Source organism: Triticum aestivum, chromosome 5B, assembly GCF_018294505.1.
Source record: "Triticum aestivum cultivar Chinese Spring chromosome 5B, IWGSC CS RefSeq v2.1, whole genome shotgun sequence".
NCBI lineage: Eukaryota > Viridiplantae > Streptophyta > Magnoliopsida > Poales > Poaceae > Triticum > Triticum aestivum.
The window spans coordinates 566,176,329-566,246,827 of NC_057807.1; the positions used below are offsets into that span (position 1 = coordinate 566,176,329).

General features: G+C 45.3%; 4 protein-coding genes across 5 annotated transcripts; 2 read left to right on the forward strand and 2 right to left on the reverse strand.

Annotated features, from left to right (window-relative positions):
- The first annotated feature begins 20,575 nt into the window (after positions 1-20,575).
- Positions 20,576-24,457, forward strand: LOC100415871 (deoxyhypusine synthase). Its single transcript, XM_044534453.1, has 7 exons — positions 20,576-20,951; positions 21,368-21,535; positions 21,721-21,939; positions 22,709-22,792; positions 23,270-23,375; positions 23,442-23,677; positions 24,081-24,457. Exons 1-7 carry the CDS (start codon positions 20,721-20,723, stop codon positions 24,165-24,167), a joined length of 1,131 nt encoding a protein of 376 aa, XP_044390388.1. The 5' UTR covers positions 20,576-20,720; the 3' UTR covers positions 24,168-24,457.
- A 1,009-nt stretch (positions 24,458-25,466) lies between these two features.
- On the forward strand, positions 25,467-30,106 carry LOC123113255 (CWF19-like protein 2). 2 transcript variants are annotated; one of them, XM_044534454.1, is made up of 9 exons: positions 25,467-25,747; positions 25,831-26,116; positions 26,220-26,440; positions 26,532-26,732; positions 26,816-27,454; positions 27,784-27,863; positions 28,654-29,005; positions 29,210-29,422; positions 29,516-30,106. In XM_044534454.1, exons 1-9 carry the CDS (start codon positions 25,703-25,705, stop codon positions 29,840-29,842), a joined length of 2,364 nt encoding a protein of 787 aa, XP_044390389.1. In that variant the 5' UTR covers positions 25,467-25,702; the 3' UTR covers positions 29,843-30,106. The 2 variants fall into 2 exon arrangements, with proteins under 2 accessions (XP_044390389.1, XP_044390390.1); XM_044534455.1 differs by having other exon boundaries at positions 25,470-25,747; positions 25,834-26,116.
- Positions 30,107-33,072: 2,966 nt separating this feature from the next.
- On the reverse strand, positions 33,073-36,274 carry LOC123113256 (ALA-interacting subunit 5). Its single transcript, XM_044534456.1, has 9 exons — positions 35,911-36,274; positions 35,547-35,711; positions 35,053-35,111; positions 34,883-34,957; positions 34,491-34,607; positions 34,294-34,364; positions 33,883-34,216; positions 33,504-33,793; positions 33,073-33,387 (listed from the first exon to the last, which is right to left on the reverse strand). The coding sequence occupies exons 2-9, from the start codon at positions 35,647-35,649 to the stop codon at positions 33,360-33,362; spliced, it is 1,077 nt and encodes a 358-aa protein (XP_044390391.1). The 5' UTR covers positions 35,650-35,711; positions 35,911-36,274; the 3' UTR covers positions 33,073-33,359.
- A 597-nt stretch (positions 36,275-36,871) lies between these two features.
- Positions 36,872-47,894, reverse strand: LOC123113257 (vacuolar sorting protein 18). Its single transcript, XM_044534458.1, has 24 exons — positions 47,594-47,894; positions 46,308-46,644; positions 46,011-46,223; positions 45,772-45,911; positions 45,593-45,688; positions 45,080-45,147; positions 44,862-44,963; positions 43,983-44,121; positions 43,713-43,853; positions 43,528-43,647; positions 43,267-43,323; positions 43,116-43,175; positions 42,703-42,810; positions 42,399-42,559; positions 41,765-41,843; positions 40,076-40,138; positions 39,802-39,935; positions 39,254-39,359; positions 38,741-38,929; positions 38,397-38,624; positions 38,053-38,208; positions 37,588-37,749; positions 37,365-37,484; positions 36,872-37,279 (listed from the first exon to the last, which is right to left on the reverse strand). Exons 2-24 carry the CDS (start codon positions 46,465-46,467, stop codon positions 37,103-37,105), a joined length of 2,979 nt encoding a protein of 992 aa, XP_044390393.1. The 5' UTR covers positions 46,468-46,644; positions 47,594-47,894; the 3' UTR covers positions 36,872-37,102.
- Positions 47,895-70,499: the final 22,605 nt, after the last annotated feature.

Here is a 70,499-nt window from a genome sequence, read left to right on the forward strand (position 1 = left end):
TGAAAGAAGGAAGAAAAAGGAGGGAAAACAAAGACAGCGAAAAAATATGAAAGGTGGACGGAGGAAGGAGACGAACTCTGAGTCCGGCGCTAGGCGTAGAATCTTCGGAGACGGGCTGCGTTCCATGGGTTTGGCTCCAGTCGGTTGTTAGATGCGTTGCGTAGACGGTATGCACCGCCGGTAAGGACTTGGTCGATGATGAAGGGACCTTCCCATTTGGGCTTAAGTTTGTCCTTTTTCTTGTCCGGCAGGCGTAGAACTAGTTCGCCAACATTGTAAGTTTTAGCCCGTACTTCTCTGCTTTGATATCTTCGAGCCTGCTGCTGATAGAATGCGGAACGGGATTTTGCCACGTCGTGCTCCTCCTCTAAGGCGTCCAAACTGTCCTGCCGATCCAACTCGGCTTCTCTTTCTTCGTACATGCGCACGCGAGGTGAGTCATGAATTATGTCGTAGGGCAAAACTGCCTCAGCGCCGTATACCATAAAAAATGGTGTGAATCCGGTAGTGCGATTTGGCGTGGTCCGCAGCCCCCAGAGTACGGAGTTGAGCTCCTCTACCCAGTGCGTGTTAGATTCCGTGAGGGACCGCACTAGTCTGGGTTTAATGCCGCTCATGTTTAGACCATTTGCTCGTTCCACTTGACCGTTAGTTTGAGGGTGATAGACTGAAGCGTAATCGAGCTGGATGCCCATGTTTTTGCACCAGAGTTTGACCTTGTCGGCCGTAAAATTCGTGTCGTTATCAGTGATGATGTTGTGGGGGACGCCAAAACGGTGTACTACCCCGGATATGAAGTCTATCACAGGTCCGGATTCTGCCGATTTAACCGGCTTGGCCTCTATTCATTTGGTGAATTTGTCCACCATGACCAATAAGTATTTTTTTCTTGTGGGTTTCCCCTTTAAGGGGTCCAACCATGTCAAGCCCCCAGACCGCGAACGGCCAGGTGATGGGTATAGTTTTGAGGGCGGTGGGTGGCATGTGGCTTTGATTAGCAAAGAGCTGGCAACCAACGCATCGTTGGACTAAGTCCTGAGCATCTGCTCGGGCTGTCGGCCAATAAAATCCTGTACGGAAGGCCTTGCCTACAAGGGCCCGGGCTGCGGCGTAGTGCCCGCCGAGTCCGGCATGAATTTCAGCCAGGAGATTTCGCCCTTCCTCTTCGGATATACACCTTTGAAGGACTTCGGTTGTGCTTTTCTTATAAAGTTCTCCCTCGTGGACCTTGTAGGCTTTAGATCGCCGAACTATGCAGCGGGCCTCATTTTGGTCTTCGGGGAGTTCCTGCCTGATTAAGTAGGCTAGGAATGGCTCCGTCCACGGGGCAATTACTGCCATTATTTCGTGGGCTGAAGGTGTTATTTCATTGGCTGAGCCGCCGATTGTATCGGAATGTTCCGTGTTGGGTGGTGCAGTTGGTTCCGGATTGTTATTTCCGGACTCCTCTTCCCATAATACGGATGGCTTAAATAGCTGCTCCAGGAAGATGTTTGGCGGGACGGCGTCGCGTTTTGCGCCGATGCGTGCCAACACGTCTGCTGCCTGGTTATTATCCTGGGCTACATGGTGGAATTCGAGTCCTTCGAACCGAGCTGGCATTTTTATGACGGCGTTACGGTAGGCTGCCATTTTCGGATCCTTGGCATCAAAGTCTCCATTTACTTGGGATATTGCGAGGTTTGAATCCCCGCGTACCTCTAGGCGTTGAATACCCATGGAGATTGCCATCCGGAGACCATGTAGGAGGGCCTCATATTCGGCTGCATTGTTGGAGTCCGTGTACATTATTTGAAGTACGTATTGGACTGTGTCTCCGGTTGGGGACGTCAAAACGACGCCAGCCCCCAAGCCAGCCAACATTTTGGAGCCGTCGAAATGCATGATCCAATTGGAGTATGTGCCGTACTCTTTAGGGAGTTCGGCTTCGGTCCATTCGGCGATGAAGTCGGCCAAAACTTGCGACTTTATGGCTCGCCGTGGTTTGTAGGTTACGTCAAATGGTAAGAGCTCAATGGCCCATTTTGCAATCCTGCCCGTCGCGTCGCGATTGTTTATAATATCATTGAGAGGTACTTCGGAGGCCACCGTTATGGAACACTCTTGAAAGTAGTGTCGCAGCTTCCGGGATGCCATGAACACCACATACGCTATCTTCTGATAATGTGGGTACCGGGACTTGCATGGGGTTAAGACAGTGGATACGTAGTACACTGGTTTTTGAAGAGGGAATTTGTGCCCTTATGTTTCTCGTTCGACAATGAGTACGGCGCTGACAACTTGATGTGTTGCCGCGATATATAATAACATAGGTTCGCCCAGGTTGGGCGCGGCCAGGACTGGATTTGTCGCCAATATGGCCTTAATTTCTTCGAGTCCGGCCGTGGCAGCATCCATCCATTCAAAGTGTTTGGTGCGCCGGAGGAGGCGATAGAGGGGCAGTGCCTTTTCTCCCAAACGGGAGATGAAGCGGCTTAGAGCCGCCACGCATCTAGTTAGTTTTTGTATTTGTTTGAGGTCTTTTGGGATATCCAATTGTGACAGAGCTCGGATCTTGGCTGGGTTTGCTTCAATTCCTCTACCGGATACAATGAAGCCCAAGAGCTTTCCAGCAGGTACATCGAAAACACATTTTTCCTGGTTGAGCTTAATTTCGTATGCTCGGAGGTTGTCGAATGTAAGCCTCAAATCGTCTACTAGAGTTTCGACGTGTTTGGTCTTAATGACCACATCGTCTACGTACGCCTCCACTGTTTTGCCTATCTGGGTGGCCAGACATGCCTGAATCATGCGCTGATATGTTGCGCCGGCGTTTTTGAGTCCGAAGGGCATTGTGTTGAAGCATAATGGTCCGTACGGAGTAATGAATGCCGTTGCGGCCTGGTCTTTTTCCGCCATCTTGATTTGATGGTATCCGGAGTATGCATCGAGGAAGCACAACGAATCGTGCCCTACGGTAGCATTGATGATTTGGTCGATGCGAGGGAGAGGGAAAGGGTCCTTTGGACAGGCCTTGTTAAGGTCTTTGAAATCGACACAAAGGCGCCAGGATTTGTCCTCCTTTGGTACCATTACCAGATTGGCTAGCCAGTCCGGATGTTTTATATCTCTGATGAATCCGGCTTCTAAGAGTTTGGCTAGCTCCTCTCCCATTGCCTGTCTTTTGGGTCTGGAAAATCGCCGAAGAGCCTGTTTGACCGGCTTGAATCCTTTTAGGATATTTAGGCTGTGTTCTGCCAGCCTGCATGGGATTCCTGGCATATCTGAAGGGTGCCAGGCAAAAATGTCCCAATTTTCCCGAAGGAATTCTCGTAGTGCGGCTTCTACATCAGGATTTAATTGTGCCCCAGTGGAGGCCATCTTTGTGGGGTCCATTGGATGGACCTGGAATTTGACTATTTCGTCTGCTGGTTTAAAAGAGGTGGACTTAGACCTCTTATCGAGTATCACATCGTCCCTATCCACCGTGGAGCGCAGCGCAGTGAGTTCCTCTGCCGCTAGGGCTTCGGATAATGCCTCTAGGGCCAGTGCGGCTGTCTTATTTTCAGCGCGGAGTGCTATATCTGGATCACTGACAAGAGTGATTATTCCATTGGGCCCGGGCATTTTGAGCTTCATGTACTCGTAATGGGGTATAGCTTGGAAGATTGTGAATGCCTCTCGCCCTAACAAGGCGTGATATCCGCTGCCGAACGGGGCCACTTGGAACGTGACCTCCTTGGACCTGTAATTGTCCGGCGAGCCGAACACTACATCTAGTGTGATTTTTCCTGTGCAGCATACTTCTCGACTAGGGATTATCCCTCTGAAGGTTGTGCTGCTTCGCTCAATGCGGCTCCAGTCAATTTCCATTTTTTGGAGGGTTTCCTCGTAGATGAGGTTTAATCCGCTGCCGCCATCCATGAGTACCTTGGTAAGACGAAAGCCATCCACTATCAGACTGAGGACCAATGCGGCTGGTGCTCGGGCTGTTCAGAATTTAGGTTCGTCGCTGGCGTTGAAGGTGATAGCCGTGTCGCTCCATGGATTTGTTGTTGCTACTTGGTAGACTTCGGCGAGGCTGCGGATTGTTCGTTTCCGCATGTTATTTGATGCGAAAGTCTCGAAGACTGTTAATACCGTACTGGTACTGTTGGGCTGGTTACCCGGGGCTAGAAAGCCTTCGCCACTTTTGGCCACCTGCCGTAGTATCAACATGCTCGAAGGCTATGCGTTGGAGTGGCGCCATCTGTACTATGGATTTTACAGGGTCCGTTGAGCCATCCCTCCAGTATGGTTCCGTGCCCTTTAGGGGTTTTTTGCTTTTTGGTTTTTAACCCAGGTGCTTGAGTATGACGCACCCTTTTATTTCGGACTAGGGTTGTGTTCAGGGCCGGATTGTCCCAAAACTTGGTTTCGGTTTTCCAGGCGCTCTCCATCGCACAGTATTTTTGTACTATGGTCGCTAGGTCGGCGAAGCGTGTGACTTCGTGATGACTTATGGCGTTCATGATTCCCTTGTCCGTGCAGTTGTTGCATAAAATTGAGATTGCGCTTTCCTCACGGCAGTCCTTTATCCTGTCCATAACCAGGAGGAATCTGGCCCAGTAATGATGTACTGTTTCATTAGGCTCTTGCCGTATTTGAGATAGATCGCATATGTTTGGGTGGGCGGGCGGAATTAAATTCGGAACCTCGCCCCATCTGAGGCTCAAAGGCCGAGAAGCTTCCAGATTTGGAAGCTTGGATTGCTGGATGTTGTCCAACAAATCTGGTCCGATGCCTGACTTTAGGTTCAGTACTTGATCGACGTCCGTCCCTCCGTGAGAATCCGTCATGGAGGGATCGGGAATCCGGACACAACTGGTCTTTAACATAGAAGAAGAGTCGCCGTGTTGTTCTTCCACCACAACAGCATGGTGGGTAGCCTGGGGAGAGTTAATTTCTCTCTGATCGGTTTTAAGCCCAATCTGATCGTAGTCTGTGGCGACTCCCAGGGCGGCGATGCGATCCAAGAGCTCATTTACGGAGGAGAGCTCCATTGGGTTTAGCTGCTCGGCGAATTCCGAGTTGACGTGAAGATCACTTTTGATGACCTGAGAGGTCATTGTCAGAGCAGTGGCCGGACAGGCAGTCATAAGAAAACCGCCTAGCCGGATTGTTTGGCTGGTGGCCAAGGCTCCCTTGATGACGGCGCTGTCTTTAAAGACGGGAAAAGGCATCCCTCCTGATTGCAACGGCACAGAGGAACTCTCAATGAAAGCACCAATGTCAGTGTCAAAACCGGCGGATCTCGGGTAGGGGGTCCCGAACTGTGCGTCTAGGCGGATGGTAACAGGAGACAAGGGACATGATGTTTTACCCAGGTTCGGTCCCTCTTGATGGAGGTAAAACCCTACGTCCTGCTTGATTGATATTGATGATGTGGGTATTACAAGAGTAGATCTACCACGAGATCAAGGAGGCTAAACCCTAGAAGCTAGCCTATGGTATGATTGTTGTTCGTCCTACGGACTAAAGCCATCCGGTTTATATAGACACCGGAGAGGGCTAGGGTTACATAGAGTCGGTTACAATGGTAGGAGATCTACATATCCGTATTGCCAAGCTTGCCTTCCACGCCAAGGAAAGTCCCATCCGGACACGGGACGAAGTCTTCAATCTTGTATCTTCATAATCTTGAAGTCCGGCCGATGATGGTAGTTCGGCTATCCGGACACCCCCTAGTCCAGGACTCCCTCACTTTGCATTGCTTCTACTTTGTTGAACTACCATTAGCTTAGTTTACACATCGTGTATGTGAATACTCCCTTCCTATCCATTTTCAGAACATATTCCATCTCTCATCATACCATATTTATCCATTCAAATGATGTTCTTGTGTATCAGACGTTCAAAAGGAAGAGGGCGATTGCTGATCGTGGAGGAGCACAAGCAAAGTATTTGGAAAAGGTAGTGGCACCTGATAAATCAAATATCCCATTAGGTGTAGTTGCAATATCACCTGACCCACAAAACACCCCAACTCTAGCAGACTCTAGCCCTACTACACTGGTCATTCTGATGCCCCAACTCAGCAGACCCCAACTACAGCAAACAGTATGATTATGCCAGTTGACATAGCACCAGCTGTACGACGCAAAACCCCCATTCCAGCAAAGAGTACACCAAATCCAGTTGCCAAATCCCTTTTCGAACCAGAGAGAGCCCCAATTGCAGCAAATAGGACCCTAGTTCCATTTCTTCCCAGTTTAGAAGATGAAGCTTATGTTGTTGTTAGGAACTTTGTGTGCATCTTTCCTTCATGGAAAGATTATACCGCAAACACAGAACAATTTCCAGTCTTTCTCCGCAACTTACGCGTAAGTAATGTACTAATGTTATTCATGGTCATTACTGCATATGTTTCTGCTGACAGAAGACACAAGATTTCATTCTTTTAAATAGGCGAGGAGCAAACTGGATTGTGATGATGAGCAAGGGTTGGTTGCGCTTTTCAAGCACTCGTTGATGAAGTATTGTTCCTACCTGAGGCAAGCGCACTTCGATGGCAAGCCTCTGAACGAAATTTCTGTAAAGTCTCCGGTGCTACATTTATCCGTTGGTGACTGGAATAATCTTGTTACACATTGGTCTCGGCTGCAGCGTAAGGTATTGCCTATGGTATCACATCACAATTTGAACTACATTTCTGCAGTTGCCTTAATGTCTCACTTGTACAAAAACTGTTAGCAGAAGAACATTCGTTCTCAAGGGACCACAGAATCTCGCAACTATACTGCACACTACATTGCTCTTGTGAGTACCTCTTGCCCTGTATGAGCATACTTACTTTCATAGATGTTTGGTTATGTAGAATCACTGCACATGTTAGCCTCGTAATCGTCCATTTGGTGGACATTATAAGATTTGTATGGACTCTTACATAAATTTAGAATCAACCCAATGCTTTTGAAGAGGTTTAGCTCTACAGTCCTCTTGTAAGGACTGAACGTGGTCTATCACTATACTTACATTAACAGCTACTCCCTCCGTCCCATAATATAAGAACGTTTTGTATAGTACACCGGTGTTCAAAACACTCTTGTATTATGGGAAGAGGGATTGGTTCATTTTGTAGCATTCTGCATCTTATCTCCCTCGCCCACCATTTACTAAAAAAATCAGATCTATATTTAATCTTACCAACAAGTACAATACACAGAGAATGCCAGTGCAGAAGTGTAGCCCATTGCTCTTGTCAATACATTTTGTCCTATAACGCTTGTACTTCCAGGGATTGGTCGTTGATTATGTAGCATCAATATGCATCTTATCTTCATTATCCTCTATCCCTTCCAGTATTATCATATCTATAATTACTCGCTACAAAATGTAGAGTACAGGCAATGCTTACGAAGAAGATTATGTGCTGAAATTCTTGAGTTATCCTTCCCTTGACATGGAGAAGGGCATTATAAAGCCGGTGTTAACTGTTAATGTAAGTCAGTCCTTCTAAAGCCTTTATCCTCAACTGCTGTTTAATTTGCTCATACTCCTTATCGTTTATTGCTGTTTAGTTTGCTGTTTCTACCAAAATGCATGTTCACAAGAACCATAAGTTCTAAGTTTTACTTGTAAAACCAAATTCCTTATTCATACCATGCACATTACTTAATATTCCCTATATGTATGCTTGTTTTTGTGGATCTATAATCCAGTGTGTGGTGAAGCAGCTCACATTTGCACCTTGTCACCTCCTGTTTTATCTTACTGATGTGGCTGATGATATGGACAACATGCCATGCACATTATCCAAAATAGATACAATGATTTTCTTTGCCCTTCATCTATGCTTGTTATGTTGACATGGTAATCCAGTAGTGTGGTGAAGCTCCTTGCATTATGAACAATGCCAAATTATGCTATTGATATTTTGAACTTACTCTTTATTTTCTAATTTGAAATTGGATGCAATTGACAGCACAGTTATCATCTTTGTTTATACACATGCAAAACCTGTCATCTCTCTGATTTGTTTCAGGGTGATATGCCTGATGGCATGCACAAGTCTGCTGAAGGCTGTGAGACAAACCCAACATATATTGCAGCAAAGAAGGCAAAACATCTTGAAGATAGCGAGACAACCCCAAAGTCTTGTCTTGATGCAGTGTTCAAGTTACTTGAGACTAACAGTCAGACAAGCTCACAGAATTCGCTGTCTGAATCAGTTCGACTTCTTCAGTCCCAAGTTCTAGCAGGAAGGCATTCTGCGACTCAACTTCGACTTGAAGTCCTATGTCTAAGAAAGATTGCGGAGAACATGAATGAGAACCTCATTGCTAAACTGCTACACTTGGAAGCTATGACCGACATGCTAGGCCGGTCACACAGCCTTGCTCAGCAGCTTGCGCAGCAGTTCTCCCGCAAGGCTAACCTTTCTTGAACTGTCTTGGAAGTGGTCTCGGTTCAGTATTATTTTGTTACGCTGCAATGGTGCCCAGTTTTTGTAATCTACTTCTTTGTTGCACTTTATGATCACTGGTGGCGAACTTCGATGCCCAGTGGATGTAATATACCTTAAATCCTTTATTGTATAGTGTAGGTTTATTCTTAGTTACTATGCCATAATTTCTTTATTGTATAGAGTAGGTTTGTTCTTAATTCCTACTAGTTACTGCCATCATTCGCTATCTGGAAAAAAATCAGATGTAGTCGACCAGGCCGAAACATTTGACTCGGGCCTGCGTCTTTCTTGGGCCCTAATGATTGGGGCCTTCACACATTGCACCGGGCCCAAACTTACACTGGCTTATATTTTAGTTGGGCCTTTTGTCAACCCAGCGCTTAGTTTGGCCCAGGAAGCGTTGGGCCATTAACAGGCTGAATATTGTACTGGCCTGTTACGGCCGAGATGAAACCACGGGCCTTTAGCAGGCCAAAATGCATGTTGGGCCTCAATTTTCACTAGTCGTCGATAGGCCTTCAGCAGGCCAAAATGTAGACCAGGCCTTTTTGGGCCCAGTTAGCTCATGGGTAGTTACTAGGCCGAAACATATCTCGGGCCTTAGTTGGCCCACTGATATCATGGGCCTTTAAGAGGCCGAAAGCTTAGTACAGGCATCAACAAACCGAATTATGCGACAAGCCTTTAACAGGCCCAAAGTCACGTTGGGCTTAACTGTTGCCACCTTTAGCACAAGCCGTTAGCGGGCCTGATGTCCTGTCGGACCATATATGGCCCATGGGCAGCACGGGCCATTCCCAGGCCAAAAGTCACACTGGTCTGAAATGGGCCCATGTCTACATCAGGCCGCTAACAGGCTGAAAGTCATTGGGCTGTAGTTGGGCCCAAATATTCGGCGAACAATTAACGGGCTAGATCTGGCTTCGGGCTGCAAATGGGCCCAAATATTGGGCAAACAATTAACGGGCCAGATTTGGCTTCGGGCCGTAAACGGGCCCAAATATTGGGTGAACAATTAACGGGCCAGATCTGGCTTCGGGCCGTAAATGGGCCTTTATTAAGCAGGCAGTTATTGGGTTGGCCCACTAGTACCTGATTAAGTACTACGGGCCTTTGACTGGGCCGGCCTTTTTAACCTATATGGGCCTCTATTGGGCCCAGCCACGTGCAGACGTATCATAGGCATGTCTCCTCCAATGGACGGGCGACATCTGGCCCACTAACGAGCTGACAGGTGTTCCCTTCGGCCAATCAGAATTTTACACATGGAAATTTCCCATTGGTCCGGGCTGTTAACAGGTTATCAGATCCAAAATCCAACTCGATAGCTTAACGACGTTCCGGTACGGTGGATGCCACGTGTTGGTCACCCTTGACGAAAGCACTTCTGTGACATGTGATTTATCGTCATGGAAGTGGACACTTCCGTGATGATAATTTTGGTAATGTCATGGAACACTTCTACGACAGCACAGGTATGACTATCTTGATTCTGTCATAAAATCATCATGATTGGTACATGCATGACAAAAGACGCGACCTACTGTGACAAACACGTATCATCACGGAAGTGTATTTTTTTGTAGTGTATGAAGTGGTGCAAGATGAAGCCGATGAGTTTGCAATGAAAGAAGATGAAGAACCTCGTGAGCTTTATTGGAGATTAACTACTCTCGCGGTCTCACTCCGAGATCATGGGAGCAAGGATACGGATGACAATTGGATCAAGCGCAAATTCCTCAAGGCCATGATGCCTTACCACAAGGCCATGTCTTCCGTCATTCGTCAAAGGCCGGACTTCCACACCTTGTCCTCAAGTGAAGTGTTGGATGAGTCTGTGGCTATGAGCATCTTGGACAAGACCGCCGATAATGCGGTGTTACGCTCTCAAAGAGAAAAGAAGTCCAACCTTGCCTTGAAGGCCAAGGTTAGTGTGGAATAAGAGGAAGAAGAGGAGAGCAATCCCGAAGATACTAAGTATGCTTATCATGAACACATGGATCTTGCTTCAAGGCAATTTTGGAGCAAGAAGAACACAAGGCCCAACTTCAACAAGAACAACTCAAGTGACGCGAAGGTCAAGCAACGAGTGAGGACTTGCTATAATTGTGGCAATGTGAGCCACTTTGTTGCGGAATGTCCTTATGAGAAGAGGAAGACAATGGTGGCAAGCTCATCTGAAAGGACAAGGCCAAGTCTTTCCCCAACAAGAGCAACTTCACCAGGAAGACTCCTCCCAAGGGGTTGGTGGCACAAGAAGAGTACAATGAGGATGATGATGATGATGAAGACGGTGAGTCGGTTGCCGTGGCCTCCATTGCCATTGCGACAACTCCATGGGTGTCTCTCTTTGACTCACCCAATAAGAACATCACCGCCAAGTGCCTCATGGCTAAAGCCACCAACAAGGTAACCCCCAACATCAAAACTACCATCATTAATAATCCTTATTTGATGGATTGCATTGATGAACATGAGGGGTCTAATGTCGAGGAGAATGAATTTGAGTCTTTTATGAGTAAGCTCAAGGGTAAATCCAAGAAGCACTTCATTGCTCTCTTGGAACAACTTGGTGAAGCCAATGACATGATCGAGGCTCACAAAGATACCATCTCTAAGATGGAGGGGCATAGTCGTGACTATGCTGATGAGATTTCGGATCTTTCCAATGCTCTTGAGGAAGAGCGAGGTCTTCGTTTGGCTCTTGAGGAGTCATACAACGATAACCACGCTAAATTAAAGAAGGATCTTGATCATGCTCTTGTTGTATCTCGTGTGCTAAACTCCGAGAAGGCCAAGCTTGGGGTTGATCTTGCTAGACTGAAAGAGGAGTTTGATTTACTTGACAAGGCTCACAAGGTCTTCAAGGGTGCTCGTGCTAGCCTCAAAGAGTCTCATGATCAACTCCAAGTAAAGCTAACCAAGGATAAAGCCACCTTTCCTCATATGGTCTTAATTGATAATGCAAATGCTACTAAGCCATGTTGTGAGCATGTGCATCTTGTTGAGGAGAATGCAAAGTTGAAGAAGCAACTTGAGAAAGGCCTTGTGTCGTGCATACAAGGTGAGAAGAACCTCAATGACCTTTTGAGCAATCAAAAGGAATTTGTGGCCAAGGAAGGAATTGGGTTCGCACCCGTGTCCAAGAACAAGAAGAAGAATGACAAGACCAAACGACCTCCTCCTCTCAAGCAAACTTTTGTGAAGGAGGGAGAGGGTGCTTCCAAGGAGAAGAAGAACAATGTGAAGGGTGGTGATGTCAAGAAGGGCAATGCCACCCCTTCCAACAAAGTCGGCGACTTTAACCCTTCTTATGTGTTGTGCCGTGTTAGTGATGGGCATGTTTATGCCAAATTTGTTGGTTCTCCTTATGAGTACATTGAATGGTCTATTTGGGTTCCTAAGACCCTTGTCATGAACATCAAAGGACCCATTACAAAATGGGTACCTAAAACCAAGCATTGATCTCTTGTAGGTGTTTGCTTCCGGTGGGGGATCATGGTTGCTCAATAGTGGAGCTGCAAATCATATGACTGGAAGCAAGGACTTGGTGGTGGACGTGCACACGATTCCATCTATGCCCACCAATGTCCAGTGGGGTGATGCCTCATCCTCTGAGGTATTGGGACTTGGCAAGGTTGTCATTTCTCATGATCTCATGATCGAGAAGGTCATGCTTGTTGAGTCCCTTGCATACAATTTACTTTTTGTTCGTCAACTTGCACTCATGGGCTTTGCCACTTTCTTTGACGTTGATACCGTGGCCCTCTTGTGGAGCAAGACTCTTAAAGTAGCCTTTGTTGGGCATGTCGATAACGGTCTCTATGTGATTAACTTTTCAGAGCGACCCACTAAGTCTGCACATGCCTAATGGCTAAAGTTGACGTGGGATGGCTTTGGCATCGCCGTTTAGCCCATGTCAATATGAGATCTTTGCAAAGTATTCTCAAGGGGGACCATGTTTGTGGACTAACAAATGTTAGTTTTGCTAAAGATCGTGCTTGCATTGCTTGTATCGAAGGAAAGCTACATGAAAAGGCTCAACCTCCCACGACCATCATTTACTTGAAGAGGCCTTTGGAGCTCCTTCACTTGGATCTCTTTGGGCCTCCATCCTTTGATAGTCTTGGGGCTAGAAAGTATTGCTTGGTGATTGTGGATGATTATTCAAGGTACACGGGTATATTTCTTCAAGAGGAAGAGCGAGACCCAACAAACCGTCATTGACTTTGCAAATGAAGCCCAACGACAACACAATGCAAAGATCTTGACAATAAGAAGTGATAACGGCACCGAGTTCAAGAACTACACCTTGGATGAGTTTCTAAGTGATGAGGGGATCAAGTATCAATATTCCGCACCATACACCCCTCAACAAAATGGTGTAGCGGAGAGGAAAAACCGGACGTTGATGGATGCGACAAGGACCATGATGGCGGAATTCAAGTCCCCGTACAACTTTTGGGCCAAAGCCATCAACACCCCGTGTCATGCATCCAATCGGCTCTATCTCCGCAAAGGCTTGAACAAGACTCCATATGAGATTCTCACCGGTAACAAGCCCAACCTCAAGTACTTTCGGGTGTTCGGGTTTAAGTGTTTCATTCTCAATAAAGGTGTTCGTTTGTCCAAATTTGAGGCTAGAGCTTATGAGGGCGTATTTGTTGGTTATGCTACAAACTCTCATGCTTAATGTGTCCTTAATAAGTCCACGGGACTTATTGAGGAGACGTGTAACATGGAGTTTGATGAGAATAATGGCTCCCAAGTGGAGCAAAGTGGCACTTGTGATGTAGGTGATGAAATTCCTGCTCAAGCCATAAGAAGAATGGGAGTTGGTGTTATCCTACCCATTGAGGAACCCCTTGTGGCTGAAGGAGAAGTACAATGCTCCACTCAAGTGGAGCCATCACCAACCCAAGGCCCACACGCTTCCGAAGAACAAAGTGAAGGCCCTCAACCTCATGAACAAGACCAAGGGTAAGATCAATCTCAAGACGGTGTTGAATCACCAAGTGATGCCCAAGGTCAAGTTCTCTCCTCCAAGCAAGTTCAAGATCAAGAGCAACCTCAAGATCAAGAACAAGCTCAAGACGACGCTCAAGATGATCAAGTGACCGCTCCTCGACTCACCCCTGAGGAGGAATTGGAGTGTCCTGCCGCCAAGATTGCATCCAAGCTCTCCACCAAGGGTCATCTAATGAAGAATGTGCTTGGAAGCATTCAAAAGGGGGTAAGCACTCGTAGACAATTGGCAAACTATTGTGAACATCATGCATTTGTCTCTTGTGTTGAACCCCAAAAGGTCTATGAGGCGCTCGAAGATCCGGATTGGCTCAATGCCATGCATGAAGAACTCAACAACTTCGAGTACAACAAGGTGTGGAGGTTGGTGCCAAGGCCAACGGGGAACCACAATGTCATTGGAACCAAGTGGATATTCAAGAACAAGCAAGATGCTCATGGGACAATAGTTCGCAACAAGGCAAGATTGGTAGCACAAGGCTACTCCCAAGTCGAGGGCATCGACTATGGTGAAACCTTTGCTCCCGTTGCTCGCCTTGAATCCATGCGTTTGTTGATTGCTTATGCTTCTCATCATAACTTTAAGTTGCAACAAATGGATGTGAGGAGTGCTTTTCTTAATGGTCCTATTAATGAGTTGGTATATGTCAAACAACCCCCCGGGTTCGAGGATCTCTACTTCCCGAATCATGTGTATCAACTCGATAAGGCACTCTATGGCCTTAAACAAGCCCCACGTGCGTGGTATGACCACCTTACCGAGTTGTTGCAAGATCGTGGATTTGAAGTTGGGAAAATCTACCCCACTCTTTTTACTAAGAAGGTCAAAGGGGAGTTGTTTGTGTGCCAACTATATGTTGATGATATTATCTTTGGTTCCCCTAACAAATCTTTCAATGAGGAATTTGCCGCTCTCATGACCTCTAAGTTCAAGATGTCTTCGATGGGAGAGTTGAAGTTCTTCCTTGGATTCGAAGTCAAACAATGAAGACAAGGAACCTTCATCAACCAAGCCAAATACACTCAAGACATGCTAAAGAGATTCAAGCTAAGTGATGCCAAGCCGGCTTCCACTCCAATGCCCACCAAGCGCCAACTTGACATTGATCCCAATGGTAAAGCGGTGGATCAAAAGGTATATCGCTCCATGATTGGATCCTTGCTTCACCTTTGTGCATCTAGACCGGATATCATGTTGAGTGTGGGAATTTTTGCACGGTTTCAAGCCGCACCTAAGGAAAGCCACTTTGTGGCGGTCAAGCGAATCTTTCGATATTTGGATCATACCCCAAACTTTGGCTTATGGTACCCAAGAGGAGCAAACTTCAAGCTTGTAGGTTATTCGGACTCGGATTGGGCGGGAGCCAAAGTGGATAGGAAGTCCAGTTCCGGAGGGTCCCAATTCCTTGGTTGCTCTTTGCTAAGTTAGTCTTCTAAGAAGCAAAGTTGTGTGTCTCTCTCGTCAACCGAAGCGGAGTATGTGGCGGTCGATAGTTGTTGTGCACAACTTCTATGGATGAGGCAAACTTTAAAGGATTACGGTGTCATTTGTGACAAAGTGCCTCTTTGGTGTGACAATGAAAGTGCCATCAAGATTTCTCTCAACCAGGTGTAACACTTCAAGATGAAGCATATTGAGATTCAGTATCACTTCATCCGGGATCACATTAGGCGAGGGGAGATTGAGCTCAACTACGTCAACACTCATGATAACCTTGCAGATATTTTCACGAAGCCCTTGGATGAAGCAAGATTTCGCGAGTTAAGGCATGAGCTAAATATCATTGATTCGAGCAATGTTGCTTGAACCCTTGCACACCCCACCATACTCAACTTGTTATCTTGTTTAGGTGTAGGCATGGACATAGGGGGAGTGTTGTTCTCTCAATGAACTCTCCCCCCCCCATTATGCATAAATTGATCAACTCTTTCACATTAGCCATTGTTGATGGTACTTGTGCTTCAAAGACGAGTTTTGGTCATGGGCCCAAGGATAATTCTTCGCGGTGCCATACCAATTGACTCCAACATAGGTGGCTCCGGCCACCGCCCTCTCTTTGGAGAGGTTGTGTTGAGTGTTTTAGTCCTTGTTGTCTCTTGTATTCCTTTGTCGTGTCGAGCTTGTGTGTGTTGTCTCGTGTGTCAGCATTTCGTGTGTCCATTCGCTTGAAGGTTGCTATGCAAAGGCCTTTTGTTTTCTTTGTTCTTGAAACTTGCATCCTCTTGAGCACACAGTACTACCGCGGCTTGCCACGGTACTACCACATGAGCAGCGCATGGTACTTCTGCACCTAGCGTGGCAGTAATTTTTTACTGCCGCCTGCGGGAGCGGTACTACCGCCCATGGTGCGGTACTTCTGCCCAGGCAGTACTACCATGATGACATGCGGTACTACCGCGCTGTCGAGGGCGTGTGGGGGTTAAGAGCGGGCAGGGGGAGTTCCAACTCCCCCATACCCATTCATCTGTTTCTCCCCACGCCGTCTCTCTCTCTCTCTCAAGAACGGCGCTGGAGACCCTCGCCGGATCTCCGTCTCCGGCCGCTCTCCTCGGATTCCGTCCGGTGGGATTGTTCCCCACCACTCCTTCTTGTCATGTAACAAGGTTTCTCCCCAAATCCCTCTCTCCTTGGTTCGTTCTTTCGTTTCTAGGCTTTTGGGGAGATACATGTTGTTCTTGAGATTTTAGGCCAAATCTTTGCAAGAGTCGGATGTAGGAGAGTAGTAATGCGTAGAGATTGTACCTGATATATTGCCCCGTGGTAGATTTGATCGACCGTAGTACCGCTTTGTTGTCACGGTTGTGCTCAGATCCAGTGGCGGATTCGGATCTGAAACCGTGCGGTACTACCGCTTGTACGGTACTACCGTTCCTAGGAGCGGTACTACCGCGCGAGACGCGACACTAAAATTCTACTATCGCTCCAAGACCCGGTACTACGGTGCCACCGCGCGGTACTACCGTGACTAGGAGCTGCACTAGAATTTTAGTACCGCGCGGCCAAGCGGTACTACCGTTGTTGTCAAATCTCCCTCATGGCAATTACCAAGTGCGCCTTCTACTTGTTTCACCTGTTTTGCTATGGTCTTTGCATTGATCTTTCTCGCTTCTTGTGCGTGTTTTGTGTTTTGTGTTTTATGTCTTAGGTGGTGGCTGCGGTGCCCGCCGTTCCAATCCCAGCCATGACATGGGCTCCAAGCGTGTGCGCAACCAAGATGAAGCTCCAGAGGGCTCCAATGCCCCACAACGCAGGACCAAGACCACCGCCACCAAGAACAAGGAGCCCTCCATGGGCATGGATGAGATACCACTGGTTGAGTTTATCACTCCAAGGAAGATCAATCCCTATGTGAATCCTCGTGCCAACTTCAGAGGGAATGACCTGTTCTGGACCAAGCAACATAATCTCATTTATCTGGATGTGATCAAGGGCAAGCAGAACATATATGTGGACGTGCACTGGATTGACATGAATCACATGAGGGATGATAAGCACCGTGCCTACTTTGGTGAGGCCTTGGATCTCGTGGAGCAGTTTGCCATTGAGGATGTGATCTCTTTCCACCTGGACTTTGATCCCGAGCTTGTGGCCCAGTTCTTTGCTTCAGTTCACTTCCACACCGATGAGGAACGAAGGATGACCTGGATGACCAATGGATGTCAATTGACTGCTACATGGAAGGACTTCATGGATTTGCTCCACATACCTGATGAGGGGCTCAACACACCGGTTGGCAGTACCGCACCTTACGCGGTAGTACCGCGCCCCCGGCGCGGTAGGATCGTGCGCTCTGGCCAGGCTCAGCTGCATGCGCGGTAGTAGGAGCGGATGTAATTTTTTACATCCGCGCCCCACGCGGTAGTACCGCTCCTGGCCTGCAGTACTACCGTGTCGGGTTTTTGCATAGATCCCAACTCAGCGGAAGTTGCCACGGATGTATTTTTATATGTCTGCGCCTTCTTAGAATCTAGACTATCCCTGCCTTACGGTAGTACCGCAAGGGGGAGCGGTAGTACCGCGCCAGTGGTTCTATTGCCCTCTGCTTCACTGCATTTGGGCGGTTCTGATTTCTGCTGCTCGGGCGGTAGTACCGCGGGGCCCTGCGGTAGTACCGTGTCCCTTGCGTGGTAGTACCGTGCTACGCAGGCTGAGTTGGTGGATAACGGTTGGATTTGTTCTTCCACTATACAAGGGGTGTCTTCTTCTCCGAGTTGACAACCTCTTCCGTCCCCAAGCTCCATTGTTGCTCCAAGCTCCATTTTCGCCCGATCTCTCTCCCTAGCCAATCAAACTTGTTGATTTTCTAGGGATTGGTTGAGAAGGCCCCGATCTACACTTCCAACAAGAGAAATCCGATTCCCCCCACTAATCCCTTGTGGATCTTGTTACTCTTGGGTGTTTGAGCACCCTAGACGGTTGAGGTCACCGCGGAGCCATATTCCATTGTGGTGAAGCTTCGTGGTGTCGTTGGAAGCCTCCAATTAAGTTGTGGAGATTGCCCCAACCTTGTTTGTAAATGTCCGGTCGCCACCTCCAAGGGCACCAATAGTGGAATCACGGCATCTCGCACTGTGTGAGGGCGTGAGGAGAATACAGTGGCCCTAGTGGCTTCTTGGGGAGCATTGTGCCTCCACACCGCTCCAACGGAGACGTACTTTCTCTCAAAAGGAAGGAGCTTCGGTAACACATCCTCGTCTTCACCGGCTCCACTCTTGGTTATCTCGTGCCTTTACTCGTGCAAGCTTATTTGTGTTATATCCCTTGCTTGCTTGTGTGCTTGTTGTTGTTGCATCATATAGTTTGCTCACCTAATTGCATGTCTAGACAACCTACTTTGATGCAAAGTTTAAATTGGTAAAGAAAAGTTAAAAAAATTAGTTGCATATTCACCCCCCCTCTAGTCAACTATATCGATCCTTTCAGAGGGCACCCCCCCAAGCCCAATCCGAATTGGGTGGGGGCCCAGCCCCCCTTTCCTTCTCCCTCTCTCCTCCTTCCTTCCTCTCCTATTCCAACTAGGGAAGGGGGGGAATCCTACTCCCGGTGGGAGTAGGACTCCCCCTAGGGCGCGCCATAGAGAGGGCCGGCCCTCCCCTCCTCCACTCCTTTATATACGGGGGAGGGGGCACCCCATAGACACACAAGTTGATTGTTTAGTCGTGTGCGGTGCCCCCCTCCACAGATTTTCACCTCGGTCATATGTTGCAGCGCTTAGGCAAAGCCCTGCGCCGATAGCTTCACAATGACCGTCACCATGGCGTCGTGCTGACGAAACTCTCCCTCGACCTTAGATGGATCTAGAGTCCGTGGGACGTCACCAAGCTGAACATGTGCAGATCGCGGAGGCGCCGTACCTTCTTTTCTAGGATCGGTCGGATCGTGAAGACGGACGACTACATCAACCGCGTTGTCATAACGCTTCCGCTTTTGGTCTACGAGGGTACGTGGACATTCCCCTCTCATTGCTATGCATCACCTAGATGGATCTTGCGTGTGCGTAGGAAGTGTTTTGAAATTACTGCGTTCCCCAACAAAACGGGCCAAGCTAGTGGATTTCGGCGTGTTGAGGCATGATTGGGAAGTTTTTTCGACGCCAGCGCGAAAAAAATCGCTCTGAAGGGCCTGTTGGGGACGCGGCTGGAGATGCTCTTACCCCCAGCCTTCGCATTGATATGGACCAGAAAGCCTGACTCCTTGGTGAAAGTCTATCGAACCAGCTGAGTTGTTCACTTGATGCATCACGTGTCTGCACATGTCAACCAATTAACTACTCGTACAAAGTTGAGTCACTTATTTTGGGACGGAGGAAATATTTCCCAAACCCAAAAATAAATTATTTTCCCCATAAAAACTAATTTACTATTATTGTCTCAAAAAACTAATTAACCTATTATTAGTATACATGAGCAACATTCTAAAATTAAAATGAACTCATATTTGCAAAAATGGTTTGTGATACAAGCACATCATCTCCCACCTAAGCGTTCCTCGACCCCCCATGAGGTGACACCACGCCACATCGGGGCCTCCCCTGCCGCCACCCGAAGCCCTCTCTCCTCATCCCCTCCCCTCCCTCTGTTGTCGCTGGAGCCGCCGCCGGGCAAAGCCCGCACGGCATGGCGGCGAAGGGCTCCTGCTGGTCGTGGACGGGTGTGGCGGCAACAGCGCCCGCTCCCACTCTTGCTACTGCGGTGGCGCGTGGCGGCAGCGGCCAGAGGCGCGACGGCGGCAGTCGGCTGGCAGCGGCGGTGGGACAGGCTCGATCTACTACTCCCGCATGGGCCTGGGCAGCCCCGATCTCGCACCTTGTTGCTTCTTGTGCGTGGCATCTACGATCTGTGGCTCTGCCCGCATCACTTGGGCGTCGCCATAGCTGTATGTTCACCTGTCTCTCATAGGTGCTCATAAAGGACAGTGGCAGAGCTATAATTAATTTATCAGTGGAGACGAGTGCCGTTAAAATTTGTTGATGAGGGTCAGGCCATTGAAAAATAGCCTTTTAGCAGTAGATATTCATGAATTATGCATTGGTCATCACCGATTGAGCATAAAAATTACATTTATATATTTTATTTGTTTTTAGTCTCCCCCGGTCTCTCTAATACTTACTATTATTTTGCTAAAAAATAGGAAAAAAATTAAAATACAAAAATGAGAAAAACATACTTGTACCGTTGCCCGCTCGAAGCAACATATTTATATTCTGTTAAAATATATTTTTATTTGTTAAAATATATTTATATTTTCCTTCGAGCGGGCAACAGTACCATTTCTTATGTTTACATATTTTATTTCGAAAAGTTAGCAAATATATTCATGTATTAGAAACTATAAATCCAGAAAAAGACAAACAATTGAGAAACAACATGTAGACATCAGTCGACTTATATACTTAATCAAATTTAAATAGACCGAAATTTAGCCACATCCCAAACGCCATGAGAACGTGCAGCCATGGACTAATGCTGTTAATTTTTTTTAGACAATGTTAAATTGTTTCTGAGAGGACTAATTTGTTTGGGAAGACTAATGATGTTAGTCAGTAATGCACCAGGCATCAGGCGAGCCGCTGGGCTGTCGATATGGGCTTTTAGTACTTTCCTGGGCTAGACTACTGCTTCCCTGGACAATAGAGAGGAGCCGGTTCCACCGGACGGACGGCCGCGCCGAACCTGGTTCGCTTCTACAGTATTTTCGCCGGGGGGAAAGTGAGTTTTCGCGGGGCGGCGGCGGAGGAGGCTCGTGCTCCAGGTCAGTGGTTCGCCGGAGATGGCCGGCGAGGGCGGAAGCGGCGGAGAGCGCAGCAAGGACCCGCTGGAGGGCGTCCGCGCCATCGTGCTCAAGCCGTCCGAGTCCCTCGACGAGTCGCGGTTCACCAAAATCGCCGGCGCCGACTTCAACGACGCCGGCCTCGGCCTCGACGGCCTCCTTGGGTCGCTCGCCTCCACGGGGTTCCAGGCGTCCAACCTCGGCGACGCCATCGACGTCGTCAATCAGATGGTACGGCACACCGCCCGCTTTCCCCTTCCTCCATCAGCTGCGAGCTTTGCCCTTTTCAGCATGGGATTAGTTCCCAGAACCAGGCGAAGCAGATACTCCAGCATGGGAGTGATTCATTCCGTTTATTTCGCCATTTGGAGCACTTGGATAGCCTGCATATATATCGTTTCGATGCCAGGGTGAAGCTGATGAGTGTTTTTCCCCCAAAGTAAATCTGTTAGATGCATCTGAACAGTCTAGCTGAATGTGTGTGCGTCTCTTGTTTAATCCAAGTGCTTTGCGTTAAATTATCTGGAGGTGATCTGTATGAAGGAATGCCTGTCATATCACTATGCATGCTTCCAGAATTTCTGCCGATTTTCGCCACTCCTTACATTCTACTGACTCTTTCTCCACTGTAATTTGCTGCAATGAAGTTAGATTGGAGGCTGTCGCATGAGAAGCCAAGCGAGGACTGTGATGAAGCTGAACTTGACCCGAAATACAGAGAATCTGTCAAGTGCAAGATATTCCTTGGTTTCACTTCGAACCTTGTTTCTTCCGGTATACGGGATGTAATACGGTTTCTAGTTCAACATCACATGGTAAATGCTCCAACTCTGTGTCACGTGTGCAAATCTGAAAGCAAAGCAACTTTAAATATCATCTTAAGAATCTGTGTATTAGAAGTATGCCTAGTTGCCTAGAGATGTTTGTTCCAGTTAATCCACTAACTGCATAGCCATTGATTTCCCAATCCATGCTAATTATTTTCCACAAAATTCTTCAGGTGGATGTTGTTGTAACGACAGCTGGGGGTATAGAGGAAGACCTCATAAAATGCCTAGCACCAACGTACCGAGGTGAATTTTCTTTACCTGGGGCACTGCTACGGTCAAAAGGACTTAACCGGATAGGAAATCTGTTGGTGCCCAATGATAACTATTGCAAGTTTGAAAACTGGATCATGCCACTCTTTGACCAGATGCTACAAGAACAATCTACCGAGGTAATGATTCCTCTTGGCTTAAACACAGCTGGTAATAATCTGTTTCAATTCTCGTCCCTTGTGTCCCTAGTTACCGAAATCCCCCATTAATGTGGATTATGGCTACCCTTCCTTGTATGTGTCATGTGCCCATTATAGTGCACATGGTAGCTTCTGATGCATAAATTAGCTGCAAAGTTGGTAATTTGCAGGGGATGCATGAATAGGAGAGTACATTAATTATATCTTGTATTTAGCGACACTAGTAGTAATATAATTTTGATAGGGTTGTCTTCTAGTCTTTGAAAATTTCCTTAATTGAAGGGTACACAATTACTTTTCTGGAACAGCAAATAAGCAGGAAAGGAAAATAAAATAAAAATGAAGAGAACTTAAATCTGGCTCAAAGTACTTACAAGTTACAGTACAACAGTATTTGTTTCACATGCTATAGTAAGGATGCTTAAAACAACTGAAATTCTACGTAACATGAAGTCACGGACTTTATTGTAACCTGGCTCCATGAGTTTCCTTTCTTTCAGATGTATGCATCTAGCAATATATACACGAATAAACATCCAGACTACAGGATCTTGTCAAACCTAATGTGCGAAGTACACTTTATAAGTTTCTGCACGAATTGCTGAAGTCTACGCAGATATTGTTGCACCTTGGTTGATACTTGATCTTTTAATTAAAGATAATCCAGCATTTCCTACAATGTGAATTCTTTGTACAAGCTTCACTGCTGACCATACTTATGTTTCTTTTAATTTCTTGTTACCTACAGAATGTCTGGACACCATCAAAGGTGATTGCTCGTCTTGGCAAAGAAATAAATGATGAAAGCTCCTACCTTTATTGGGCATACAAGGTACCATGCTTTTGACAGTTCTTTGTAATTTTTAGAAATTATCAGAAAGTCTGCAGGCATGTGTTTGTTGTGTAAATGCTGATCATATTTAAGAAGTCTGTAAATAACTATGTTTGGTAAACAGGGAGATAAAGTAGGTTTTCTTCTTAAGAATTTTTTTGAGTTTGATTCTCTTATTGGTGCTGTTTTACCATAAAAAAATCTTAACCGTATCGAGTCTTATGATTTTACCCAGAAATAGTAATCATTCCTGAACCAAACTTTTGTTTTGTCTGAAGTGGCTGGTCACAGTTTAGCAGATGTAAGCATGGTAGAGTTGCTGGCTGGCTGTTACACTTATTGGGTTGTCCTTCACTGTATTGCATGGAGAATATGCTTCATACTGGGTTGTTTTTTCTGGGTTGAAATTCTTAACTTTCAAGAACTATTTGTTCAAAGACTGAAGTTGCAAAGTGCTGACTCGTTAAAATCGACCAGAACAATATTCCTGTATACTGCCCAGCATTGACTGATGGATCACTCGGAGACATGCTGTTTTGTCATGCAGTTCGCAATCCTGGTCTTATTATCGACATTGTACAAGGTAAGTTCCACTTTATTTGATATCCTTACTTTGTGTTCGTTTTCAAATGCTTGAACATTTTTGCAGATATAAGGCTGATAAATGGTGAAGCCATTCATGCAAGCCCAAGGAAGACAGGGGTCATAATTCTTGGTGGAGGCCTTCCAAAGCATCATATATGCAATGCAAATATGTTCCGCAATGGTGCAGATTATGCAGTCTATATCAACACGGCTCAAGAGTTTGATGGAAGTGACTCAGGAGCACGGCCAGATGAAGCAGTTTCATGGGGAAAGATCAAAGGTTCAGCAAAACCTGTAAAGGTACATATATAGATCTTCACAAGTTCAGAGATGTTTTTGTTTTGCGTTTTGCATACTAGTGGGCTCTGTTGGTGAAAAGTTCCTTAGGTATAAGGTATAATGACCATGATGCATCTGCTCATGTATCTTGCAATGGTTTATAGAAAATTTCATCCATGATCCTGAACTGGGTTATAATATTTAGACCATCTTGATTTATCATGATCCTGAACTGGGTTATAATATTTAGACCATAATCACTTTCCCATGTACAACTTTTACACTGTAGAATAGTATTGCAGCCTATGAGTTTATGTCACTATGAGTGATTTTAAGAGACATAATTGTGCTGTGCAATGGTGTCATACATCATATTTGATGATTGTTATCATTGCAATCTAACATTTCAGCTCTTGGAATCCAGGTCCACTGTGATGCAACTATCGCTTTCCCGTTACTTGTAGCTGCAACATTTGCACGTAGGTCTCATGGTGCAAATTCAACCAACTGAATTTCTGGCAGCGAACTAAGGGCCTCAAATTGATTTTTTATTGATCTCCAATTGTTTGTCTGGACTCTTTGGAGGATAACATGGAAGGTTTTTTGTCAGATGCCGACCACAGTTACTGATTCCTTTTGTTTGATGTACACCTGAGGTTGTAATACCAATTGTATGCTTTGTAATGAGATTATGTATGGAGTGCCAACATATTAGGAAATATTATGAAACGGACGGTTGTTCCAATATTTATCTGACTCTGGAAAACTGTGACTTTATAAAGAAATTATCTGGTGAGGATCCTTTGATCTTTCAAGACGGGGGACTTGAAAAGGTGGACATGCTTGGCTCAACAAAATAAAATTGTTCGGTTGGATCAGTTTGTTGATTGATCCCTCGTGCAAACGGGTGGGAAATTATTGCTAAAAGTGTACATGGAGATCATGATACAGTATTCTGAAAAATGCTTTGCAAATGCTATGGTGCCTATCATATCTCAGTTCGTTAACCGGCGTCTTTAGCCATTATCCGGTGAAGAGATGTAAGCAACCCGTTGAGGACTTGTTCGGTTTGTGGTTTCCCTAGATGATTCTTACAAGATTTTGATCCGGAATTTTCCCCGTGTAGAATTTGTTCCACATGAACAGGGGTACAAGATTCCAGAGGATTGTGTCTATATTGACCTCATTCCCGAGGAGGATCCTTAGCATTACGTGAGACCTCATGGAATTTTTTTCTAAGGATTTGAGTTGGCATCTCATTCTAACCATTTACTTTTCCTACCCCTGTGATTTGGAAACCATGTAAACTGAACGAGGCCTCAAAGAATAATGGCTAGAGACACGCTCCCCACAAGATAGATTACCAAATCGTTATTTCATCGTCAAACAACCAGAAGGAAAAAACAAGAGCATGAAATGAAACCAAACAAGTTTGGGAATTTCATAAAATGCTCGCGTTTTAATTTTTTTTCTTCCATACATTCAAAAAATGATCACCTTTTAAAAAAATGTTCAGAAATTACATAAACTGTGCATATTTTCAAAAAAAGTATTCTCTTTTATATGAAAAATAGTATTTTCGGAAAAAATCGGAATTTAAAAGAACCACCTAAAAAAGACGGCTACAGTGCCGCCAGTGCATCGGTCGCTGCTCCCGTGCGCGTTAAATGGGCGGCCCAGTCGTGGCCTTCCCCTTTGGGCCTTGATGTCTGACATGGGCCGCTGTGCATCCTCTCTTAAGCTTAAGCTTGAGGCCCAGCCCAGAAAACAGGGCAGCCACCGCCTGCGGAAGCCGCCACGCCACGCCGTGAAACTGTACAGGGTGTTGCAACCGACCGGAGCCGGAATCCGACGGCGCCTCTCCCTCTCCACCGCGCCGAGCTCCCCACAAAACACCGTACGCCTCTCGACCTCCAAGTCCGCCGGCCCCCGACGCCCTCTCCGGCGAGTAGATCAGACCTCTCTCCGCCGCGCCGGATCCCCGCCGCCGCTGACCTCCCTCTCCTCTCCCCTCCCCTCGTCGGCGAAGCCCTCCCCTCCGCCGCCATGCTGCTGGGCGCGAAGGTGGTACCCCGCGACAAGGCTGTGCTGGTGAGCTCCCTTGCATCCCCTGCCTTCCACTTCTCAATCTGCGCACGGGATTTGATTTTCTTTGATTTTACTCCTTTCTGTAGAAGCCAGGAAGCGGCGACGGCTCGGGATCCGACGGCTCCGCCGGGAAGGCGCGCTCCAGGCGTGGCAGCAAGAGGAGGGACAAGGAGGAGAAGCGGAGGCGGAGGCACCGGCGGAGGAGCCGGCGCAGGTCGGACAGCTCGGAGGAGGAGGGGTCGGACGACTCGGTCGACGAGGAGGAGGAGAAGGAGCTGAGCCGGAGCAAGCGCCGGAGGAAGCAGCGCCGCAGGGGGCGCCGCGACTTCTCCGACGAGGATGACTCCAGCGCCGAATCTGATAAAGGGAGAGGTAATGGTAGACGTGGTGGATTTTGTTCAGGTGTAGGCGTGCTTTGGTCAGTAGGGTTTTTCAGGGTGGACTGTGCTTAATCGCGTGGCATTTGCCGGTGCAGGTAGTGGCAAGGGGAAGCGAGGAGGCGCTGCAAGTGACGATGATGATGATGAGGATGAAGAGGAGGAGATCGGAGGTGACGGGATGAGAGCAAGTGAGGTTGTCAGGAAGGAGATGGGGCTTGAATGGATGCTTAAATCGGCAAGCAGCAGTCAGCCGGAGGGCAGCCGTGCTCAGAGGGCTGAGAACGAGGAGGACAAGTTTGAGGCTACACATGAAGAGGTAACGTTATTTACTTCAAACAAAACTTGTTGATGTTCATGTGTGTTCAGTTGATTATCTCATTTTTCTTTCCAATTATTGACGATGACAGGTGAAGAAACCTAACCCGAAAGAAATGAATCCCTATTTGAGGGACAATGGCAGTGGCTATCCCGATGAAGCCACCGCTGCAAATGCAGCCAGTCAGTTGCTTGCGTCCTCCGTTGTCGGTGACGGAGGTGCTAGCTGGCGGCTTAAGGCTTTGAAACGTGCAAAAGAGCAAGCAGCTCGTGAAGGTAGAAAGATTGAGGAGGTGTGTGCATCGCCACATATGCTTATTCAAATACAATTTTAGTTGGTTATTCTCTAACTTCTAAGCTTATTCAATCACTGCAGGTAGTTGAAGAGAGATGGGGTTCATTGGGTCACTTAGCCGCATCAGTCTCAACGTCCAGAGTTGCCCCTTCTTATGCCCACTTGCAGGCCATTAGGGGTAGAAAAGCTGGACAAGGAGACTACTCTGAGAAATCCTCCAAAGTAGATCGGAAGGAGGACCAGCGAGGCGAAGAGAGTGGTGGTGGTCGCCAATATTTGCAAGGCGTCTCCTCCCGGGATCATGCAATGAGAAAACCCAGGCCTGATTCTGTACCTTGGAAGAAAAACAGACAGAATATATCCTCTGAGGATCAAACGCTCATCTCGTCAGCACTAGCAAGCATCAACAAATTTTCTAACGATGGGAGCTTTATGGATAAAATCAGTAACCATGGTAGTAAAAATACAAATGTTTCAAATGTCGAGAAGAGGGATAGTGATCAGAAAGCCCACCAGGAGAGTTCAAAGATATCATCTTCAGTGAGCACACAAAAGCAGCAGGAGAGTTCAAAGATATCATCTTCAGTGAGCACACAAAAGCAGGAGAGTTCAAAGATATCATCTTCAGGTAGCACTCAAAAGCTAAATGCAAACCAGTTAGCTGCGAAGGTTCTGCAGCTCCGAATGAAAGGCAAGCACGAAGAAGCTGACCAACTTTCGGTAAGTGTCTCTATTGTTACTGTGACAAATTGACAGACTGTTCCCCCAGTTTATTAGCAAATCACTAGTTTGTGAAATTGAATTTACAACATAACAGTGATTATTTAATCCATTTGAATGCACATAAAGCCTCTCCAACATTTCCTTGAGAATTAGCAACCAAGCGTGTGCTAGGAACTCTATCAAACAATGTTGGCATAGAAATTTGGACTGTCTATATGGTTAACCTACAGTTTAGGATACAGCGGCTCTATCAAATTTTGTTGTGCTTGCATACACTGCAAGTAGAGGCCACATGAGTTCTTAACTAATAACTTTCTTTTCCTCAGAGAGAGATGGAGACTGTGCTGGAAAACCAGAGTGCTTCTGTTGAAGAGCCTAGGCATGTAAAGGAAAATAGCTCAACCAGGTTTGTCAATCTTATGTTAGAATTCATCTTGCTAGTTGATGCTATGGCTGCCTGTTACCTATCCTAAGTTGTGAGTTGCATTCTGTCTGTTGCTTCCGTGTTGAAACAAATTTTGCTTCAACGTGGTTAAGATGCTAAAATTTCTAAGCAGCACGTGAATATTTTCATGATTATGTTCTACTTATTCTCTGTTCAATACTCTTGAAAGGAAGTGCCGTATGTGCCGTTTAAGACATGTTTGGTTTGTGATGTCCTACTTGCCTTTTTTGCTTTTGGATGTTTGAGCATTTTTGTCTGTGATGCTTGGTTGAAGAAGTGATGCAACCTCATCTATTCAAACTACCCTTGTTGTCATTCTGAACTAGTACATTACTGATACCTGTTCATCTAAAGATGTGCGCCACCTTGTCATATGATGTGATTCTGCAAGATAGCGGTAATGGTTAGCACCCCAGCATTGACCAAGATGGTATCCATACTGTAGTCCAGAAAAGAAATGTGTCTGCATCTGCATGGCTATGCTGAAATCTTAAAGATAGCAAGCATCCACCGCTAAAATGATCATTCAGTTCCATTATGTTATTGTCTTAGTTGCCAGTAACATTTATCAGGCATAGCTGTATGCTATGCAACTGAATTGCTCTCCTGAAATATTTCTGATATCCCTACATGTGTCATATTATGCAAAACAAAATACGCACCTGTATTGCTATGTGGATATACTCTAGTTTGAACAGCAGATCTCTAGTTTATTTGGCTGCCTGACGCATATTGTCTTTTTCAACTGTAGGCATACAATAAAGCCCAGTGCAGCTGATCGCAGGAAAAGAGAAGAGGATGCTGACCTGCATCTTGCAAATAAAATTATGCACAACAAACTGTACACCATGAGTAAAAGTGTAGAGGATGAATATGAATATGGTGATGCTCCCACTAAGAAAGGCAAAAGGACCAGAGAGGCACATCAGGAGAATAGGGGCACTCAGAGACATATTTTGACTCAGAAAGAGCGCTGTTTGTATTGCTTTGAGAACCCATCCAGGCCAAAGCATCTGGTTATTGCTATAGGGAACTTCACTTACTTGATGCTGCCACAGTTTGAGCCTCTTGTTCCTGGGCACTGTGTCATTCTTCCATTGCAGGTGAGAAAATTTACCATGTATTCTCCTGGAAGTACAATTGAGAAATCATCTGTGTATTCTGCTTTAATAAGAAGTAGCCTGCTTCAACTCGATTGTGCTTTTGAATACCCTATTATGGACCCTTATGGTTTTCGTTGCAGCTCCTATGAATTGTCCGTATTTTCTTCTACTTTTATTGATTCTATGTTTTTTTAATGTTTGCAGCACGAGTCTTCAACAAGAACAGTTGATAAAAATGTCTGGGAGGAGATTCGCAACTTCAAGAAGTGCCTCCTGAAGATGTTTGCGCAGCAGGACAAGGATGTGGTTTTCATGGAGACTGTCATAAACTTGGTCAAACAACAGAGGCATTGCATGATTGAATGCATCCCTGTCCCATGCGAAGTTTCAAACAAAGCGCCCATGTACTTCAAGAAGGTCAGCTATCTGTTGCTTTCTGCATGACTAACTGAGAACAATCTGGTCCTCCTGTGCTTGTGGTTCTGATGAAATTCGATCTATTTACTCCAGGCAATTGATGAAGTTGAAGAGGAATGGTCCCAGCACGAGATGAAGAAGCTCATTCCAACGAGCGGTAACCTGCGGCAGGTCATCCCGGAGAACTTCGCCTACTTCCACGTGGAGTTTGGCCTGGACCGTGGGTTTGTCCACGTGATCGACGACGAGAGCAAGTTCGGTGCTGGTTTCGGGCTGAATGTACTCAGAGGGGTGCTCCGGTTGCCGGGGGAGGACATGCACCGTCGCCGGAGGCACGAGTCCATGGATAACCAGAAGCAAGCTGTTGCCGGCTTCATGAAAGGCTGGGAGCCCTTCGACTGGACGAAGCAGCTCGAGTAGAAGATGTAAATACAATCTCAGGAACACTTTTCTTTGGAAGACTCACGCAGTTTGCACCGATAGTTTTGTAGGGAAGAGATTGTACTTGCTGTTGTCATGTATCTGTGTTTTTAAATGCTTTTTTGGTTGAAATTAACATTTGTCAGGGTATAGCTGTGAGCTTTATTACTAGTTCAAATGTATTTTGAAGCGACGACATTAGAGGCAGCCCAGAGTGCCATCATTGACCAAACTAAATGAAATAAAAAGAGGTTTAATTTCTTATTTTTTCAGTAGCAGGGGTCTCTTCTTCCTCGACGTTCCGGTCGCCTTCTTCCTCTACAGCCTCATGCGTGAGCTCGGTGAGCACCGGCGCTTGCTTGAACTGAAGCTCTGGCAGACATGAATGGCCGTGGCAGTGAGCTCAGGCTCCTGCCCTGGCTCCTTGCTTGGCCTCTGCCCTCTGCCGGACTAACACGCACACGCGCGCCGCTTCGTGCCCCAAGTACACCAGCGACGCCGCTCGTTTGATCGCCGTTCGAACGCACCCACACGCACATGCGTGCACGAACTGCGGGCACCTTGGCCCGCTCCGACGAAGCACGCCGCCGTGCGTGCCCAGCATGGTTGATGATCACACAGTCATCAGGGGAGAAGGTTGCTTTTGTCGTCGGTAAGTCTAGACGCGCCCCTTCTCTTCTCCTAAGCATGGTATGTAACTTTTGACTCCTCTTTTATATTTTCTTTGGCAGAATGTGAGGGGTGAAGGAGAATTTGATCTTTGGGTGTGTGTGGGGGAGGAGGGCAATGGCCCCCAACCTTGATATAGTGACTTAAAATATATTGTAGGGTCTTGAATAGAATAAAGTGTAGTCATCTAGCCCCCCCAAAAATCATGTTTTCTCATTAGCCCCCCTCCCCCCGCGACATGTTCGTCTACCTCGAACATCAGCAAAGGACCATTTGGAGTTTGTCCACGCAACATTTGTTTTGGCTTCGTTCATGTTGAATGTTTGCACCGTGTTTGGTGTCGGATTTGAACATTGTAGCATGCAGGTTCCATGCGACTATTCCTTTAATTGGCAATCTTTCACCCTTGTAACGTATACACTTGTCATAACCAAAGCAAAACAAGAAGTGCATGTAAAACTTTGCTCTTTCATGGTTATGCTTTGGTCTTACACTACCTAGCCAAATTGGAGTTCTCTTTGCTGTGAGTTAAAGGACCTTTGCAAAAATAAAATATATAGAAACAAAAAGAAAAGGAGAATTATAAGCCTAGTCATTGCTCTCCAAAGACCACTTTATACTGAAGTGTTGAAATATATTGTGAAAGTTCTGATTGTACTATCATATCACCGTACCCTATATCCTCACCATCCATTTTTGCATCCAAATTCGTGCAAGCAAACTTTTTTTTGGTTCTCCCAAATGAAAGAACATTTGAACCCGAAGCTTTGTAGATCAGCATCACAGATGTACTACCATGTGCAGAAATGTTTTTGGATTTTTTTTTGGCGAAACGTAATTTTTCAAAAATGATACAGTTCATTCGAAATTTGAAATTTGACAAATTGATGTTTCGTAGAAAAAAGGGGAAAAATATACAAAGGGTAGCAATTGTGTATAGTTGACCTGCGATGTTTCAAGGTAATATGTTCTCTTGTTTGGAAGAAACCAAAAAAAAGTGAAGTTTCTATCACTATAATGGTAGCACGAATCTTGATGCAAACTAGATGATCTTTTTTTTGAAAGATCCAGCAAATTGCTGGCTTGATTCAGATTTAGCAGAAAGCAGCGGAAGAACAACATGGTGAAGATCCGAAGATCAAAAAGAGAAAGAAAAAACTGTGGCCCTAATAGCTGCAGAGAGCTACACCCACCACAAACAACATGACTACACAACCGAAGCACCTGTCCTAAGCTAAGCATCACCACCGCTTCTCGAACAACGCCGATCACCTCCGAAGATAGCAGCAGCTCCCACTACAACTTCCCTCGCCAACGCACCATCCACCCAGGAAGCAGGGGGTAGATGGCGGGACTTGGTCGATCCTAGAAAGAGCTTCGTCTTGGACTCATCGATGATGCCGTACATTGCGCCTAGAGCTTCACCTTGAACAGCGGCGAGCACCGGAGGAGCGCCACAAAGAGCTTCCAGGAAGTGCCTCCAAACGTGATGCTCCCAACAGAGGAACGACGTCAAACACGCCGCCATCACGCCGATCCAACACCGGACCTAGGATTTCGCCCGGAGACAAACCACCATCCGAGCACAAGGAAGATGCCGACACACCTCAGGTGACGCCTCCAAGGAGGAAAATGACACCCACAGGCGCCATCGCCACCGGCCTCTTGTCGTGCAGGACTTTCGTCCGTATCGCCGCACACCTTCGCTCGTGCCCACAGAAGCTCGTCCATGCAGTCTCGCACTGCCACCGCCGCATAACCTAGTCGTAGAGGCCATGAAGTCGTGGTCCACCCGGCCCACAGCGAGCCTACAGTGACCAGATCAGTCCCTGCATCTCGCATCTATCACGGCCGGAGCCGCCTGCTCCAGTGTCATAGGACCAGCGCGTAGGGCCGGCGCGCGTCAAACACACCACGGATCTGGCCAGGTTCGACCAGATCCGGCCGCCACACGCCGGAGGGGCGCCGCCCCGCCAGCCCGCGCCGAAACCGAGGCACCTCCACGCGCCCTCGCCTGGCCGCCACCGCGCCAGGACGCGTCCACCCCGGGCCGCGCCCGTGCGCGCCCTTGCCTGCCCGCCACCGGGCCAAGCCGTGCACCATGCCCGCTCGCCCCTGGACGCGCGCCGTCGCCGGCGCCAGATCCGTGTGCCTTGCCGCCTCCACGGCAGGCCGCGCCACGCCCTCGCCAGATCCGCCCTCACCTGGCCGCCCTCACGCCAGATCCACTCGCCTGCACGCCGTACCTGGCCATGCGCGCCACCACGGGAGCCGGACGTCCCGCGCTGCCCGCGCCTCGTGGGGAGGGGAGAACCCCGCCGCCGCCAACGCACGCACGGGCTTTGCCTGGCGCTGTCCCCTGGCGGCGGCGAGGGAGGGGGGGGGGGGGCGAAGGTGTGGGAGGCGGCGGCGACGGGCTGGGGTTTCGCTCGGCCGAAGTCTCTGGACCTACGGCCCCTCCGATGGAATTAAACTAAATGATCTAGCTCAAATATATTGCTCGCCCGGCCTGTTTCGTTCGAAACATCCGATCCGACAAAAACCGATATCTTTAGGCGTTATTTTCTTTGCAGTGCTGCAGCTCCAACTTTGGAACATTTGTCGGTTTTATAGTTGCAGCCTTGGAAAAGTAAATACCAGTGCTACATACTGTACATCTCCCACACATTCCTGTTCTGTACATTCTGAATCTACCTTCAGGCTCTTGTGCTGTACTGTACATATACATATACATACATACACATACAGTTGTCTGCTACATCTAACAACAATGGAGGCCAGTCTATAACAAACCAGAGAGGCCGAGTCTATGCTCGTCGACATGATCCATGGATGGAGGATTCAATGGCTACCGCAGCCGGAGATGCTCCTCTGTCCTGCACACACATGTAAGAAGACTCAGAGACGGATCATTCGACGGCGACCAAGAGCATGAATTAATGGCATGGCAGCGAGCGATATGATGATGCGGCGGAACGGACGGCTCACGCACATGGGGAAGAAGAGGCAGACGAGCGTGAGCAGCAGCGCGAGGACGAGGCAGGCCATGCCGGTGACGAGGTAGGCGCGGCCGAGGAAGGCTTTGCGCCCGCCTAGCGGCCCGGCGGTGGACAGCACCACCGCCTTGCCCCCGTCGAAGCTGTACGTGTTGTAGCTGTTCCGCACCTCCACCGCCACCGTCTCGCCGGCGTCCAGGTCCGCCTCCACCCTCCCGTACAGCTTCCTGAACCGCGGCATCGCCGCCGTCCGCATCCACACCATCAGCTCCTCCTGCTCGCTCAGCTGCACGCCCCACGACCCTCCCGATCATCAGCATCATCGATCGATCGTCGTCGACATGAAAACAAAAGCTCGGTCGAGCTGGGCCTTACGGGCTTTCTCGGGTCGAGCCGCCCGCCGCCGACGAGGCTGCCGTTCTGGAAGTTCTTGGGGTACACGTGCTTGCCGAACAGCCGCTCCCGCTCGCTCCGCCACGAGATCCCGCTCTTGATCACCCTCAGCGCCTCGACGCCGCCGATGCCGCCAGCGCGACGGGGACGGCGGGCCAAGCTGTAGGTGTCGTTGAACAGGCTCCAGGCCACGAGGCCGCATGGCACCACGGGGATGCCTTTGCCGGCGTAGGCTTCAGGCTTGCAGTCCTTTATGTCGGCGTTCGCCTCCTCCTTGGGGTCGCTCAGCTGCGCGATGTTGAAGCTCGTCGCGTACCTGAATTCACCTCGAATTTGAATTCTGACACTTATATCTGGATTCTTACAAATTTTGAATTTGCATGAAATTTGTACCTTCTGTGGTTCTGGTAGAACCGGTCGAGCTGGTAGTATACGAAGATTGGCCTCTTCATAGCATTGGGGATCTACATGCAGTTGAAGGACACTCATTTCACCAAAGCCGTCTTCGTCGATTGAAGGCGTAAAATGGTTCACTTTTCTTTTCTCGGCAACGCTAATTAACGGGAATTGTTCTTTGTTTTCTTAATTACCTTGAGATTTATTGTGCATGTCTTGTTTATCGACGCGTTCTGGATGTAGCCCACTTTGTTGTGAAGCATGTTCTTCGGAACGCATTTCGTGTCGTATCGGTAAACCACTTCGAAGACCTGCCAGAAAGCAAATGTTGTTTCAAACTTGAATTCTATCGAAGGGAAAAGTTTCAAGTACATGTTTGTATAAATAACAACAGAAATTAAGCACAACTACAAGGATATACTTCCTCCGTTCCTAAATATTTGTCTTTTTAGAGATTTCAAATGGACCAGTACATACGGATGTATATAGACATATTTGAGTGTAGATTCACTCATTTTACTCCGTATGTAGTCACTTGTTAAAATCTTTAGAAAGACAAATATTTAGAAACGGAGGGAATATATACCTTGTTTGAAGCCGCGTAGCAAGCAAGGCCAATCGGAATGAAAAGCAAGCCCACGAATACAAGAATGGGAATGACCTGCTTGTCCAAAGTTTGAATTTGTGAAACACGAGACATTTGAAAAAAAAAAGAGTGTGAAATGATGAGGCTTGGGCTAACAATTGGGGTCTCACCATATTGGGTGACAGTATAGGCTTGCACGCTGGGAGTTGTTGCTGAGTAAATGCATGATCTTCAGAATCAACAGAATGGTTGGAGATTAGTATGTACAGTACTTCTCATGAATCTTAACCACGAAAATGATCACCCATCGAGTAAATTACTCATTTTAATGAGGTAAATTGTTGATTTTATATTTTATATGAATAAATTACTTCAGGTTTCTTGTAGCTTTAGTAGTTAAGATTCACCTGATTCTGAGGAAAAGGAAGGTTCTTTTCAGTTTGCAGAGTATCAAATTACCAAAAAATGAATTACGTACAGATCATCTAACAGAACAGTTTAAGATTCAAAGCAGGCTAAAAGAAAAGAACAACTCAGGGATATACTAGTAGAATCAAGCAGCTACGGCTAACAAGAACAATCAAACCTTCTCCCAAAAGAAAACAACAAACCAAGCGTGAGAAAAACAAGAAAGAATCTGCCTCTGTGGGGAGAGAGAAATTACACCGAGGCCTGTTGCGTTTCACCGCTGCGGTGGCCGCCGGCGGGCCGTCCCTGCCGCTGCCGGAGCTCGGTCCGGCGGCGGCGCCACCGTTCGCCGGCGGCATCACAGTACCCTCCCTGAGAAAGAGCACTCCTCCTCCGATGACGACGAACTCCTGGCCTACAGCTGCTTCAAGAAGTGTGCAATGGAGAAGAGACAGGCGAGGGGTTTGGTGCCCCGAACGTCAGAAGGAATTAAACAAGAAATGATGGCGATGTGGGAAAGGATCGGCGAGGTTTAGGAGTAGAGGGGAAGCAAGCAAGGAGGCTAGAGAGGGAGAGACAAGCTGTCCCTGTAAACCACCGGAAAGGCAAGCATCACCTACCTGAACCTACCCGGAGGTCTGCGTCAACCAACTCTCCCTCGGAGAAGAAGTCTCGGGTCACCTGCTCCGGATGGATGGCTTTGGAGTTTGGATCAATATATTCTGTCTTTATCCACTAATATTATCTGTCTGCATTCACTAATACGCCGGCCTGTTGGGTGTTCTTGGCTGCAATTGGCATCGCTAAACAATCGGTCGATAATAATAATAATAATAATAATACGGCCGGAGTGTGCGTCAACGATGATGGATGCAGAGGCCGGGGCGGGGCTGGTTGATCGTCCTTTTTTTAGCTAGGCGCTTTGCTTCTCTGACTTGGGTTCGTTTTTTGGCGATGTGTTTCGGCAGCAATGCCTGTGGAGCCTGTGGAAGAAGGAACTGGGAAGGGAGGGGAAGCATTGGATAATCCGGAGTCGAGAACCAGGTGTCCAACAACACCTAATTAATCAGTCGGATACAGCCAGCAATATCTGTACAAGGGCTACACGCACAGCTGCATTTTGTTCTTGTTCCATGTGTGTTTTGTCTGTGGGTCTCTTATGGGCTGAGTAAGCCAGGAAGCGCCACAATGCGTGAGCGGCATTTTTTATTCCTCGCTTTTGACTTTTGTGATGATGATCGTCATCAATTATGCAGACCAGCAGACGGTTGGCGTGCTTATGTCGTGATTGTTACTCAATGCTTATGTGTTGTGCATATAATAGATGGAGAAGGTCAAGTCCGGCAAAGCAATCTGGGATGATACGTGCGGCTCATTCCGTTTATCTACAGTAGGTGCGTGCATAGAAGTAGGGGCAACTATTCATCTCGGCGCGACCCCACTTGGATATGCCAATTTTTTTTAACTATAAATAAAGTTCAATCGACACATAAAGATGAACTGTCGACGTTTGAAATTGAAAAGAAAAAAAAACATGTTTGATGCATTAGCCGCAACTGCATTATTAGTACAACACAACGGTTTTGGTAAAACCACAAACACAGCTGAATCGAAATATATCTTTCAAAAAACAATGGCAATGGCATGCCCGCATGGTAGAACCACACAAGAGGTCTTGCGCTGTACAAAGGCCCATGTAAAGCAACCCAAGTTTCTTCTATGCATGAAGAGACACTTCTCTCAGTTTCAAACACCGGACAAATACAGAGACTGCATAACCAAATACACCAAAAAAATCTAGAATCCATAGCATCATATAGACATGGTCATCGGGAGAATCTTCTGAGACGCCGGCTGCGGCTTGATCTCCCATGAAGCCTTCTCGACCGACTCTTGAGGGAGAATGAAAGGCAGCGAGATCTCCTTGATCATCAGGTCGCCGCAGAAGGGGCACTCGCTCGCCACGGCGTCGTCCAGCTGTGACCTCAGCTGTTAAAAGAATCAATCACAATGGCATCATCAGCATAAGAACTGCAGGCTGCAGTGTATTATCAGAGTGTGAGCATCACCCGACCTTGTCGACTGTTGGCGCGCTACTGGCAATAGATTCACCGTTCCCGGTCCCGCCGTTGTCTTTTGCTGCTTTCCTGTCCATCAAGCTCAGCTGCTTCTGAAGGTTCAGTATTCTCTCAGCCTACAAGAAGGATGAACGAACAGTTGAACATCCACTGAACTTAAGCCTGGTCTCTACTACCGAGAAATGGAACAGACGGTTGAAATTGTGCAGAGAGACTTACTTGCACTTGGCTGGTGCAGCGAGTTACATGGGCAATCAAACAATTCGCGTGGAAGGCGTGTCCGCAGGGAAACACATAGAAGGGGGCCATGTGTCCAACAGACGTATAGCTTCTCCCTACCTGGTGCAATCCTCCCACGGTCAATATTTTGCGCCGGCATACCTGTTAGTTCAGGACAATGAATTAGCACCATGTCAGATATAACAATAAGTACATACAATTCATATGACGGTGAACCGTCTACCCTAAAACAGGAAAGAACGTGGATGCACTTGAGGGCACAAGCTGCACTAACAAGACAGATATAAAGCCTGTATTGTGGGTCATCTTTTTTCTGAAACTTTGAATTTTACATGCTGCAGAGGGATGGAAACTAATGACTTATTATCACATAAAAACTGCAACAGGCACACAAGTCAGTAAATCTAATATACCAAAGAGACCTCGCAGGGATCATTCTCTTACCCCACATTCCTCCTCGCGATCAATCACTGTAAATCTCTGAGCAAGGGCACCAATATCACTTCTTATGTTGTCTGCTCCACGCGTAGCATCATCCATCTCAGCCTTCAGTTGCTCAATCTGGCTATTATAGTCCTTGAGAGATTTGCAGATTTCTTCCTGTTTGAAACATGCTTTCATTGTTATTGCCACACAAAAGGGCATGGAATAATTAAAACTGAAAAGTGGAACAGTAACTGCAAACTAGGGCAACGTGAATTCATGAGCCTTTAAGACGAAATGAACATTAGAAGGTCGTTTTATATGTACAAAGTAGATCGGACTGCATGAGCTTTCATAAATCTTACTTTAAAGTCATCAATCAATACGAAGTCTGGGAAAAATGGCAAGATATCCTCAATCTTCAGCAAGTTGTTAGTTTCTGATAGAAATTCTATAGCTTTCTTTATGTTCTCCCTCTTGACTCCTTTCTCTTGCTCGATGACATGCTTTGCAACCTTAAGCCACAGCTTCTTCCTAAGCTCTTCATCATCTTCAACTTTGTCTGCTTCTGCCTTTGCAAGCTCCAAGTCCACCTAACGAGGACCAATAAAGTACAGCAATTAGGGAACCTCAGGAAATGAGAGCACAAAAGTCATCAATATGTAAAGGCACAACAGATGCTTCTCAGACAAAACATAGTGAAATTTACCCTCAAAGCAAGTGCCACAGCTTCCTCATGCATGGACATCATGCTGTAAATACGAACACAAGCACGCATCCTCCTTGCTTGGAGACATAGACGCAGAGCATACTGGGGTTCGTAAAAGAACTCAGGTCCATTTGCTTGTCCACTACCAAACTTGGTGTCGAGAAATTGTAAAAGCTGGGACTCGTCCTCCTGCAGACGGGACAGAACAGAGTATAGAAAAACATATAACATCAGTTCGTATGTGCAGCAAATATTAACTTATGGCACTCACAAGTTACAACCTGGTAAACGAATGCAGGAAAGATGAATAATGACATGAGCACAATGCAACAGTAATTGGCATTGCTGTTATGCATGGGGATAAATTCAATGCTTTCAACAGAAATAAGACAAATATCGTTATAAAATTACTCGTCATTTCCTTTCAGTTTGTAAGAACGGCAAGACAATGTACCTTCTTGGCATACAGCACACATGAGCAACAAATGTATGCACTATGGCAAGAAAATATACCTTCTTGGAATACAATGAGAGCAACAAATTGTGGACTCCAGGATCCTCATTGTTCAAATCTTTGACACAAAATTCCAAGTACTTAATGACCTCATGAGTTTCATTCCTGCAAGAATTGCCAACATGTTTACATTCATATATCATCTAAACAACAGAACAAATTAGCTGCTCATGATTGTAGGTTGCTCCAGATCTTTGAGAACAAAGGTACTAAAATACTTTTAATAGTTCGATTCAAAGTTTTTCCATCTAAGTTTTATTTCAAAAAAAGTTTTCCATCTGAGTAGGATTGAAGTCCAATATAGCTGCAGATTTGAAATTAACATTTCAATATAACAGATCTATTTTTACTAATAACAGAAGTATAAGCTACTCCTGTTAGATGATATATTGGACTTAAATAAACGTGTCTAGATACATCCGTATCTAGACAAATCTAAGACTAGTAGTATGGATCGGAGGGAGTAGTAAGGCTGTTCCTACATCAAGACCATAGTATTCTACTAGAAGAAAATGGTAGTAGATAATAAGCTGTTTGCATATCATACTTGGCATGTGGTTCGCTCACATAACGCATCATTGCTGGTATAAGCTTCCCTGGATTCAACTTGTTTCTTGCCATCATCCATGATTCGACGGTCTCGTAAGCATCTAACATGATTAAATCTGGGGCAAATTTATACTGCAAGAACACAAAGTTGTAGGTGAAAATCTCACTTCACTTAACAAATTTAGCTGCTCAATAACCGATATAAGTAAAAAAAAAAAGGTAACTTGCATGCGGTAAACAAAACACCATTTTTTTGAGTACTAGAGAAGTACCACAAGGTCTTCTGGAACATTATGTCGTTGAAGCACTTCCAAGGCTTTCCTTGCTTCTCCTTGCTGAACCAGTAACCGGCAGGAAATTAGCACCGATGCCTCAGCAAAGGTCAATGGGTACGCAGAAGAATGATCCATATAAATAAAATTTGTGTATTATTATATGATTTTTACAGAGAATACGGTGCATCAAAGTGAAGCAATGGGTTCAACAGAACATGTGGAACAAAGTCCAGTGCAGCAATACTTCATAAAGCACTTGTGATGAGACAAACGTAAAAGATTAAAGTCTGGAGACATTTATAGAACGATGTATCATGTGGAATAACTATTCCCTCTATTATTTTTACACATATACGAATTTATTCAAAAATTAAAGTTGTTCAAGAAAAATAGAGAGAAGGGAATTTAGTGGTAGACATTTATAGTAAGGACACAAGATTGACCTAGCTTGTTATTATTAAGATGAAAGTCTGGAGACATTTATAGATCAATGTATCATGTCGAATGACTATTCCTCTATTACTTTACACATATAAGAATTTACTAACAAAATGAAGTTGTTCAAGAAAAAGGGAGGAGGGAATTTAGTGGCAGGCACTTATGAAGGTATGCACTGGCCCAAGCCCATTCCAGTACATATGTTACAGGAAAATGCTTCTAAAAAATTAGCTAGAAAGGTTATGCGATTTGCCTGCTGCTTTCTGATCTTCGCTAAAGCATGGCATAAAAATATTATGATAAGACTAGGTGGCACTTGTGTTCGATATCATGTACGCTCAACAACAGTAGTGTTAAGACCTTCCTTAAGCGCATCTCAACTTGGGGGGGGGGGGGGGGGGGGGGGCTTTCTACGTTGCATGGGTACTTGGATACGTGATACGGGGATACGCCCGATACTCCAAATTTCTAAAAACTAGGATACAGGGATACGTTTGCATATGTATTAATTATTAAAATTATGAAAAAGATAAGGATTTTTTTATAGGAAGTGATGAAGTCTTTCAGCAAATACTCCAGGTTTCCTTTAGATCATCTCATGAGAATTCAGCTTGCTGCAGGAAATCAGCTCCACCACCAAATAGCTCATATCTATCTATCCAATGTCCCAAAATTTCAATGGGCCAGATATATACTGCCGTGATTTCCTTGAAATAAGGCACAAATTTTGATGCACATTAACTAAATCTTCAGCATGTGCAGGGTTGAGCCTACAAGAAAAAGAAAAGATAGTACAGGATACGTATGGCAGCAGTATCCTAGGTGTATCAAACATTTTTTTCTTCTTTATTTTATAATCAAAAAATCGAGGGATACGTATCGGGGCAGTATCCGGCTGGATACGCGCGCTTTCTGAAGTATCCGCGCAACATAGGGTGCTTTCTCAGAACCCCAGCAATACTTTCCACAATACTAAATCTAACATATGGGTCCCACTTGTCAGTGGCACGGTGGTTCAGCGGGTGCTCCGGCGGCTCGGGTGACGTGGCACTTATTGGGACTCATATTGGGAGGGGTCAATTATCCGAACATGGTGGGGGAGTTGGGCTGTTTTATTGGGAGTCCCCAGTAATTTTTCGCAGAAAGGGGTTCTGTTGGAGCAGGTTTTTGGTCCAACTCCCCCAACATCTGATTTTTATTGGGGAAAGGGGTTCTGTTGGAGATGTTCCAAGTTAATAACTGCCTGACCTGAATGTAATGATGAACCACAATTTCATACTGGCCCTTCAAACCAGCAAAATACACCAGCTCATCCACTCTGCCATAACTGTCAACATTTTGAAGAGATTGATCAGAGGCTCATACATGCAACCATCAAAACAGAGAAAACACAGGGTAGCTCATGCATTATACAAGTACAAAAGAACCATCTAAACTACATAATCAGCATAATTTTACATTCACCCATTTATACAACTCAGTGCGTCTTAGTCCATATAACCTTACATAATACTCCCTCCGCCCCAAAATAAGTGTTGCTGATTTAGTACAAAGTTGTACATTAGTACAAAGTTGTACTAAATCAACGACGCTTATTTTGGGACGGAGGGAGTATAATATATGTACAGATGTCCTGGGATTATATAACAAAAACAGCAATTAGCTTTCCGATCATCTCAGGTTCCTTGGTGTTTTAATTCTTATTCACAGATTTTGATCGATGCTTCACGTTTATGTTCAGCTTATCACAAAGATACAACATGCAGTCTCAACTGCTGCATTATGCATGTGCTATCCAAAAATATGCTGTATGCATATATGTGAATGTCCAAACTAAGAATCTACTTAACTGAGATGTAATGTGCACTAATAATAGGCATACCTTTCCAGTAGTATCATTGTTGTTGCTTCATCTAATACATCTTTGCTATCACTGAGAAACGCACGGAATTCATCTACTACTGAACGATATGCCGAGCTATTGGAATTTGTTACTGTATTTGTAGTGGTGCCTGTGCCATCTTCCAACAGGAGACGGTTAATCTACAGAAGTGGTGCAAAATATACCGAGTAAGCCCCACAAACTCAGTTATGCAACCAAATATTGAAGCAATATTTCCAGTATCAATGCAATTTAAGTCACATTATTTTGAATGCTGGATAATGCAATCATGGGCAGTAGGTACCTTATCTAAGTACAGTTCAGTAGCCCAAGTCGAGATCATCGTTATTTGCATCTTGTCATCTTTGGTGAGGTTATCAAGCCTTCTCAATAAGAAAGTCCTGAGAGCATCCTGTCAGGTAGACAAAGTCAACGATTGCAGACATAAATCCGACAAGACATAGACAGTGTAACACTGTAAAATCTTATGAAATAGTGCACCCAAGCACAACAAAAGCTTACTGTAAGTAAATGCACAACCTTAATGATACTATATTTGTCATGATGAATATTGGAAGTACTAAAACTACAAGATCAGGATAAATGAATAGATCTCACATAAGTTTTTCAACAACGCACATTGATTAGTAGGAGTACTCTAGAAGAATAGTACATTCAAAAGCTTGCAAAAATGTACTGAAGTTTTGAGTAAATTACCTGCTCACCTACGGATATAAACTTTAAACTGATCTCTTCAAATGATAAAATATAGTTCATCTGAAACCAAAGAACAAGTCCTCAAATGAACAAGGACAACAAAATATCAAGAAAAGCTACTAAGGAACACAATTAACAGTATGGCTTTCACCTTTGCATAAAATGAAGCTGCTATGTAATATTCTTTTGCAGCAAATGCAGCATCAGCCTGCAAAAGAAATGGTTTTGAATAACAGAAGGCATTGATCATTGCAATATTCCAAATAACATCCAGCATATCATCAATTCATCATATATAAGAAAATGATGCAGGAGCACAAAAGAATGCATGGGACGATTCTGCGAACATGCTCACATGCATCGAGATGTATGAACATCGTTTCACATTGATCTCTAGGAATACAAACATTACCTGCACGAGATAAACTTGGTCCCTTTGGAAAGGGTTAAGGCAATGGGACAAAGCAACAGCATATGCCTTCATATCCAAGTACACTTGCCACATGTCACGACCCTCATCAGACGTAGAAACCTAAATGACAAACAATATTAGTAACATTATTACATGACTCAAAAGCAAGTATCAGAATTCCGAACCTGGAATATAGAGGTTTCATCAAATGCATAGAAAACTCCAGTTGATGCATCACTACAAAGCCCGATGATTCCTTTTGAAGATTCAGCTGTATTATCAACTACAAGCTCCTCCACAATTTGCTGACTGATTCTGTTCACTACCTAAGAAATACAGGTTATGTGATGCCTTGCCTTTATAAGTACTAGCTCGTGGGGAAGATAAAAAACAATTCAAGAGAGCAAAATAAACCACAGATAAAATATGCAAATCCATTTATAGAACCATCTTACCTTAATTTTGTCTTCAATCAAGAGCAGAAAATGGAACTCAGACACTGCAAATGACGCTGGTTTTATGTTGGAATCTCCAAGTTTTGAATAGTCAAAGAAACCTTTGTTTTCCACAAAGTTTTCATCTCCACCCGTAGAGCTGCAGAACTAAAATTAGTGAGAATAAAAACAAATACTACATAAATAAAGTGTTCTAAATTGAATTCCCCAATATATAGTTCAAGAATAAAGCAGTAACTAAAATATTATTATAGCAAGAAAAAGTAAAACAGCACCATAGTTTTTTTGAGAGGGGGCAATAGGTTTTTAAAAAGCCTCATATTGACACTTGACCATTGACCTTGCTTCTTAACATTAGGTTTAATCTTGGGTTATGACTAAGCTGGCTTGGTGCCGAAAAACTGGCTTAGTGCTTGGCTTGATATGAATAAAGGTTGAACCATGCCCCAAAAGAACGGTTCAAGAAGCTAGCTGGAGATTATGGAATTTAAACTTCATAGGCAAATCTAGAGTAACACAAGCATTCATTAGGCTCATCTTATAATGTTCGTTCTATTTGGAAACAGAATTTGATTTCTCACAGTTTCATGTTATTAAGCTAAACATTGATCATTAATGTCTGTCACAATAAATAGGTACAAAGCCAATATTTTGGAAGCACCCCCGGAAAGGAATCTAAGTATCTCATTTTCATGTGGACTGTCTAAGTCATATTATGTGCATTAGTAGTTCATGTTCAAAAAGTTACGACAAATATGAGTATTAGGAGCATATCAGAAATTCATTGTTAGGTGCAATCTGGTTAGACAAAGCCATGATCTACTTCCTTTACAAATTACAAAACAGAATTTAGCAAAATATAGAAACAACATATTTCACCTGTGTTGAGCTCCAAAATTGAGTTCACCGTAATAAATTCCAGCTCCAGAAAGCCATCCAAAGTGTTTAGCCCTTCTTTGCTTGATAAAGAAGTGTAGTTCACTGGACTCCATGCAATGGATACATATGTTACAAACATAAAATTCTTATGCACAATAATAGTGTATAGAAGGCAGTCCCTTTGCTGCATCGTAAAAATAAGACCAAGATAGACTTACCTATTAGGTATTTCTCCTGGGAGCTCCATGAAGTGAATGGCACGGTCGGTATAGCTAGCAAAAACAGTCTGTGCAACAAGATTTATATATTAGACTATATCTTAAGAAAATGAGGGCATATGCAGATCTTGCATGTCTGATTTCTTTTGGCTGAAGCAGGTCTGAAATTCAAAACCAAAATCGCAACCGAAAAACTGAAACACAACATAAAAATCTTCTGCAGAAAAATGTGTAGTATCTGCTGCTGCTAACAGAATGACAAGGCATTCCAAGCGTACGTTCTAAATTCTGATCATGTACATCAATCTACAAGGCATACTGACTTGAAATTGCTGAAATAAGGTATAGAATTTTCCATGTTACCGAGTCACGTACTCACGTTACTCAATGTAAACAAGATCAACAATGATTCTTTTGATTTAAACTAAGTTGTTTTTCTCACAAATAGGCTCACTATCGATAGTTAATACCACATCGGAAGATGCAACGAAAAAATTGAGAAATACTACTTACTTCCAGAGAACCAATGCCGGTGAACGAGTAAAGCCGTGTGGGTGTGACAGCCATCACATAGTATCTCGTGGCGTTCCCAACCACAGCTGTCTCCATCTGCGCAACCAAATTGCTCAATAACACTCCCTCCAACACAAATGTAAGCAATGAACCATGGCGCCGGTAGCAACAATTCAAACCTGCAGGTCCTTGATGCCCTCTCGCAGCTCGGTGAGCTCGAAGAGCAACTTCACATACTTCTCCTTCTTATCAGCCTCGTCCACGGCCATCTCAAAGATCTGTCCAGCCTCGGTCCCCAGGATCACCTCCTTGGTTGACGCTGCAGCAACAAAATCACAGAGAATAACCAATCAAGAACAGTGAAACAGCAAAGAAGACCGTGGATCATCAAAATATAGTTGGATCGATCAGCAAAAACCTTCGGTGATGGCTTGGCGATTCCAGGCAACAGCATTGACGAGGAGGCCACGGAGGCGGGGGAGTGGCTTTGGGCGCGGCCACCTGGCATGGTGGTAGTATGTCTCTGCGCCACCCGGGTGGATCACCGTGACAACACAGTGCTTGCCACCGGGGTCCAGGAAAACCCGGTGCACTGCATGGTCGCCGGAGCGGCCGCCCCCAAGGTCGATATCTGAAGGAGAGGCGACAGTTATTAGCCAAACAAAAACTGGTCTGCGAAGAGGAGAGAGGAGAGGGGGTAGGGGTGGAGACTTGCCCAGGGCGTCCTCAAAGGAGAAGTCGTGGCGGACGAGCCAGCCACGGGAGGTGCCAAGGACGATGACATCACTGCCAGCAGCCATAGAGGTGACGGCCCCGTGGCCCCTCGCGGCCTGGCGCTCTAGGGGGTCGACGGAGAAGAGCTGGCCAGCATCCATGGCAGACGGTAGATGAGTTCGTCAGAGATTCTGGGCTCAGGGTCAGTTTTTGTCTGGGATCACTGGGCCAGTTCTTTTCAGCTGCAGATTCTGCAGAAGTGGATTCTGCTGGGCTGCCCAGGGAATCAGTTGAGTGCAGAATCCCCTGAGAAACTGCAGTCCAGTTCTTTTTAACTTCTGCATTTTGAAATTGTTGTATGAGCTGTCTGTTGAAATGTGAAATGTCTATACTACCCTGACTGGGTGTGTTGAGTAGCTAACACCGAGATATTTCGTACTGTTTTACCGAGAATATGAGCACCAAAACGATTTACAAAGATCATAAAGTGCTAAATATTACTCCCTCCGTCCCAAAATAAGTGTCTTGAGCTTAGTAAAAATTTGTACTAGAGCTAGTACAAAGTTGAGACGCTTATTTTGGGACGGAGGGAGTACAATAAAAAAAAGCTGTAAAGTTTTCTTCCCAGCAAAACAATTTACAAACAACATAGATAAATTGTTCAATGCCATACATCTTATGCGCAAAACACAAATGCTTGCAGACCCATGTGTTGTAGGTACACAAATTGCCAACGAGATTTGGAAGCATCCATGTGCTTGTACAATTATTACATGTTCCCGGATTAGTAGTTCTCTCTGTTGCTCAGAACCAGAGGCGATCTAGGATTTAAAACAGGGTGATCCACTTAAGCGAAAATTGACAACAGATATGGCATGCCAACGTTCTAATTAATTTACTGATAGCACATGGAAATAGATCAATATTGTCTTACACACATACCAAAAATCGCATAAGAGAAGCCGACATAATACATACCTTGAGAAGGTCAAAGAAGACTATGCGGCATTCTTAATTTGTTAGGGTGGCATTGTTAGAGTAACTTGTTAAGAGTGGCAAACAATCAGACACGTCATTATTATGTCACTGATCAGGTGTTCATGTGCTGGACATCAAAATTATGCGTATGTGTTCACAGGACCGTGTGTTCGTGTACTGGATAGCAAGTCTGATTGTTTAGTTAACGCGATAAACCTGACTTTTCCACCTGATTGATGCAATAGACAGCAAAGAGCAAACCCTAAATCAGAACTTGAGGAATGGGCAGTGCGGCAGCGGACAACTTACCTCAAGTCCTCAAATCGGGCTAAAGGCTGGCCGCCGGACAGGGCTGCTGGCTTGCTGCCGGCCGAGCGCCGGAGTCAGCGGAGGGCGGATTGGGCGGCGGGCGTCGGCTTGCAGGGGCGCCAGGGGGGCGCGCTGGCGCCGAGCGCCGAGCGGGCCGGGGCGGATCCTGGTCCTCTAGCGACGGCTACGGCGTCCGGCGAGGCAGGCCGCGAGCAGGCGAGATCGGGAGCCGAGGTCGGAGACGAGAAGGGGCTGCCGGGCTGATGCGCCTGTCCCGGTGTCCCTTCGTGCGTTTTTTTTTAGTGGTCTGTGAGTTGTTTGTTGGGCTAGCCCGCTGAGAAACGGACGAGTAAGCCATCATTTATTGGCCCTATTATTCTCCTCTGGCCCATCTGTAATTTCCTATGGTTAGGCCGGTCTAAAATCCCAGGCTGGGCCGCAGCCCACACTGTAGATCCGCCAATGTATGGTGAAGGGGCGGGGTATTGGGAAGAAGATGCCAGCTGTTGGATTTCAATCGAACGAGTGGGAAAATGATGTGGTTTTTTCATTGATATGAGCTTTATTATATTGAACTAAATTTCGGTTACAATATGCCATCAGGCAGCTGATGAGAAACTCCAGAGCTTTGATCAAGCTAACTCTCGTCCCATCCAGCATACAAGCACATTGTGCACAGTGATGGGCCAACATATTCAGAGATCGTCTAACATGATTAACCGAAAAGGAAGCAAAACTAATGGAGATCTAATTCGCCTCTTGGGAGCATATGATCCTACTCACCAAAAATGTTTTTTGCAAATGCCCAAAAAATGTGAGAAAAAATAGATGTGTTCATTGTCAGAATGAAATGATACTTCAAATTTTTTAGGGGGAAAGTTTAAGCATTTTGACTTGTGCAAACAAAAAAAGTCAAACGACAAATGCTACACTTAATTTTGTTTTTCTTCACTGATGAAACAATGCTATCCCATTTCGCATGAAAATTGTCAAGCACGCTTGTTTCACTAACAAGAACATCTACAAAAAAAAAATTAAGATTAATTTAGTATTTATTTTGAATTCATTGTTCATCCGAGAGCATATGCACCGGAGAGACAAAGTGGCCATCCTTAAGACTAAGTACTATCTCTTCAAATTCCCCTTTTTAGGGACCAATTCTCTTAGTATAAGCGCTGCAATTGAGCGAGATTGTTGCCCAAGTTCCATAGGTTGACTAACTTCAAGCAGTCCACCTACACCATCACTTGTGAGTAACCATGAAGTTGGGCAAAGATCACCCCCTCTTGAAGAGCCAAAAGTTCAGTGATGAATGAGTCTAGGACTCCCCGAAGAGGCTTGCTCCAAGCCTCGAGAAACGCGAAATGAGATTGGGCTACACTTCTCGCTCCTCCATGCATGGCCTCAACATTAACCAAACCATTGATATTGATTGTCACCCATCCTGGATCAGGTGGTCTCCAGCATTGTCCCGTCGGTGTCTTCGTCCAGCCAACCGAAAGTTCTAGCACGGATAACATTTTATGAACCCATTTAAGCGCCTGCACCGGATCATAACCATCACGAACATGAGGCCATTGTTGCAAGAAGAACAAATTGAGTGCATAATGGCGATAATCTTGCATCTATCATCCTTTGGGAAGATCTAATTCAACAAGATATCCCTAGCCCAAGTTTTTGGATGTAGGCTCGGTAAATGAAGATCAAGTTGACCCTTAAGAGCAATCCATAACTTTTTTCACGCGGGTGCAACTAATGAGCGCATCATCGAATCATCATCCATGGCCTGACATAAGTCACAAAGGACAAGCTGTTTTATGTGTATGTACTTTAGATACATTGGATCTCGAAGGATGTCGCGAAGACCAGACCACAACTATTTGTTTGCAGATGAAGATTTATGTAGTCGTTCTTCCTCAAAAGTACTAAACTCATTAGGAGTCACAAGAGAGCGATATGTTGATTCATAGAGTAGACGCATGATCTCTCCAAAGCCCATGACAAAGTATTTTCGCTACCGGAAGAGTTCATACAAATATTGAGGATTGCTTCTACGATCGGTAGGAAAAATTTCTGATGAACAACTTCCATGTTCGAGTTTCCTGTGTAGTTGTTGATCGAATCTGAAACTTTAGAGAGCGGGGCGACCCCATGCGCCCCCTTGGTTTCAAAGTTGTAGTTTTTGGATTCCAACTGTCTATCCACATTGATATAGTCGTATCGTCACCAACTCAATGGATCAAACCCACTTTGAAGGCCTCCTTTCCGACCACAATCGCCTTCCAAGTGGTCGACGCTCGAGCTGAAGTTGTTGCCTGAAGAAAACCCGAGTGAGAATAGTATCTCCCATTGGACACCCTAGCACACAACGACTTAGGATGATGCATCAGGTGCCAACCATGTGTTGTGTTGCCAAGCTTTGCTAGGTTGAAGAAATGAAAATCACTGAACTCCACCCCGCCCTTGACTTTAGGTGTAGCAAGCTTCTCCAACGATAACCAATGAAGAAGTTGTTTGACCCATATAGACATCGGGGAAAGAGATATGGTTGCGAAAACAATTTGGCTGTAGTCTCGTTAAAGCATATGGGCATTGTATATATCATTTGTTCTTTAGCTTACCCCTTTGTTTTTAAGTTTGGAAAGTTATGGTAGAGCAGCTTCCAGACATGCATGAGAATAGAGGGCTTGTTTCCATGAGAAGCTATGTGCAAATTTTAGTTTTTTCAGCTTGTTATTCTGCAAACTCATTTTTTACCAACTTTTGCAAACTCATAAGCAGGTTTGCCTCGGCTTCAAAGCTGCTCACCCATAATTTCTCGCCTAGTGCGAGATAAACGTGGCGCTCACCTACACCGCCCCTACATGGGTCGTGGCCTAGTAGTAGGATGATATGATTTGCTATCCCGGGTCGAGGTTTATTTGGTTTTTCAAAAAAAAACAAGGGGCCGTTTTTTTCTTGTTTTAGTGTGTTTTTCTTTTAGTTTTTTTCTTCTTTTCCTTTTACATTTCTTTTGTATTTTGTATTTTTGGTTTTTTTGTTAAAAAAAGCATGTTTAAAGTACATGGAGATCTTTTTTAAACATATTTTAAAATCACATTACATGGGCATTTTTATAAAAGAACACTTTTTAAAAACTACATGGGCATTTTTTGGTAAAACATGTGAACACTTTTTAAAACTATATGAGCATTTCATAAAATGCGTGAACACTTTCTTACTGAGACTTTTTGAACACCTTTTGAACAAGATTTTTGAACAAGATTTTTGAACACTTTTAAAAAATTTGCTTACACGTTTTTATAAGACGTGAACACTTCTTACTTACATAAACATTTTTTAAAATGCGTGAAATATTTTCTTAATTACATGAATGTTTTTCAGAACAAAAATAATAACTACATGAACACATGTTAAACACATGTGAATATTTTTTTAGTATGAACGGATTTTTTAAAGTACCATGATTTTAAAAAATGTATGGATATTTTGTTTACTTATTTTTAATTATTGTTGTTTTGCGAGTTAGAATTTATTGTAGAAGGGGAATGCCAAACTTAAAACATTTCTCTGAATCTGTTTTGCATGTTACTACTCCCTCCGTCCCATAATATAAGAACGTTTTTGACACAGAGGGAGTACATTTTATTGTAGAAGGGGTAACCTGCGTGAGAGGAAGAAGCTTGTTCCAACAAGTGGTAACCTGCACTGCGGCAAGCAAGTCATCCCTATGTTGTCGGAAACACAGTAGAGCTTGTACTGATGTTGTCATGTGTCTGTATTTTAAGTGCTTGTTCCCCTTTTGGCTGTGAATAACCGAAATTGACATTCGATGCACCCCAGAGCCATCAGTGATGAAACAAAACAAAATGAAACCAAAGCAGCATCTGGAGTTAATTTAACCGTGCTGCAGCCATTACACGGTGTTACAAACTTGTGATTGCAGTTGCCTTGATGCTGAATGTTTGCACCAAAATCTGACATTCCCAGTATGCAGCCTCTGGCATTGCTGGATCCAGCTTACATTCTGAAAACAAGCTGATAGATTTGGTGGTCTTGGAGTACCTGATCAAACTATAGTTGCTCTGGAGTTGATTTATGTCGACCCATCAGTCATGCGTGCACGGTGCACCGCATCGTGAAGAAATCCTTCCCTTTTCCAATCACCATCAGCCTGAAATTAGCCAAGGAGATAAGAGGATATGTAGCTGGTAGTGGGTGGTCATCATGTATCGCCGAAGCTGCATAGATGCTCAGTTGCGGAGCAAGCAAGCTCGTGCGCCGGTCGGCCGGCTCGCTCAATGTCCAGAGCAGAGGAAGTCTACTGCAGCAGTCACGGCAGAGTAGTACGTATTGATCTCACAATCCATCAGAAGACAATATCTACTTGCACTGTTACCTTCGCTAGTTGCGGGGGCTCGTCTGCTGTGCTTCAGACCACACGGAGGGAGGCACAGGCGGAGCTCACAAGAACGCCCCGCCGATGCCGAGTCCGCGAACCTGAACCATGATGGAGTCATGGGGAATGAAGCCTGGTCCGAAACGCGCCACACGCACACCATGCGCGCGTCTCTCTTTCGGACCCGGCGTCATTCCCCTCGACAACCATGACGCGGAGCCAAGAAGACCGAGATTGTGTGTTTTTAGTCTTCTTCCCGCGCGCGTGGTACGCCATGAACTGCCCTGCCCGGCCTGTATGCGCACCACGGCGCAGCTCTATATCTAGCGACGGGAAAGGGCGCCGCGCGCCAGGCGAAGGCGACAAAAAGCAGCTGCGGATTAGATGCCCGAGCCGTCGTTTTCGTCGGAGATCGTCGGCGATCCGGGTGGTGGCGCCGGTACGCGGCAAAGCGGGCGACCGGTTTGTGTGGTGGTTAGACCAGCTACGACTACGAGGATGATGATGATGATGATGATATTCCGGTGAGACTTTGAGAGTGCGGAGGAGATTAATCTTTGATAGACATTCCTCTGTGGCCGTGACATGCCGGTGTGGCACGAGGGAGGGGAGGGATCTCCCTCCGACTGACGTCCAGACGCGAAGCGATTCTCCTGCAAAGTGTGGGGACTTTGCATCGAGCCATCGAGGGGAAAGGGGAGAGAGAGGCTTTGAGCGGAGGAGGAACCGAATGGTTGCGATGCCAAGCTTAAGGATCAAGCTACACAGAACTATCGGATTCTTGTTCTTACGTACCTTTCCTTGGGTTCTTTCCATGATTACATCAGTTGATTTTCCAAAATTTAAGTTATATACTTCTAACTTCCTTCCACCTTTGTTTAAGTTAGAATAAGATGACGCCCTAGGGCATTTCCCCTATAAAAAAATCTGAATAAGACGGCGTTCGCCAAGTCTTTTTTCTTTCTCTCTCTCTTTCTAAAAAAAAGAGGTAATATCACCAATGGTGTTTAAACTTGCCATCAATGTTCACTTTATTGTCTGAACTTGAAAAATACGCTAAACTGGTTCTATACCTTGGCACGAGCGTGCAAATACGGTGCTAATTCAATCCACGGGCATATAATATGCTTACGTGGCACCGTATTTTGATTAATATGCACATGTGGCATGGGAGCCCTTTCAACAAATGGCTTGCTATATAAATGTCTCTATAACTAGTGAGCCCCACATGTCAGCACAAAGGAAAAATCAATGTCGAAATTGCAACCACTATGATTCGAACTTGTGATCTGGGGATAGCAAAGGCATGCCCGAGCCGATACGCTACACAATTTCGAATATTTGATAACGATAACTATGTTAATGTCCTGTATATGAACGCATTCATGGCTTGTAAATGGGGTTGCAGTCATATTATATATTTTTAGAAATTTCTAAAAAGTAGGTAAGCTAATATCACGTTAAATAAATTTTTAGTATTTGTGTGTTATAATTAGTATACGTGCAAATAAAATGACTTAGTTTCAAAATGTAATGTAATTTTTAAAAATATTCACTTATTTACATGGAAATTATATTAAAAACATTTGGTAAATACAATACTAGTAATTGTATAGTAAATGTACAAAAAAACACCTCGTGGCTTATATTTAAATTTTACAAAATTATGGATATAAACAATTTTATTTATATTCACTTGTGATAACTTTCACTTGGGGCATATATTCTTAATTTCTATATAACTTAAATATATTCACGTGTATATATTTATAAAAACTTTAAATGTTAAATAATAATGAATAATTTTAAATTACACAAAAATTCTTAACAGAGAAATTTATGAATTATAAAAATCTGCATATGATTATTCAAATATTTGTATACTTCAAATAATAATCATTAGTTTTAATGTGGAAAATCTTTGTATTATTCCAAATTATATAAACATTTTTATAATCAGAAATACTATTATATTTATATGATTTTTTTCAAAAAATAAGACGTCAATACTTTTTTTAAATTACTTGAATGTTTTCCTAAATTAGTTATTTTTTGTATGTATAATATTAATAACACATGAACATTTTAACTTTATTTTTATTACTATCACTATAATTTATGTACATTTTACAAAAACTAAAAAATTTAAAAAACTGTCAAGTGCAACATGGGCCGCATAGACAGCAACCTTTTTAAACCACACGAGCGTGTTCATTTATACCCCTAAAAAAAGAGCGTGTTCATTTATAATATAGAGCTTCATTATCCTTAGTTGACAAGAATACGTGAGTGATCTATTGGTTAGGCTGGTCGTTAGCTAGCTTGCCTGTAAAGACTGGCCGGGATTGTATTTTATAGTTTATTTTCCCTTTATTCTGACATGTGGGGCCCACTAGCCATGGAGATGTACATAAAGCTAATCAAAATACGGTGCCACGTCAACGCATTATACGATCTGCGGATTGGATTAGCACCGTATTCACACGCTCGTGCCAAGTTATATAACCCGTTCGCGCATTTTTCAAGTTTAGGCACTAAAGTGAATATTGATGACAAGTTTATGCACCACCAGTGATATTACCTAAAAAAAAGGTCCAAGGCCATTTTACTCCGATAAAAGACGCTCAAGTAGCCGCCTCCTAGGAACCTCTCGGCATGAGAGTGCCCTCCGCGCCGTCTGTTGCGCCCAGGGCGGATGGCCTCTTGGCGCGCTCACGTCCGTCCGATCTCCGCGACCACCTCGCACCATGTCGGTTTTTCTAGGGTCCATGGTGTCGGTGTCAAAATATCTCAGATAGAGGGGTCCAAGCTGTGCGTCTAAGGGTTGATGGTAACAATGGGCAAAGGACACAATGTTTATCCAGGTTTGAGCCCTCTTAATGGAGGTAAAACCCTACTCCTGCTTGATTATATTTGAAGGGTATAGAGGTTACAAGAGTCGATCTACCACGAGATCATATTGGCTAACCCTAACTTGGCTAGCCTCGTAATGTTCTGATCCTGCCTCCAATCTAACCCTCCGGTTTATATAGACACCGGAGAGGCTTAAGGTTGTAAAAAGTCGGTTTAACAGAAAGGAAAGAAATAGCATATCCGGACACCTAAACTTGCCATCCACGTATACGGGAGTCCCTATCGGACATGAGAGGTGATCTTCTGTCTTGTATCTTGACGGCCCATCAGTCTGGCCCATATCCAATGGACCGGACGCCCGAGGACCCCTTAGTTCAGGACTCCCTCAGTAGCCCCTGAACCAGTCTTCAATAACGACGTGTTCGGCACACAGAGTATCTTCGGCATTGCAAGGCGGGTTCCCTGAATAATACACATCAGCTTTCCTCCGTAAAAGAATTATATCCGGCCTTGCATAATCAACACAACCCTTAGCCGCGAAGGCAGGATATATAAAAAGATACGGTAATGATAACTCCCGAACGTTCCGAAGTTAAGCATGGCAACCCGAACGATTTAGATGGCAAGTTTAGTTTGTGTGACATTAGGGAAACACGGGAGTTTTTTGACAAAAAAACGAAAAAAGACAAAGTTGCCATCCCCTGTGAACTAAAGTTGCCATCCCCTATGAACTAAAATTGCCATGTAAAAACGTCGGGGCGAAATGCTCAAAATCCGAACGTTCGGGAGTTATTGGATTCCAAAAAATAAGAATAGTGTCTTTTACTGACAACTTTTTTCGGCGAAGCGCCAGACTTGGCCCTTCGATGTTTTGAACCATTTTCACACCCCACGTTCCGTGTTTCGAGGCCAAGCCCCGTTGGCCCGTCCTGTTAAAACAGATATTGTGCCCACTTAATACGGGATTGCTCATCAATAAGATGTGGGTAATCCAACCGTTTACGGTGCATGCTTTCATTGGGAATAGGCGAGCTTCAAGGCGCAAGTGGGGGGACGGTTGACATTTTTACCACCTATAAGAGGGCAATGGATTTCACCTTTCTCCCCCACGCCTTCCAGTCTTCTCAGCCTTCCAATCTCTCGAGCACTCAGCGCCCGGAAAGTTTCCGTCTCCCTCACCACCACCACCACCTCCTCTGACCATGGCCGGATCCGGTTCCAAAGGCGGAGGCCTCCTCCGTCACGGAGAAGGAGATAAAGGATCTCCAGAGTGCGGGATACCTCGCCGCCACCATCGCGCTCAGGCTCCCCCCCAAGGGCCAGATCATTCCCACTCCGGAGCCCGGCGAAAGGGTCGTCTTCCTTCCCCATTTCCTTAGAGGGTTAGGTTTTCCACTCCACCCATTCGTCCGCGGCCTTATGTTCTACTATGGGATAGATTTCCATGACCTAGCGCCGAACACTTTCCTCCACATCTCGGCGTTTATCGTCGTGTGTGAGACTCTTCTCCGCATTCACCCACACTTCGGCCTGTGGCTGAAAGTCTTCAATGTGAAGCCAAAGGTGGTCGACGGGCAACATGCGTACTGCGGCGGGGCCATGATCAGCAAGCTTCCCAACGCCACATGGCCCAAAGGGCCCCTCGTTGATACCGTCAAGATCTGGCAGCAATAGTGGTTTTACATCACTGAGCCGCGCCGCACCAAGTAGGCGGCGATTCCGGAGTTTAGATTCGGACCCCCATGAGGCTCGTCTCCTGGACCTCAAAGGGCCTTAACTGGGGGTCTCAAACGGAGGTGCAAACGCTGCAGACACGTATCACCAACGCATTGAGCAAGAAAGTTGGTCTAACCAATGTAGTGCAGATTATCCTCTTCCGCCGCATACTCCCCTGCCAGCGCCGAACTTCCCCCATGTGGGAGTTCAACCTGGAGGAGCCGCGGACTCTGTAGCATTTCCTCGGCACGACGGACGAGGGAATGTGGAAGCTACTCTTCAAGGCGTAGAAGAGTTGGCCTATGGAGACCGAAGACGTCGGCCTCGACGCCAAGAATCTGGCCACTCCGGTAAGTGTTTGATTTTCCGAAGATATATCTGGTTTATGTATTCAATCAATATGAAACTTATCAGCCCACCTCTCTGCAAGGCTGGACGAAGATATCAGAGCGGATTAAAAGTCCGGCTCCGTTGCCTGAAGACCCAGTCTTTCCTCCGCTGGAGGAGATGCTGGTCTCGGCGCCCTATCAGGCGCCGGAGAAGAAGACCAAGAAGAAGGGCAAGGGGCCCAAGGACGGGCCCCGCCGCAAGGGTCCTTCAGACGCAATGGTCGGGTAGACCGAGGTCGTCTCCTCTCATGAGGAAGACGAGGACGAAGAGGAGGAGGAGGAAGTGGAGAGCGACTCCCCACACAAGACGACAAGGAGGAAGAGGACAGCCTCCAAGAACCCGGAGGGTGCGACGCCGAAGAGGGGGAAAATAACCCTCTCAGTTAGTTCGGACTCAGAGTCCCAACACAGCCCGAACAGGGTCCAAAGGGAGAAGCCCATGGCTGAAACGTAAGTATTGAAAGCTTAGTTGTTCAGTCTTCGCTTAATCTGCCTCTGTTATATATATCATATCTTTATTTACCTTTCAGCCCTCCGCGCGAGATCCCGATTCCCTCCTCTTCAGAGGGGAACTCTCTGCCACCTGAAGAGGCGGAGAGTGACGGACCATCGCGTGCCTTCTCCCTCCTGCCATGGAGGACATCGAGGTGTCGTATCAAAGGACATCTCTTGGCCGAGGAGGAGCGGACACAGCCATCCATAAGGCGCCCGAGGATAAAACCTCGAACGTCGTAGAGTGGGGCACGGCGACCCCCATGACCACCTAGAGTGGGGGGCCTCAATAGTTCGGGCCCTCGCCGAACACCATCCCGGAGACCAATACGGCTCCGGGTTCGGACCAACACCCCCCTTCGACAGAGGGGGGAGGAGCAGGAGCTCCATCGGTGGCCTTTGTCAATCTGGAGGCCGCTGATGCTCTGCAGGAAGCACTGCAACGTGCTTCCATCATGGAGTAACACCGCACCCTAATGGGTGCGGTTATGGAAAAGGTTCGGTCCGCAAAGAGCGGGCTGACCGAAGCATATATATATATATATATATATATATATATATATATATATATATATATATATATATATATATATATATATCCATGTATAGACAGTAGCCCCTGAGACTCTGTCCAGATTAGAACAATCCGGATGAGGATAAAAAACAAATTGATAATGTATATATTATCTTGTTGGACATGCATCTATGCTGGCGGCTACTGCCCAAGCCACAAAGGTTTCCGAGCTCAATTGGAAGCTTCGGCTAGCCGATGAAGAACTCGACTGCATCAATAAGCGGTTTAACGAAACCCAAGGTATGTGCCACTATTATATACCCGAAGTGATATGTGTGCTAATCTTTTCAACTTACCAAATGTTATGACTATACTCAGAGTTAGTGCAGACGAGGTCGAGTCCCTCAAGAGTGCCCTTGCCCAAGCCAAGAAGGAGGCGGAGGTGAGCAAGGCGGCCGCTGATAAAGCGGCCAAGGATTTGGAGGTGGAGCGAACCGCCCGTGAACAACACGAGGCGCGGGTGGGCGAGGTCGAACATGAGCTCAAGGATGCTATCGCGAAGTGCGAGTCCTTAGAGCAGAAGAGTTCGGACCAGGCCTCCGAGCTCACAAAAGCTCTTGAGAGCGTGAAGGAAGCCCGGGTTGAAACCTAGGGCGCTCGCCAGGAGATCCAAGAGGCGACGAAGATAGCGGCTGGTAAGGCCTTTCTCATGCAGAGTAGATTTGCAAGAAAAATATATATTTTACTGACCCGAGTTTGGAGTTCTCCATGCGCCTTTGCGGATCTGCCGAGGAGTATTGCTGACGCCGCCGAGTTCTTCCGCGCCGAACAGGGGAGCTCAATGGAGAAGCTATTCTGGTCACAGTACCTTGCGCCAGAGTATCCGGCGCCCCTCAGCGATCAACTGAACCAGCTGACGGAGCTGCACAGGGTGGCCGGACTAGCCATGAAGGACATAACAGTCCGTCTTTGGCCAGCCAAGCCCATACCCAGCAGCTACTTCAGACTTGTGAAGCGACTGGTTGAGGCGTGTCCTCGGATTGACGCCATCAAGCGGTCGGCCTGTATAGAAGGTGCCCGGATGGCCTTTGCCCGAGTCAAGGTACAATGGGCGAAGATGAAGTCCACTGAGATTGCCACTGCAGGGGCCGCCTGAAGGCAAGGGTCACCAGCGGCTGGAGAAGTACTTCAGCGAGGTCCTCGAGGGAGCCCGCATTGTAGAGGGCCATTGCTCAAAGGACATCATATTTGATTAGTAGAGTCTGGTTTGTAAGAGTCATGTAATGAACTCATGATGAAAAATATTCATGTTTTGCGCTTTATGATTAGTTTATCCTCCTGTTTGGCTGTTTAGTTTATAAGTCTGAAAGTTTTCCAGTCGTCGGCTTCTTCCCCCATGTCTTGGTCCGATGTAAATATTGCAGGGGTGTTCCGGAATGCACGACCGCATTTTATCCAACGTCTTGGTCCGATGTAGGAGGCGTCTTGCGAGGTGAACTAGGCAATCAGACTATGCGGCTTTAGCACTTTCACTTAGCCATAAGAGTCCATTGGTGGGGCTAAGTACTAGCCCCTTGTTGCGTGAACGGCGATCCGGAGTACGGTGCCTTCGCAATGTGACTTGGTCGAAGCCCATCCCCTCGTATAACACGGCTTAAATTGTGAACGATTTGTAGTTTAACACCGAGTCACCGAATCGCTGACCTGCTCTCGCATATCATGACAGTCAGTTTTCGGCTTTCTCTACTGAGGTACTTAACCGGACGAACCAAAAATACAATCGCAGTAGTTCTCCCTTTACTACCTTAGCCGAACTTGTGGAACATAAGGTGGCAAACACAGGAGCCGGGCAACCCAACTATAGACCAAAGACATGATTTGGAGCCGGTGCATATAATGCAATATCCGGGATACCGAAGAGTTCCCTATAGGTGTTCGGACTTAAGAGTTTGTGGGGCCAAATACAGCCCCTGATACGTCTCCGTCGTATCTACTTTTCCAAACACTTTTGCCCTTGTTTTGGACTCTAGCTTGCATGATTTGAATGGAACTAACCCGGATTGATGTCGTTTTCAGCAAAACTGCCATGGTGTTATTTTTGTGCAGAAATAAAAGTTATTGGAATGACCTGAAAATCCATGGAGCAACTTTTCAGAATTAATAAAAAATACTGGCGAAAGAATCAGCGTCACGGGGCCACAACCTGTCCACGAGGGTGGGGGGCGCGCCCCCTCCCCTAGGGTGCGCCCCCTGCCTCGTGGGCCCCATGGACGTCCACCGACCTCAACTCCAACTCCATATATTTGCTTTCGCGGAGAAAAAAATCAGAGAGAAAGTTACATCGCATTTTACGATACGGAGCCGCTGCCAAGCCCTAATCTCTCTCGGGAGGGCTGATCTGGAGTCCGTTCGAGGCTCCAGAGAGGGGGATTCATCGCTGTCGTCATCATCAACCATCCTCCATCACCAATTTCATGATGCTCACCGCCGTGCGTGAGTAATTCCATCGTAGGCTTGCTGGACGGTGATGGGTTGGATGAGATTTACCATGTAATCAAGTTTGTTTTGTTAGGGTTTGATCCCTAGTATCCACTATGTTCTGAGATTGATGTTGCTAAGACTTTGCTATGCTTAATGCTTGTCACTAGGGCCCGAGTGCCATGATTTCAGATCTGAACCTATTATGTTTTCATGAATATATGTGAGTTCTTGATCCTATCTTGCAAGTCTGTAGTCACCTATTATGTGTTATGATCCGACAACCCTGAAGTGACAATAATCGGGATATTTCTCGGTGATGACCGTAGTTTGAGGAGTTCATGTATTCACTATGTGTTAATGCTTTGGTCCGGTACTCTATTACCGAAAAAGGGTTTCCCCCCCGCTTTGTATACAAAGCAACCAACCGAACATCCCACGATAGGTGCTGGGGCGGAAGCAGCACAATCACGCCCAAAAGGAAAGAAAGAGAAAATACAAAAGAAACTAATGCCAACAACGGCGGATCGATAAAAAAACGAAGAAGCCTCGAGGCCGCTGCGCCCACCGGAGATCGCCCACCAAGCTCCGAGCATCCGAAGCACCGGTACCAATCAGCACCTCCAAGAAGGCCCGCGACGATGACGGCGCTGCTGCCAAGGGTTTCCCCCGGTACGCTGTGAGGAGAGAGGAAGGGTAGCCCCGACGCCCTTCAGGAAGGTCAGGCGGTACCCACAAGCGCCACCGCGTCAGTGTCGACCAAGCCAACAGAGATTTCTCCCGATCCCAACCACCACCTCAGGCACTCCAGAGCTCACCACCAAACAGACCCTCACCCTGCGCCAACCCGGTCACGAAGCTTCTCACGCCGTCTCCCCACGGCACCGTGAAGCATGGTCCGCACAAAGAAGGAGAGGAGCCGGGACTAGGGCAGCAGCGCCGTCGGCACGTGGGAGGGCCCCACCTCCACCGTCTCGACGGTAGCTGACCGGACGTAATAGCAGGAACATACCAGGCCCGTGGCTGCACAGGCCCGGCCGGGATCTCCGAGGCCCATAAAGTTCCCGCCTTCGCGCTGCAGCCGGCACGCCATCAACACCGCCACCCCTGTCCAAGCCGCTTGCCTGCCTCCCCGCACAGAAAGCCGCCAAGAGGAAGCACCACCACCACGCGCGTCGCCGGCCACCACCACCAGGTCGCTGGACCGCCACCGACCGAGCCGCACCACCACCGCACGCCCACGACGGAGGGAACCAACGCGGCCGCCGGGGGCCCGAAGCCGGACCCCAGCCGCCGCCCACGCCGCCCGCAGCCCGCGCCGCCTGCCGGACGGAACGGCCGCCACGGCGAGGCGCACACCACCGCGCAGCCGACCACGCCGCGCCACGCCCCCCAGGAGGAGCGCGCCGCCATGCCGCGGTGCCTCGCGCCTGCACCGCGCCCGCACCCGAAGGAGCGGCCCGCGCCGCCCCGTCGCGCCGGGGGAAGACCAGGCCCCGCCGCCGCCAGCGCCGGTCGGGCTTCGCCCGGCCGCGCCCCCTGGCGGCGGCGAGGGAGGAGGGAGGAGGAGGGGAGGTGCGTGGCGAACGGATCTGGGGGCCCTCACCGGCCGCCTCGCGGGTAGCGACGCGGGGAGGGAAACCTAGCGCGGGGAGGATCCGGTACTCTATTAAAAGGAGGCCTTAATATCCCTTAGTTTCCATTAGGACCCGACTGCCACGGGAGGGTAGGACAAAAGATGTCATGCAAGTTCTTTTCCATAAGCACACATGACTATATTCGGAATACATGCCTACATTACATTGATGAATTGGAGCTAGTTCCGTGTCACCCTATGTTATAACTATTACATGAGGAATCGCATCCGACATAATTATCCATCACTGATCCAATGCCGATGAGCTTTTCACATATTGTGCTTTGCTTAGTTACTTTGCGTTGCCATTGTTACAATTACTACAAAACTACTACTGTTACTTTTGCTACTGTTACCGTTACTTCCATACTACTTTGCTACTAAATACTTTGCTGCAGATACTAAGTTATCCAGGTGTGGTTGAATGACAACTCAATTGCTAATACTTGAGAATATTCTTTGGCTCCCCTTGTGTCGAATCAGTAAATTTGGATTGAATACTTTACCCTCGAAAACTGTTGCGATCCCCTATACTTGTGGGTTATCAAGACTATTTTCTAGCGCCGTTGCCGGGGAGCATATCTCTATTCTTTGAGTCATTTGGGATTTATATGTGCTGATCACTATGAGGAACTTGAAAGACGAAAGAACTAAGATTTATCCCTCAACTACGAGGGGAGGTAAGGAACTGCCATCTAGCTCTGCACTAGATTCTCCTTCTGTTATGAGTAAGCTTGCGACACCTAAACCTGCTTCTGCTATGAATTCTGATATGTCGCATGTTATTGATGATGACACTTCTACTATGCATGATACTTATGACGAAACTACTTCTATGCTTGATACTACTGTGCCATTAGGTGAATTTCTTGATGAACAACTTGCTAGGGTTAGAGAGAATGAAATTCTTGAAACTGATATGATTAAAGATAGTGATGATGAAGGTTCTCCCCCTAAATATGAATTACTGTTGTTCCTGAGGGTTATGTTATGGATGAATACACTGCTAGAGATTTTCTTGCTTGCAATGATAGATCTGATCTTAAGAAGTTATTAGCTAAACTGAAACAAAAAACTCTGAATGCTAGAATGAAATATGGCCCTTCTTTTGCTACTTCACCTATCTTTGTTACTGATAAGGATTATGAATTCTCTGTCGATCCTGAGATAATTACTTTGGTTGAATCTGATCCTTTTTATGGCTATGAATCTGAAACCATTGTGGCACATCTTACTAAGTTAAATGATATAGCCACCCTGTTCACTAATGATGAGAAATGTCGCTACTATTATATCCTTAAGATATTTCCATTCTCATTAAAGGGTGATGCTAAAACTTGGTTTAATTCTCTTGATCCTGGTTGTGTGCGTAGTCCCCAGGATATGATTTATTACTTCTCTACCAAATATTTCCCTGCTCATAAGAAACAAGCTGCCTTGAGGGAAATATATAATTTTGTGCAAATTGAAGAAGAGAGTCTCCCACAAGCTTGGAGGAGGCTTCTCCAGTTACTTAATGCTTTGCCTTATCATCCTCTTAAGAAAAATGAAATACTTGATATCTTTTCTAATGGACTAACTGATGCTTCCAAGGACCACTTGGATAGTTGTGCTAGTTGTGTTTTCAGGGAAAGAGCAGTCGATCAAGCTGAATTGCTATTGAATAGTATGTTGACTAATGAAAATAATTGGACTCTTCCTGAGCCAACTCCTGAACCAACTCCTGAGCCAACTCCTAAACCAACTCCGAAGAAGAGGGGTGTTCTATTCTCAGTCCTGAAGATATGCAACAAGCAAAGAAATCTATGAAAGAAAAAGGTATTAAAGATGAAGATGTTAAGAATTTACCTTCTGTTGAAAAAATACATGGTCTTAATTTACCACCTATTGAAGAAACACATGGTCTTGATAACCCGACACAGGTAGTAAAGGTAAATTCTCTCTATAGATATGATAAAGTTGAAATCCCGTCTACTAAGTTTGCTAGCCAATGCTTGGATGAATTTGATGACTTTATGGCTAGACAAGAAAATTTCAATGCTTATGTTGGTAGAGAATTAAAGAGTAATTCTTACATGATTGGACGCTTAAGTGATTATATGGCTAGAGTTAAAGGTGAACTTAAACTCATTAGTAAATATGCTTCTATGGTTACCACTCAAGCAGAACAAGTACTTAAAGCTCAAAGTGATTTGCTTGATGAATTAAATAATAAACATGATTTTGCTGTTATAATGGCTACTAGAACTGGTAAAATGACTCAGGAACCTTTGTATCCTGAAGGCCACCCTAAGAGAATAAAGCAAGATTCTCAGAGAAATAATGTAGATGCACCTAGTCCATCTAAAAAGAACAAAAAGAAAAATGATAGGACTTTGCATGCTTCTAGTGAACCTGTTCTAGACACACCTGAGAATCCCAATGATATTTCTATTTCTGATGCTGAAACACAATCTGGTGATGAACATGAACCTAGTGATAATGTTAATGATAATGTTCATGTTGATGCTCAACCTAGCAATAATAATGATGTAGATTGAACCTGTTGTTGATCTTGATAACCCACAATCAAAGAACCAACATTATGATAAGAGAGACTTTGTTGCTAGGAAGCACGGTAAAGAAAGAGAACCATGGGTTCAGAAACCCATGCCTCTTCCTCCTAAGCCATCCAAGAAAAAGGATGATGAGGATTTTGAGCGCTTTGCTGAAATGATTAGACCTATCTTCTTGCGTATGCGCTTAACTGATATGCTTAAAGTGAATCCTTATGCTAAATACATGAAAGATATTATTACAAATAAAAGAAAGATACCGAAAGATGTAATTTCCACCATGCTTGCTAATTACACTTTTAAAGGTGGAATACCTAAGAAACTTGGAGATCCAGGAGTACCAACAATACCATGCTTCATTAAAAGAAACTATGTTAAAACTGCTTTATGTGATCTTGGAGCTGGTGTTAGTGTTATGCCTCTCTCTTTATATCGTAGACTTGAATTGAATAAGTCGACACCTACTGAAATATCTTTGCAAATGGCTGATAAATCAACTGCTATACCTGTCGTTATTTGTGAGGATGTGCCATATCTTAACGGACTTTGTTATTCTTGATATTCCCAAGGACGATAATATGTCGATTATCCTTGGTAGGCCCTTTTTGAATACTGCAGGGGCTGTTATTGATTGCAACAAAGGCAATGTCACTTTTCATATTAATGGTAATGAGCATACAGTACACTTTCCGAGGAAACAACCTCAAGTTCATAACATCAATTCTATTGGAAAAATTCCAACTATTATTATTGGAGGTCTTGCATTTCCTCTTCCTACTGCCAAGAAGAAATATGATATTCTTATTATTGGGGATGTGCATATCCCCGTTGAGGTAACCTAGTGTTATTCGAAATTTCTCTGGTTTCATGTTATTCTGAATGAGTTTGTTAACAAGACTTGATCAACCTTGTTAGTGGATTCCTTTTGATGAGCATGCGATGGATGAAATTAGAAGGAACAACCTTTTGTACCCTCCTTTTACTTTCTGTTATTTAGATTAAATAAAGTAAAAATAATATTTTCTGTCTGTTTTCTGAATTATCCATGCAATAAAAAATTACCCCGAAAATAAAAGTTCTCCAAATGTCTTGCAAATTTAATATGATTTTTCTGAAATATTTGAGAATATTTGGCACTAAGATTACAGCAGGGGGAGCAATCACCTGGCCACGAGGGTCCAGGGCGCCCCCTGCCTCGTGGGCGCACAGTGGCCCCCCTCCACTTATTCCAACACCCACACACTTCTTCTTCCTCCCAAAAAATCACCATCCAGCTCAAGCACGAGTTCTAGCTCACCTTGCTGCCATTTTCGATCTCCTTGCTCAAAGCTCCATTCACAAAACTGCTTTGGGGGATTGTTCTTTGGTATGTGACTCCTCCAATGGTCCAATTAGTTTTTGTTCTAGTGCTTTATTCATTGCAAATTTTTGTTGCCTAGGTGACCCTGTTCTTGAGCTTGCATGTCAAATTCATATGGTCCCAAGTAATTTTAATGCATGATATAGGATCTAGGCACTTGTGGGAGTAGTTGCTATCAATTTTGTTGAGTTTGATTCGCTTTTATTTTGAGTTACTAAAAATTTCAGAAAATTTCAGAAAAAGATGAAGAGATTTTTCTTGAGGGGCTCTTCTAGCCAAGGCTCTAAGGATAAACAAGCTAAGGAGAATGAAAATCCCAAGTATAATCTCCCTCATGTGGCGGAAGTGCGGCCGTGTGAATGGCCTTGTGATGATTTCTTGAGAGTAGCCGGGATTCATGATGATTTTTATTCGTTGGCTGATAATGCAGGCCTCACCGACTTCCTCCACGACCAGGCCGAACAGTATCTCTTACTCACCAATACTTTCATGCAAAATTTCTACTTTTATCCTAAGAAATCACCTCCTTCAGTAGAGTTTCATATATATGATGTGGCTAGGGAGATGTCTCTATATGAATTTTGCACGGTTTGCAAGATACCTTTCGGGGGCAGCTTAGAAGAACCACATCGTAAAGATGTGGATGGATTTATTGATACTATTACTGTAGGGCAAACGAGGAAGGTTTCCGATGCAAGAATTACTAGCGTACATTTTCCTGTTTTACACTACTTCGCAATATTTGCTAGTCGATGCCTAATTGGTCGTGGAAACTATGGAAACCTTAGTGTTCCTGATATTATTATTTTGTTCCATGCTTTATTTCGTGATAACTCTGTTAGTATGGGCGCTATTATTGCTAAACGATTAAGCCTGAACCGTACAAAGGGCCCCATCTTTGGACGTATCTATGCTTCATGCCTTGCTAGACATTTCAGGATACCTATTAGGCATTTTGAGAAAGAGGAAAAACTGCTGCCCCTACTTTTCTAGATTATAAGAGCATGGTAGCACATGAGTTATTGTTAAAAATGAGGATAAGATGCTTTTGTATAATTTGAGATTTCATAAGAAATGCAGTGAGACAATTATCTTGCATGCGCCCTCTTTGTTTGATTTAACTGCATGCCCTTACCTCATCTTGCCGAAGGCCGTCTATGCGCTCCGTGGCCAGACATCAGCTCCAAAGCCCGAGCCGGAACCACCACTTGACCCTTATCGTCCATCCTGTTATCGGTGGGATCCAGAGGAGATCGCTAGCCAGTGGCAATATGATGACACTCCTTAGTACACTGGAGAGAGTAGCCGTGATCCATGGGCATAGACCAACTTAGGCCAAAAGCCTAAGCTTGGGGGAGTACGTATTTCTCACTGACATTACATTCATGTTCACACACTCATTCTAGTTGTTGGTGCTTATACTTTTTCATTGTACTATCCATGCTAGTTTAATTTCTTTTTCTAGTTTTCTTCTTGTGTGTTTGATAAACCTTAAGAAAAAAAACCAAAAAAATTAGTTAGCTTACTTTCCATGCTTGTAGTAGTAACTAAAAGAAAACCCAAAAAGATTTCTCGTTCTTCTTTTGCTTGTTGGGAGCTTTCCCGTGTAAATAGTTTTATTTCTTTTCTTTCCTTTGGGGGTCAAGAGGAGAAGACCGTAATGAAAATGTTTAGTGGTTCTCATATGCATGATTGTTGATTTAACCAAGAGCCCTTATTACTTTGTCTTCTCCCTTGAATAGAATGCTTGCAAATTCCAGCTTAGTCCAATGCACGTGCACTATTATTATTATACACACCATTCAGTCGTGCAAGTGAAAGGCAATAATGACGATATATGATGGACTGATTGAGATGAGCGAAGCTGGTATGAACTCGACCTCTCTTGTTTTTGTAAATATGATTATTTCATCGTTCCTGATTCAGCCTATTATGAATAAACATGTTTGCAATGACAATTAGAGATTATAGTTTCTTATGCCATGCTTAATCAGCTAGGAGCTTATAATGGTTTACCTTGCGTGCCAACATGCTATTAAAATGGTTGTGATGTGGTATGATAGGGTGGTATCCTCCTTTGAATGATTTGAGTGACTTGACTTGGCACATGTTCACGCATCTAGTTGAAACAAAATCAACATAGCCTTCACGATATTTACGTTCATGGTGGATTATATCCTACTCATGCTTGCACTCGGTGTTGATTAATTTTAATGCATGTTCATGACTGTTGTCGCTCTCTCAGTTGGTCGCTTCTCAGTCTTTTGCTAGCATTCACTTGTACTAAGCGGGAATACTGCTTGTGCATACAAACTCCATAAACCCCAAAGTCATTCCATATGAGTCCACCATACCTTCCTATATGCGGTACCTACTTGCCGTTCCAAGTAAATTTGTATGTGCCAAACTCCAAACCTTCAAATGAAATTCTGTTTTGTATGCTCGAACAGCTCATGTATCAACTAGGGCTGTCTGTATCTTCCATGTTAGCCGGGCTATTCTCAAGAGGAGTGGACTCCGCTCCTCATTCACGAGAAAATGGCTGGTCACCGGGATGCCACCAGTCCCATGTTCAAATCAAATCAAAATAATTGCAAACAAAACTCCCCCAAGATTTTTGCTAGTTGGAGGCACCCGTTGTTTCGGGCAAGCCATGGATTGATGCTTGTTGGTGGTGGGGGAGTATAAACTTTACCATTCTGTTTGGGAACCGCCTATAATGTGTGTAGCATGGAAGATATCGAGATCTCATAGTTGTTATGTTGACAGCGAAAGTATACCGCTCAAAATGTTATTTATCTCTATTTCAAAATCAAGCTCTGGCACCTCTACAAATCCCTGCTTCCCTTTGCGTAGGGCCTATCTATTTACTTTTATGTTGAATCATCACCCTCTTATTAAAAAGCACCCGCTAGAGAGCACCGCTGTCATTTGCATGCATTACTATTAGTTTATATTGGGTATGACTATGACTGGATCTCTTTTACCATGAATTACAATGTTTAGTCAGTCCTTGATCTTTAAAGGTGCTCTGCATTTATGTTTTGCGGTCTCAGAAAGGGCTAGCGAGATACCATCTTGTTATATCATATTATGATTGTTTTTAGAAAGTGTTGTCATTCGAGATTTATTATTATTGCTCGCTGGTTGATTATGCCATTGATATGAGTAAACATGAGACCTAAGTGTTATTGTGAATACGGTTAGTTCATAATCTTTGCTGAAAACTTGAATGCTGGCTTTACATATTTGCAACAACAAGAGCAAACCGAGTTTGTAAAAGTTTTTCTTTATCAGTTTCAGTTTGTCAACTGAATTGCTTGAGGAGAAGCAAAGGTTTAAGCATGGGGGAGTTGATACGTCTCCGTCGTATCTACTTTTCCAAACACTTTTGCCCTTGTTCTGGACTCTAACTTGCATGATTTGAATGGAACTAACCCGGATGACGCTGTTTTCAGCAGAACTGCCATGGTGTTATTTTTGTGCAGAAATAAAAGTTCTCGGAATGACCTGAAAATCCACGGAGCAACTTTTCAGAATTAATAAAAATACTGGCGAAAGAATCAGCGTCAGGGGGCTCACACCCTGTCCATGAGCGTGGGGGGCGCATCCCCTCCCCTAGGGCGCGCCCCCTGCCTCGTGGGCCCCCTGGGCGTCCACCGACCTCAACTCCAACTCCATATATTTGCTTTCGTGGAGAAAAAAATCAGAGAAAGTTTCATCGCGTTTTACGATACGGAGCCGCCGCCAAGCCCTAATCTCTGTCGGGACGGCTGATCTAGAGTCTGTTCGGGGCTCCGGAGAGGGGGATTCGTCGCCGTCGTCATCATCAACCATCCTCCATCACCAATTTCATGATGCTCACCACCGTGCGTGAGTAATTCCATCGTAGGCTTGCTGGACGGTGATGGGTTGGATGAGATTTACCATGTAATCAAGTTAGTTTTGTTAGGGTTTGATCCCTAGTATCCACTATATTCTGAGATTGGTGTTGCTATGACTTTGCTATGATTAATGCGTGTCACTAGGGCCCGAGTGCCATGATTTTAGATCTGAACCTATTATGTTTTCATGAATATATGTGAGTTCTTGATCCTCTCTTGCAAGTCTAGTCACCTATTATGTGTTATGATCCGACAACCCCGAAGTGACAATAATCGGGATACTTCTCGGTGATGACCGTAGTTTGAGGAGTTCATGTATTCACTATGTGTTAATGCTTTGGTCCGGTACTCTATTAAAAGGAGGCCTTAATATCCCTTAGTTCCCATTAGGACCCCGCTGCCACGGGAGGGTAGGACAAAAGATGTCATGCAAGTTCTTTTCCATAAGCATGTATGACTATACTCAGAATACATGCCTACATTACATTGATGAATAGGAGCTAGTTCTGTGTCACCCTTTGTTATAACTATTACATGAGGAATCACATCCGACATAATTATCCATCACTGATCCAATACCTACGAGCTTTTCACATATTGTGCTTTGCTTAGTTACTTTGCCGTTGCCAT

Excerpts from the sequence above, each read along its gene's own strand:
- LOC100415871 (XM_044534453.1), top strand. The coding sequence starts at position 20,721 with ATGGCCGGCGAGGGCGGAAGCGGCGGAGAGCGCAGCAAGGACCCGCTG. Across the intron at positions 21,536-21,720 it reads TTCTAGTTCAACATCACATG|GTGGATGTTGTTGTAACGAC; the intron begins GTAAATGCTCCA and ends AAAATTCTTCAG. Across the intron at positions 21,940-22,708 it reads TACAAGAACAATCTACCGAG|AATGTCTGGACACCATCAAA; the intron begins GTAATGATTCCT and ends TGTTACCTACAG.
- LOC123113255 (XM_044534454.1), top strand. The coding sequence starts at position 25,703 with ATGCTGCTGGGCGCGAAGGTGGTACCCCGCGACAAGGCTGTGCTG. Across the intron at positions 26,733-26,815 it reads AAGGTAGAAAGATTGAGGAG|GTAGTTGAAGAGAGATGGGG; the intron begins GTGTGTGCATCG and ends CAATCACTGCAG. Across the intron at positions 27,864-28,653 it reads AAGGAAAATAGCTCAACCAG|GCATACAATAAAGCCCAGTG; the intron begins GTTTGTCAATCT and ends TTTCAACTGTAG.
- LOC123113256 (XM_044534456.1), bottom strand. The coding sequence starts at position 35,649 with ATGCCGCCGGCGAACGGTGGCGCCGCCGCCGGACCGAGCTCCGGCAGC. Across the intron at positions 35,112-35,546 it reads GAAACGCAACAGGCCTCGGT|ATCATGCATTTACTCAGCAA; the intron begins GTAATTTCTCTC and ends TTGATTCTGAAG. Across the intron at positions 33,794-33,882 it reads GGCTCGACCCGAGAAAGCCC|CTGAGCGAGCAGGAGGAGCT; the intron begins GTAAGGCCCAGC and ends TGGGGCGTGCAG.
- LOC123113257 (XM_044534458.1), bottom strand. The coding sequence starts at position 46,467 with ATGGATGCTGGCCAGCTCTTCTCCGTCGACCCCCTAGAGCGCCAGGCC. Across the intron at positions 46,224-46,307 it reads CTCCTTTGAGGACGCCCTGG|ATATCGACCTTGGGGGCGGC; the intron begins GCAAGTCTCCAC and ends CCTCTCCTTCAG. Across the intron at positions 37,485-37,587 it reads GCTGCACCAGCCAAGTGCAA|GCTGAGAGAATACTGAACCT; the intron begins GTAAGTCTCTCT and ends TCCTTCTTGTAG.